The sequence below is a fragment of the Brienomyrus brachyistius genome, unplaced genomic scaffold (assembly GCF_023856365.1).
Source record: "Brienomyrus brachyistius isolate T26 unplaced genomic scaffold, BBRACH_0.4 scaffold84, whole genome shotgun sequence".
Taxonomy (NCBI): domain Eukaryota; kingdom Metazoa; phylum Chordata; class Actinopteri; order Osteoglossiformes; family Mormyridae; genus Brienomyrus; species Brienomyrus brachyistius.
The window spans coordinates 333,596-405,684 of record NW_026042359.1 but is presented as its reverse complement, the minus strand read 5'-3'; the positions used below and the strand labels follow the sequence as shown (position 1 = coordinate 405,684).

General features: G+C 45.8%; 1 protein-coding gene across 2 annotated transcripts; it reads right to left on the bottom strand.

Moving 5' to 3' along the window:
• Window positions 1-56,754: 56,754 nt before the first annotated feature.
• Window positions 56,755-62,283, bottom strand: LOC125727015 (kelch-like protein 10). 2 transcript variants are annotated; one of them, XR_007388501.1, is made up of 6 exons: window positions 62,073-62,283; window positions 61,035-61,524; window positions 60,041-60,655; window positions 59,287-59,436; window positions 58,354-58,485; window positions 56,755-57,332 (listed from the first exon to the last, which is right to left on the bottom strand). XR_007388501.1 is itself a non-coding variant. In XM_049003569.1 (6 exons), exons 1-6 carry the CDS (start codon window positions 62,231-62,233, stop codon window positions 57,277-57,279), a joined length of 1,800 nt encoding a protein of 599 aa, XP_048859526.1. In that variant the 5' UTR covers window positions 62,234-62,283; the 3' UTR covers window positions 56,755-57,276. The 2 variants fall into 2 exon arrangements, 1 of the variants encoding a protein (XP_048859526.1); XM_049003569.1 differs by having other exon boundaries at window positions 58,354-58,681.
• Between the last annotated feature and the right edge of the window lie 9,806 nt (window positions 62,284-72,089).

The window sequence follows — 72,089 nt, the reverse complement described above, 5'->3', positions numbered from 1 at the left end:
AGCTGTGTGCCGTTCCCAAACAGCATCTCCCCTCACTGGGTGTTACCATCTATATCCAGCTGTGTGCCGTTCCCAAACAGCATCTCCCCTCACTGGGTGTTACCATCTATATCCAGCTGTGTTCCATTTCCAAACAGCATCTCCCCTCACTGGGTGTTACCATCTATATCCAGCTGTGTGCCGTTCCCAAACAGCATCTCCCCACACTGGGTGTTACCATCTATATCCAGCTGTGTGCCGTTCCCAAACAGCATCTCCCCACACTGGGTGTTACCATCTATATCCAGCTGTGTGCTGTTCCCAAACAGCATCTCCCCACGCTGGGTGTTACCATCTATATCCAGCTGTGTGCCGTTCCCAAACAGCATCTCCCCACGCTTGGTGTTACCATCTATATCCAGCTGTGTTTCGTTCCCAAACAGCATCTCCCCTCACTGGGTGTTACCATCTATATCCAGCTGTGTTTCGTTCCCAAACAGCATCTCCCCTCACTGGGTGTTACCATCTATATCCAGCTGTGTGCCGTTCCCAAACAGCATCTCCCCTCACTGGGTGTTACCATCTATATCCAGCTGTGTTTCGTTCCCAAACAGCATCTCCCCTCACTGGGTGTTACCATCTATATCCAGCTGTGTGCCGTTCCCAAACAGCATCTCCCCACACTGGGTGTTACCATCTATATCCAGCTGTGTTTCGTTCCCAAACAGCATCTCCCCTCACTGGGTGTTACCATCTATATCCAGCTGTGTGCCGTTCCCAAACAGCATCTCCCCACACATGGCCACGGCGCAGTAGTAAGTCCCAGCATCGGAGAGGCTGAGGTTCCCCTTGGGGAGGCTGTAGACGCAGCTCCGTGTAGGAGATCCAGCCTCAGGGCTCTTCTCACACTCATCACTGCTGTTTCCGTGGCTGTAAATGACTCCAGGAAGGGATTCTCCTGATCCATGTCTGAACCAGTAAACACTGTGTTCTCCTGCACAGCTCCCAGTCTCTATCGTACACTGCAGGCTCACAGAGTCTCCTGGCTGCAATGTGTCAGACACAGGCTGCTGTACCACTGTCCTGCTGTTGGAGTCTTTACCTGAAAAGCAAAATAGTCATGATGACAGCCCTTTGAGAATAACAATGGAAAATACAGATCCTCAAATCCTGAATCGATGTTCTTCTAGCCATCCAAGAAATCAGTAACTTCTTGGAGAACAGCTGACATTCTTTTCTCTTTTTATTGTATTACTGATTATTAGTATATATCCGGTAACACTATACATTAACTGCACCTACATAATACCTAAATAAAAATTATATGATAATAACAAACATTATAATCATATAATGTCTTGTATTAATGTATGAAGGTAGATGAATATAATTAATTTCAATTCAAAGAAATGACGTGTGTAAAGTGTACTTTATATTTTCATGATTTTCGTGACTTTACATTTGGTTTATGTTGCCCCTTTTCCACAGGAAGGTATTTATTGTTTTTGCATATTTAGCTCTTGATGTGTTTTGGTATTTTTGAGCATTTTGCTGTAGTACCTGCATGATTTAATTAAAGAGCCGAAGAGCTCTTTGCCCATTACTAGTTTGTCTATCTTTTAACATTAAAGAAAAAGTATACATAGTAAAAGGAATTACTTGGTTTGGTAGTTGCTCCTATTAATTTTCTTATGTGCACAAAAGTAAGTTTTTCCGTTCAACCATAGCACTACAGTGAAAAGCAAAACGTCATGGGAAATGCAATTATGCTTCATTCCAATACACATTGCTAATTTTTCATTATTATTACATTTATTCAGCATAATATCTTCAATATCTTCTGGCCTGAAATCTTTTCCTGCTACACTGAAGACTCTCTCAGCCTGTGCAGAGAAAGCTGCAGCCAAAGGGTTGGCGTCCTCTGATAAACATGGTTGGCTCAGGTATCAGTGACATTATGTGAAGCTTTCATGGCAGGAATAGGGTCTAGTTTGACTTTTGATGCAGGAAAAGTGTTTGGGACGTTTCTTAGGTTAGAAACTGCCGTCACTGCAGCCAACACTGACTTCTAAGGAGAGACACTCAGCTCTTCCTATGAGCAGATCCACCATGGTGCACAAAATGACAGTTTAATTATTATTTTAGGTGACACTTCAAATGTTGCATTATTTAATTCTGAATAAAACGACATTTTTATAACAATGACGTATAACAATGTTAATGTGTTTATGTATAACTCATATTTAAATAATAGACTGTATAGTTAAAAGCTACACCGACAGTACGTATATGAACTTGAATTTGAATCCGAACCCTTTTTCGTTCTTCTTCTTTAAATTCAAATATGAATTTCAATGCCACAACCTGTTTTCAACCACAATTCAAATTTAATTCAGATTAACAAAATGAACTGAAATTCTGAATTTTAGGATACGTATTTGAGAATTTCATTCTCAAATCATTTCTGATTGGTGCACATCCCTAGTTCATATGTTAAATCATGCATTTTTTTTCAGAGTGAATACACACTGACTGCTCAGATAAATAATGTCAAAAATAATTTTCTTTGGTTACTTAAGATTTTTGCACAGTCCTATACCATACATAACAACTCAAACATTTTATTTTTATGTTATTTGTTTTAAAGAGGCTGCCATGTGTAACATTAACATCTGTATAAAGAGAAGGTTAGGCGTTTTGGCTGACAGCAAGCAAAATGCAACAAATTGTATAATAATAATAATAATAATAATAATAATAATAATAATAATAATAATAATAATAATAATAATAATAATAATAATAATACCCCTCCTGGAGCCGACACCTTATCGTGGTGGAGGGGTTTGCGTGTTACAATGATCCCAGGAGCTATGTTGTCTGGGGCTTTATGCCCCTGGTAGGGTCACCCAAGGCAAACAGGTCCTTGGTGAGGAACCAGACGAAGTGCGGCTCAAAAACCCCTTATGATGAAGAAAATTTTGGAACCACGTTTTCCCTTGCCCGGACGCGGGTCACCGGGCCCCCCCCCCTGGAGCCAGGCCTGGGGGTGGGGCTCGATGGCGAGCGCCTGGTGGCCAGGCCTACACCCATGGGGCCTGGTCGGGCACAGCCCGAACAAGGCACGTGGGTCCCCCCTCCAATGGGCTCACCACCCATGGGAGGGGCCATAGGGGTCGGGTGCGAAGTGATCTGGGCGGCGGCCAAAGGCGGGGAGTGGGTGGAGGTGGGTTATTGTGTTGGAGGAGGGAGATGGTGAGGGTGGAGGTGGGCCATGGTGTGGGCGGAGGGGGGTTATTGTGTGGGAGGAGGAGGGAGATGGTGAGGGTGGAGGTGGGCCATGGTGTGGGCGGAAGTGAGAGATGCTGTGGGTGGAGGTGAGAGATGGTGCTGGTGAAAGTGAGAGATGCTGCAGGCGGAGGTGGGCCATGCTGCTGGGGGAGGTGAGAGATGGTATAGGTGCAGATGTGCTATGCATCCACTAGTATGCTGAGCCCCATATAGCTGGAATCACCGCATTCCGGTGGAGGCAAAGGCGTCGTCAGACCCTCAAGTTTACAATGGTTCACCTACGACCAGCCGCAGAGGCACCAGAGCAGGGAGCCCCTGTGTTATTATCATACGATACTCTCTACTCTACATTTTTCTGGCCATAATGTATCTATACCCACAGTATAAACAGAGTGATGCTTCACAGTGTATAGTGTCTGCCCCTAACTGAACTTTTAGCTATGTTTCCATTACAGTTCTATGTATATGCGACAAAATGTGAATAGGGTGGAAACACCATTATTGGATGTCATGTGAATAACAATCACCATGTATCGTCCCGTAAGATTAAGATCCATGTCTCAAATTTCAGCATGGCGTTATTTCCACAAATTCGAAGCTCTACAAGAACTCATTGTGTCTTCAGTCTTCTAATTTGCAAATTCTGCTTTCTTTGCAGTTTGGCGGATTACTACTTTTTCGGCTCACCACAGAAACCAGCTAGACTTAGCCCGCTAAGCCACACGCTACCCCCAGCCCCCCATGTCCATGCTGTGAGAGTCTGCATGGTCGCACATGCATATTTGACGGGCTGCTTCACTCTGGAAGCAGACCTGCACTAAACCTGCACTGGACATGCGATCGGCTCCCGGCTGCAGCACCTCCTCCACCTCCTCTTGGCCAGATTATCGATTAACTGATAGCAACGGTCTGAAATGACAGTCATTAACTGTCACCTCACTATCCTGCGCTTGACAGTCTGCCGAAAACTAATTCAAAGGAGACCAAGGATGATCAGAGTGACGATAGAGGAAATTTGGCATTTTCTCAGCTGGTCTAGGGTCAGTCCATCAAGGGTATGTATCTGTTATCTCTACCAGACTGTAAGCAAGCAAGGGCATGCTGGCATCCGTTAATCATCTGGTTCACTACGTCTCGTAAAGTTAGCGAACTGATACCGTATCCTCAAATCCGCAGACTATTACACACGGAATATTCTCGAAGCTTTAAATCGGGTGGAGCGGCAGCACGCTGAAGCAGTTGACCCGATACGGTTCAACTTGTGCTGTTTAGAGGAACGTTCCCCTTTAAGGTGGGTGGTTTTTCCACACAGTACAATAAAATTCTTAGCGAGAAAATTATCTTGAGAATGAATGTTACAGCCTTATTTAATGAAATTGTAATAAGACCAACATGCATAACAGCTGAGAGTGCACATGAGGTGACAGGGGTGAATGCATTTTTGTCTGGGATAGTTTAACTGAAAAATGGAGCGAAATGGAAGAAAAGAGTCTTATTGCACAGCTACTGACATTAAAATTAAGGTTATTCGTCTACAGTTCCATTGTGTCTCCTCTATACATACCTCTCCAGATATTCACATTTTTGTTGGAAAGCAAGGTCCTGGAACAATTGGAAGCTAAGAGCCTTGCTCAAGGAACTCTGGGATTTGAGCTGCCGACCTTCTGATCACAATCAGTCCTATGCTACTGAGTCATACACGGCCCCCACAGATACATTCAGCAGAGAGTTGGAGTTTCCCGGGAAGAATGTCAGCAGGCGTGCTTTAGTATATGCATGTCCTATAAATAAACACTTCTGGATGCTAGCTGGGCTCCGTGTGGATGGGGGTCTGTATGTGTCTCACCGGGCCCAACGTGGCTGGAGATGAGGCCATCGTCTCCAAAGGGACTCTGTTTCGACTGTCTCCCCGTCTCCCAGACACTCCGCCAGCGTGTCTCCAGGATACGTCGTGTGCCGATTTGGCCTCACCGTCCACCCCAAGCAGGCAAGCTGAGTCACTGCCCCTCAGATTTCCCTGCTGCCAGCTGGGAATCCGACATTCGATTATTCCAGTGCGAGTCGTCTGAAAAGAGGCCCGCAGAGGAAGCTATGATCACCAGACGACGTGAGAGGGGGAGACGCGCACCGCAGCCCCGGCTGTGCCCTGCGCCCTCCGCTTCTACTGACAGAACATGGTAAAATCCCCTCCAATTTACTTTGCAATTTCATAAAGGATTCTGTAGACGGCAGTGCCTACCCTTGCTTGGGAGTGTAGAGGTGGGCCTGTGAAGGATAGAAGGAACGACAATCTGGAAAACAATCATAGATCTGCCTGGGATCAGCGATCAGAAAGCCAACAAGAAGAGCAACCGTGGCAGGAGGTGAAGCCCTGGGAGGCTCAGGCCGTAGCAGGAGGTGAAGGTGGGAGGAGCTGAGCCTCATTGGTTTTCTGTCTCTCTCTCTCATCCTCTCTCTCTCTCTCTCTCTCTCATGGAGATCACATGTTAAGCAACCATTAGCCAGCTCTAATGAGAATCAACATGCTTTCCTGCAAAATGCTAACATTAGCTCGCATCATATATAACAGCAATGTGGGAACAGCTTATTATTCCTTAGGGAATGTGTAACTTACCAATTACAGCTGGTGTTGGATGCAGAATGCCAACTGAAAGAGAAGCATACCTGGTCATTTATCAGAATATATTTAATCTTGAATGGCATCCTGAAGTGGCAGAGTGGGTCTCACCTTTCCCTTGCAACTCTAAGGCTTGGGGTTCGCGTGTGTGTCTATGTGTGTGTGTCTCTCGCATGTTTTCCACCAGGTTTCCTGCAGGTACCCTGGCACATTTCCATAGTGCATAGGCATGCAGTCAGGCTGAACATCACCTTTGAATCACCTGCAGTGTATGATAATGAGTGAGTGCGCCCCCTGGTGGTCTGGCAGGCTGTCTGCAGTGTGCTCCTGTCATGTACTACCCAGGATGGACTCTCTGATGCCTGAACATACCCATCCTCCTCACTGGCTGGCTAACTCAGGATGCTAGAGATTTCTATATTAAGGAGGCATTAGAGTGCACTGTGGTACTATAGTGTAACCAGTAAAATCAGCCACATTAAGATCACATGACCAAAAATAAGTGACATAATGCTCTGGATTTGCAAAGGATTGTATCGCTGTGTCACTCCAAAAGGACTGACGAGCGTTTATAAGGAAAACAAAATATGGCTGTGGCTGGGGGTAAATCATAAAACGAGAGCTCATCTCCTGAAAGAAGCAGCCAGAGGAATAATGGAAAGCTTTCGCAGTGACACTCGTCTGGCTGAAGGAAGACCTGCAATCAGACACAGCCATTAACCTGCACTGGAGAAAGTGGGAGCGGAGAAAAGCGTGATGTTTTCAGCCGAGCTGTAAACTGTGATATGAATCCCTTACAGAAATGGAAATCGCTGGAAGCTGATTCAGCCCCCCTCCCCATCTCTCTCCATTCCCAAACATAACAAACTGACATTTTGATAAACGGTCAGTTTAGAATGCTGTTTGGTGACATTTTAGCTTTTGTTGCGTCAATATAGAAAAACATCCCAAAAAAGAGTGTATAGATCTTTCTGTAAGTGTTTTAGAGGCAAATAGAATCACAGGGCTTGGAGTAAGATGCTGTCCATCACACACACACACACACACACACACACACACACACACACACATAACAGGACGACATTAACCCCCACCCAGCCCTAACCTTAAGCATAAATAATCAAACAAAACACGAGGCTTTTCGCATTATTTGTTTTTTTGATTGCATGCACAGATCTTTGTGGGGACCTTAAAAATGCTCCCCACAACATCAAAATGCCAAAATTTTATTACATTGTGTGGGACATTTGGTCCCGACAATGGACTATAATCCTGATCCACACACACACACACACAGACGCACACAGACACACACACACAAATGTTGCCGTACCTATCTAAATGGGGACCTTCCATTCATTTCTACGGGAAAAACCCTTAACGCTTACACAGCTGCAACCTTAACTCTAAGAAACCAAACAAAATGCAAGACTTTTGGCATTTTTACTTTTTTGATTGCATTCACACGCCATGGAAATGATGGAAATGGAAGCCAGTGGGTTCCAGACTGGCCGACGGTAACCTGGCGCGATCGAGGTGCCCAGGATGGGGGACGTAAAGCAGAGGAAAGGCCACAGCTCCTGGGCTGGAGGAGGGCAGTGAGGGTAGCTCACAATTTGGCAGATGCTAGCGGCACTGGGTGTGTAAGAAGCCGCCCAGTGGCCCAATAATGGAACCCGATTGGTTGGCAGTATTCTCTAAATGTGGGTAGGTATTTTTGAGTGCTCTTGAAAAATAACTTGCTCTTTTAATCTGACTCCATTTTATATAGTTGAGCAATTGCATTAGAATCTTTTAGTTGTATCTCCAGATAATTCAAGCTGCTCTGATGACTTCCAGGCTTTTCCTATGTTTAGCTAAACTCATTCATTCGGAATCGTCTCACAGGATTGGCTTTTGGCCAATATAGTGATATCTACAGGCACAATATGTACTCAGTTTGCTCCCAGTTCAAGGCCCACAGGATCAGGATCCCTTTGAGGGTATCAGCCACATGATCTCCAGCATGTGAGTTTGACCGTTTGGGGTCATTCATAAAGGTGGAGTCTGAGGGTCAGCATATGTGATCGCTCTCTTGAGTCATCCGCTCCTCTCGCCCGTTGGATGAGGACGTAGCGCTGAGCTTGTCAGAGACCTATCTACAGATCTGTCAGATGCTCTCCTCGGGGGCCTGACGGAGACCGCGGCTGCCCTTCGTACCTGGCAGTTTGCGGTCAAACTGACGGCCCACTGAGGAATCCCCTGGCATCTCAATCGCTCTGCCACCTGGGAGGAAGGAAGCATCAAATTATTCAATAATCCCACAATAGCACAGAAGACATTTTTTTTCTCAGATGTTTTCAAATGTCCAGGATGTGGCAGAAGGCCACAGATTAATTCCATCTGATGAGTTAACATGGAATAATTTCTCATCCTTCAGTCTTCGAGTCTCCGCGTGACTTCCGGCCCGTACAGGAAGCTCAGTTCTGTTAGATGAGTTGACATGGAAGTTTCCCAAATGCGCCTCTCCTTCTATCTGGTGTCTCTAACACCATCTGTCTCCCGTGATTTCCGCAGTGCACTCTGAACCTGCTCCCTCGCCTGCACAAACACATCAACGTGTCACAACAACACGTAATAAAATAAAGACACAACAAGCAAATAACAAAATCCTGTATTTAAATATTTCATATGAGCATCATGGGTAATTTGCTCATGCGGAAACAGACAAATAACAAACCTAATTTCCTCCTTGTTTTCTGCATGACTCGACTGCACAGTGCACTTTAATGTCTTTTCGAGGGCTGTCAACCAAATACCTGAGGCTGCAGGTCAGTTTCCTTTGTTGCTTTCAGAATTTTTAACGAATACTCTGGGGCACCAACAAAGAGGACCCATGTCTCAGGTACGGTGTGAACAGTGAAGAAGAAAACACACAGTGCCATGCAGTAGGAAACGAGGGAGTTCATCAGGAGGACATCTCCATAAGTTGATGTTTTTGCTGTATTGCAGGTGAAGGTTAACATTTTTCCAGAAATGTAATAATCTAGCTTTCCAGATTAGCACTGCTGCTTGCATCCTGCTTCATTTTAGGATGGCGGATGCTGCATTCCATCACACACTCAGCAGAACAAGCATTTCAAAGCATGGTTCCCCGTGAGGTGAAGAATCTCACTCGGACAAACTACAGCTCGGCTGTAATTACGGATCACCTTCCCAGGAATCGATGACACTTGGAGGTAGGCGAGGGTGTCAGAAGACGTTTCTCTACTTTTGAAAATAAGGGAAGATTGCGGAGAAAAAAGAAATATAGCATCACAAAGAGATCCTCCTGCAGCTGTGGACACTCTCTGAAGCTCATGAGGCCGGCAGGGGTGACGTTTTTGTCCGGTCATGGAGGGATCCATCACAGAAGTTGCAATAATGGGGTTGTGGGTTTTTAATGTCCTGAAATGTTCTCCACACTTTAACACACTCCTTTGGTTTTAAGTTCTTCTTATCAGTTGTCTTTTCTGAATTCAAAAAGCTTTACCTACATGACTGTCATAAGTACTTTGTATAAAACTCTAGCTGTGTCAGGTAAGGAGTCACGGTGTTATTATTATTATTATTCTTGTTGCTGTTCACACCTTCCCCTAACCGCTGATCTATTGCAGTTCCACACCTGGCCTGTAGGGGTTAGACTGAGCTGTAATGCAGGACTTCTGGCCAGCGCCCGCAGAAGCCTCGCCCCCATCCTGTACATCTCCAGGCTTGGACAGGTTCTCTTGTGGTACATGAAACGTCATTGTTGCTAATTCCCAGCTGGAGCAGTCCTTTCTTACAAAACGATTTCTATGTTAAGCATCCTTAGCAGGGGCTGGACAGCCTGGCTTAAAATCCATGCCAGCAAGGCTGGGATATTCCAGCGAGCCCCTCTGTGACACACACACACACAATGAAGATGGCCCAAGCATGCGTATAAGTAGACCCTTAGGAGCCTCCTGCATGTTCCATTGAACACACCTGAGGAGTAGAGATAAGGGCTGCAGGCAAGTCTGCTTACACTGCCCAGGGTCCGAGCACAGAGTCAGACTCTGGGGTCCCAGCACAGGGGTCCCAGCACAGAGTCAGAGTGTGGGGTCCGAGTGCAGAGTCAGAGTGTGGGGTCCGAGCACAGAGGTCCCAGCACAGAGTCAGAGTGTGGGGTCCGAGCGCAGAGTCAGAGTGTGGGGTCCGAGCGCAGAATCAGAATGTGGGGTCCGAGCACAGGGGTCCCAGCACAGAGTCAGAGTGTGGGGTCCGAGCACAGGGGTCCCAGCACAGAGTCAGAGTGTGGGGTCCGAGCACAGGGGTCCAAGCACAGAGTCAGAGTGTGGGGTCCGAGCACAGGGATCCGAGCGCAGTCAGAGTGTGGGGTCCGAGCGCAGAGTCAGACTGTGGGGTCCGAGCGCAGAATCAGAATGTGGGGTCCGAGTACAGGGGTCCCAGCACAGAGTCAGAGTGTGGGGTCCGAGCACAGGGGTCCCAGCACAGAGTCAGAGTGTGGGGTCCGAGCACAGGGGTCCCAGCACAGAGTCAGAGTGTGGGGTCCGAGCACAGGGGTCCCAGAACAGAGTCAGAGTGTGGGGTCCGAGCACAAGGGTCCCAGCACAGAGTCAGACCGTGGGGTCTGAGCGCAGAGTCAGAGTGTGGGGTCCCAGCACAGGGGTCCCAGCACAGAGTCAGACTGTGGGGTCTGAGCGCAGAGTCAGAGTGTGGGGTCCGAGCACAGGGGTCCCAGCACAGAGTCAGAGTGTGGGGTCCGAGCACAGGGGTCCCAGCACAGAGTCAGAGTGTGGGGTCCGAGCACAGGGATCCGAGCGCAGTCAGAGTGTGAGGCCTCAGCGCAGAGTCAGGGTGTGGGGTCTGAGCGCAGAGTCAGAGTGTGGGGTCCGAGCACAGGGGTCCAAGCACAGAGTCAGAGTGTGGGGTCCGAGCACAGGGGTCCCAGCACAGAGTCAGAGTGTGGGGTCCGAGCACAGGGGTCCCAGAACAGAGTCAGAGTGTGGGGTCCGAGCACAAGGGTCCCAGCACAGAGTCAGACCGTGGGGTCTGAGCGCAGAGTCAGAGTGTGGGGTCCCAGCACAGGGGTCCCAGCACAGAGTCAGACTGTGGGGTCTGAGCGCAGGGTCAGAGTGTGGGGTCCGAGCACAGGGGTCCCAGCACAGAGTCAGAGTGTGGGGTCCGAGCACAGGGGTCCCAGCACAGAGTCAGAGTGTGGGGTCCGAGCACAGTGGTCACAGCACAGAGTCAGAGTGTGGGGTCCGAGCACAGGGGTCCAAGCACAGAGTCAGAGTGTGGGGTCCGAGCACAGGGATCCGAGCGCAGTCAGAGTGTGAGGCCTCAGCGCAGAGTCAGGGTGTGGGGTCTGAGCGCAGAGTCAGAGTGTGGGGTCCGAGCACAGGGGTCCAAGCACAGAGTCAGAGTGTGGGGTCCGAGCACAGGGATCCGAGCGCAGTCAGAGTGTGGGGTCCGAGCGCAGAGTCAGACTGTGGGGTCCGAGCGCAGAATCAGAATGTGGGGTCCGAGCACAGGGGTCCCAGCACAGAGTCAGACTGTGGGGTCTGAGCGCAGAGTCAGAGTGTGGGGTCCCAGCACAGGGGTCCCAGCACAGAGTCAGACTGTGGGGTCTGAGCGCAGAGTCAGAGTGTGGGGTCCGAGCACAGGGGTCCCAGCACAGAGTCAGAGTGTGGGGTCCGAGCACAGGGGTCCCAGCACAGAGTCAGAGTGTGGGGTCCGAGCACAGGGATCCGAGCGCAGTCAGAGTGTGAGGCCTCAGCGCAGAGTCAGGGTGTGGGGTCTGAGCGCAGAGTCAGACTGTGGGGTCCGAGCACAGGGGTCCGAGCACAGAGTCAGAGTGTGGGGTCCGAGCACAGGGGTCCCAGCACAGAGTCAGAGTGTGGGGTCCGAGCACAGGGGTCCCAGAACAGAGTCAGAGTGTGGGGTCCGAGCACAAGGGTCCCAGCACAGAGTCAGACCGTGGGGTCTGAGCGCAGAGTCAGAGTGTGGGGTCCCAGCACAGGGGTCCCAGCACAGAGTCAGACTGTGGGGTCTGAGCGCAGAGTCAGAGTGTGGGGTCCGAGCACAGGGGTCCCAGCACAGAGTCAGAGTGTGGGGTCCGAGCACAGGGGTCCCAGCACAGAGTCAGAGTGTGGGGTCCGAGCACAGGGGTCCCAGCACAGAGTCAGAGTGTGGGGTCCGAGCACAGGGATCCGAGCGCAGTCAGAGTGTGAGGCCTCAGCGCAGAGTCAGGGTGTGGGGTCCTAGCACAGGGGTCCAAGCACAGAGTCAGAGTGTGGGGTCCGAGCACAGGGGTCCCAGCACAGAGTCAGAGTGTGGGGTCCGAGCACAGGGGTCCCAGAACAGAGTCAGAGTGTGGGGTCCGAGCACAAGGGTCCCAGCACAGAGTCAGACCGTGGGGTCTGAGCGCAGAGTCAGAGTGTGGGGTCGTAGCACAGGGGTCCCAGCACAGAGTCAGACTGTGGGGTCTGAGCGCAGAGTCAGAGTGTGGGGTCCGAGCACAGGGGTCCCAGCACAGAGTCAGAGTGTGGGGTCCGAGCACAGGGGTCCGAGCACAGAGTCAGAGTGTGGGGTCCGAGCACAGGGGTCCCAGCACAGAGTCAGAGTGTGGGGTCCGAGCACAGGGGTCCCAGCACAGAGTCAGAGTGTGGGGTCCGAGCACAGGGATCCGAGCGCAGTCAGAGTGTGAGGCCTCAGCGCAGAGTCAGGGTGTGGGGTCTGAGCGCAGAGTCAGACTGTGGGGTCCGGGCACAGGGGTCCAAGCACAGAGTCAGAGTGTGGGGTCCGAGCACAGGGGTCCCAGCACAGAGTCAGAGTGTGGGGTCCGAGCACAGGGGTCCCAGAACAGAGGCAGAGTGTGGGGTCCGAGCACAAGGGTCCCAGCACAGAGTCAGACCGTGGGGTCTGAGCGCTGAGTCAGAGTGTGGGGTCCCAGCACAGGGGTCCCAGCACAGAGTCAGACTGTGGGGTCTGAGCGCAGAGTCAGAGTGTGGGGTCCGAGCACAGGGGTCCCAGCACAGAGTCAGAGTGTGGGGTCCGAGCACAGGGGTCCCAGCACAGAGTCAGAGTGTGGGGTCCGAGCACAGGGGTCCCAGCACAGAGTCAGAGTGTGGGGTCCGAGCACAGGGATCCGAGCGCAGTCAGAGTGTGAGGCCTCAGCGCAGAGTCAGGGTCTGGGGTCCGAGCACAGGGGTCCAAGCACAGAGTCAGAGTGTGGGGTCCGAGCACAGGGGTCCCAGCACAGAGTCAGAGTGTGGGGTCCGAGCACAGGGGTCCCAGAACAGAGTCAGAGTGTGGGGTCCGAGCACAAGGGTCCCAGCACAGAGTCAGACCGTGGGGTCTGAGCGCAGAGTCAGAGTGTGGGGTCCTAGCACAGGGGTCCCAGCACAGAGTCAGACTGTGGGGTCTGAGCGCAGAGTCAGAGTGTGGGGTCCGAGCACAGGGGTCCCAGCACAGAGTCAGAGTGTGGGGTCCGAGCACAGGGGTCTGAGCGCAGAGTCAGAGTGTGGGGTCCTAGCACAGGGGTCCCAGCACAGAGTCAGACTGTGGGGTCTGAGCGCAGAGTCAGAGTGTGGGGTCCGAGCACAGGGGTCCCAGCACAGAGTCAGAGTGTGGGGTCCGAGCACAGGGGTCCAAGCACAGAGTCAGAGTGTGGGGTCCGAGCACAGGGATCCGAGCGCAGTCAGAGTGTGAGGCCTCAGCGCAGAGTCAGGGTGTGGGGTCTGAGCGCAGAGTCAGAGTGTGGGGTCCGAGCACAGGGGTCCAAGCACAGAGTCAGAGTGTGGGGTCCGAGCACAGGGATCCGAGCGCAGTCAGAGTGTGGGGTCCGAGCGCAGAGTCAAACTGTGGGGTCCGAGCGCAGAATCAGAATGTGGGGTCCGAGCACAGTGGTCCCAGCACAGAGTCAGAGTGTGGGGTCCGAGAACAGGGGTCCCAGCACAGAGTCAGAGTGTGGGGTCCGAGCACAGGGGTCCCAGAACAGAGTCAGAGTGTGGGGTCCGAGCACCGTGGTCACAGCACAGAGTCAGAGTGTGGGGTCCGAGCACAGGGGTCCAAGCACAGAGTCAGAGTGTGGGGTCCGAGCACAAGGATCCGAGCGCAGTCAGAGTGTGAGGCCTCAGCGCAGAGTCAGGGTGTGGGGTCTGAGCGCAGAGTCAGACTGTGGGGTCCGAGCGCAGAATCAGAATGTGGGGTCCGAGCACAGGGGTCCCAGCACAGAGTCAGAGTGTGGGGTCCGAGCACAGGGGTCCCAGCACAGAGTCAGAGTGTGGGGTCCGAGCACAGTGGTCACAGCACAGAGTCAGAGTGTGGGGTCCGAGCACAGGGGTCCAAGCACAGAGTCAGAGTGTGGGGTCCGAGCACAGGGATCCGAGCGCAGTCAGAGTGTGAGGCCTCAGCGCAGAGTCAGGGTGTGGGGTCTGAGCACAGAGTCAGAGTGTGGGGTCCGAGCACAGGGGTCCAAGCACAGAGTCAGAGTGTGGGGTCCGAGCACAGGGATCCGAGCGCAGTCAGAGTGTGGGGTCCGAGCGCAAAGTCAGACTGTGGGGTCCGAGCGCAGAATCAGAATGTGGGGTCCGAGCACAGGGGTCCCAGCACAGAGTCAGACTGTGGGGTCTGAGCGCAGAGTCAGAGTGTGGGGTCCCAGCACAGGGGTCCCAGCACAGAGTCAGACTGTGGGGTCTGAGCGCAGAGTCAGAGTGTGGGGTCCGAGCACAGGGGTCCCAGCACAGAGTCAGAGTGTGGGGTCCGAGCACAGGGGTCCCAGCACAGAGTCAGAGTGTGGGGTCCGAGCACAGGGGTCGCAGCACAGAGTCAGAGTGTGGGGTCCGAGCACAGGGATCCGAGCGCAGTCAGAGTGTGAGGCCTCAGCGCAGAGTCAGGGTGTGGGGTCTGAGCGCAGAGTCAGAGTGTGGGGTCCGAGCACAGGGGTCCAAGCACAGAGTCAGAGTGTGGGGTCCGAGCACAGGGGTCCCAGCACAGAGTCAGAGTGTGGGGTCCGAGCACAGGGGTCCCAGAACAGAGTCAGAGTGTGGGGTCTGAGCGCAGAGTCAGAGTGTGGGGTCCTAGCACAGGGGTCCCAGCACAGAGTCAGACTGTGGGGTCTGAGCGCAGAGTCAGAGTGTGGGGTCCGAGCACAGGGGTCCCAGCACAGAGTCAGAGTGTGGGGTCCGAGCACAGTGGTCACAGCACAGAGTCAGAGTGTGGGGTCCGAGCACAGGGGTCCAAGCACAGAGTCAGAGTGTGGGGTCCGAGCACAGGGATCCGAGCGCAGTCAGAGTGTGAGGCCTCAGCGCAGAGTCAGAGTGTGGGGTCCGAGCACAGGGGTCCAAGCACAGAGTCAGAGTGTGGGGTCCGAGCACAGGGATCCGAGCGCAGTCAGAGTGTGGGGTCCGAGCGCAGAGTCAAACTGTGGGGTCCGAGCGCAGAATCAGAATGTGGGGTCCGAGCACAGTGGTCCCAGCACAGAGTCAGAGTGTGGGGTCCGAGCACAGGGGTCCCAGCACAGAGTCAGAGTGTGGGGTCCGAGCACAGGGGTCCCAGCACAGAGTCAGAGTGTGGGGTCCGAGCACAGGGGTCCCATAACAGAGTCAGAGTGTGGGGTCCGAGCACCGTGGTCACAGCACAGAGTCAGAGTGTGGGGTCCGAGCACAGGGGTCCAAGCACAGAGTCAGAGTGTGGGGTCCGAGCACAAGGATCCGAGCGCAGTCAGAGTGTGAGGCCTCAGCGCAGAGTCAGGGTGTGGGGTCTGAGCGCAGAGTCAGACTGTGGGGTCCGAGCACAGGGGTCCAAGCACAGAGTCAGAGTGTGGGGTCCGAGCACAGGGATCCGAGCGCAGTCAGAGTGTGAGACCTCAGCGCAGAATCAGAATGTGGGGTCCGAGCACAGGGGTCCCAGCACAGAGTCAGAGTGTGGGGTCCGAGCACAGGGGTCCCAGCACAGTGTCAGAGTGTGGGGTCTGAGCACAGGGGTCCCAGCACAGAGTCAGAGTGTGGGGTCCGAGCACAGGGGTCCAAGCACAGAGTCAGAGTGTGGGGTCCGAGCACAGGGATCCGAGCGCAGTCAGAGTGTGGGGTCCGAGCGCAGAGTCAGACTGTGGGGTCCGAGCGCAGAATCAGAATGTGGGGTCCGAGCACAGGGGTCCCAGCACAGAGTCAGAGTGTGGGGTCCGAGCACAGGGGTCCCAGCACAGAGTCAGAGTGTGGGGTCCGAGCACAGGGGTCCCAGCACAGAGTCAGAGTGTGGGGTCCGAGCACAGGGGTCCCAGAACACAGTCAGAGTGTGGGGTCCGAGCACAAGGGTCCCAGCACAGAGTCAGACTGTGGGGTCTGAGCGCAGAGTCAGAGTGTGGGGTCCCAGCACAGGGGTCCCAGCACAGAGTCAGACTGTGGGGTCTGAGCACAGAGTCAGAGTGTGGGGTCCGAGCACAGGGGTCCCAGCACAGAGTCAGAGTGTGGGGTCCGAGCATAGTGGTCACAGCACAGAGTCAGAGTGTGGGGTCCGAGCACAGGGGTCCAAGCACAGAGTCAGATTGTGGGGTCCGAGCACAGGGATCCGAGCGCAGTCAGAGTGTGAGGCCTCAGCGCAGAGTCAGGGTGTGGGGTCTGAGCGCAGAGTCAGAGTGTGGGGTCCGAGCACAGGGGTCCCAGCACAGTGTCAAAGTGTGGGGTCCGAGCACAGGGGTCCCAGCACAGAGTCAGAGTGTGGGGTCCGAGCACAGTGGTCCCAGCACAGAGTCAGAGTGTGGGGTCCGAGCACAGGGGTCCAAGCACAGAGTCAGAGTGTGGGGTCCGAGCACAGGGATCCGAGCGCAGTCAGAGTGTGGGGTCCGAGCGCAGAGTCAGACTGTGGGGTCCGAGCGCAGAATCAGAATGTGGGGTCCGAGCACAGGGGATCCAGCACAGAGTCAGAGTGTGGGGTCCGAGCACAGGGGTCCCAGCACAGAGTCAGAGTGTGGGGTCCGAGCACAGGGGTCCCAGCACAGAGTCAGAGTGTGGGGTCCGAGCACAGGGGTCCCAGAACAGAGTCAGAGTGTGGGGTCCGAGCACAAGGGTCCCAGCACAGAGTCAGACTGTGGGGTCTGAGCGCAGAGTCAGAGTGTGGGGTCCCAGCACAGGGGTCCCAGCACAGAGTCAGACTGTGGGGTCTGAGCGCAGAGTCAGAGTGTGGGGTCCGAGCACAGGGGTCCCAGCACAGAGTCAGAGTGTGGGGTCCGAGCACAGTGGTCACAGCACAGAGTCAGAGTGTGGGGTCCGAGCACAGGGGTCCAAGCACAGAGTCAGAGTGTGGGGTCCGAGCACAGGGATCCGAGCGCAGTCAGAGTGTGAGGCCTCAGCGCAGAGTCAGGGTTTGGGGTCTGAGCGCAGAGTCAGAGTGTGGGGTCCGAGCACAGGGGTCCCAGCACAGTGTCAGAGTGTGGGGTCCGAGCACAGGGGTCCCAGCACAGAGTCAGAGTGTGGGGTCCGAGCACAGTGGTCACAGCACAGAGTCAGAGTGTGGGGTCCGAGCACAGGGGTCCAAGCACAGAGTCAGAGTGTGGGGTCCGAGCACAGGGGTCCGAGCGCAGTCAGAGTGTGAGGCCTCAGCGCAGAGTCAGGGTGTGGGGTCTGAGCGCAGTATTAGCCACATGCCCTAGGGGGCATCTGCACTGATATGATGACTGACGTTGTGAGTGTGAGGATGGGGCCTTCCTGACGGAGAAAAAAACAGGCATACCAGAGCCAGCAGTGAGATATAGATCATGCTCAGCAACTACAATAACCGGTGGAGGAACGACGTTCAACTGCAGAGTTTAAACCGTCACAGAGATCTGCACAGATTGGGAAACATCAGGAGAAAGAGATGGTACCGGTTAGCGTGTGCTCCTTAGTCAGAATCCAAGGTGCATTTCTCAAGATGAACGATTTGCAGGACGCATTAAGAAACAAACACTTTTAATTATCGATTCACAGCGTCATGCAGTGACACAGCTGAAACCATTGTTCTCTGTTCTTATAGGCTGTTATATTATTTTACAATTTAAAATGATCATTGCAATCTTACTACTTAATTAAAAAAGGACCCAGGAAGTACATTATCCTGGTAGTTATTACTATAAAAAGAAGAGGGAAAATGTGGAAAATATGATGGCATGGAGTATTGGCCAAAGCTATATCATTCAAATCATTTTCACATATTTTGTCATCATCATTAAAGATACAAATCCTGTATTTTCACACACGTGCGCGGCTAGTCCGCCACAAATGGCCGTGTTCCTGCACACTGACATACTGGGGTATGTCATTTCCTACGGCAAATGAAGGACAATTCATTCACATTCCGCTTATGAGATGCTCTTATCCAAGGTGATGTAACCAGGGTCAGACAGTCCCTATAGTGACTGAGGGTGAAGGGCCTCATGGACACAGCATAGATAGATAGATAGATAGATAGATAGATAGATAGATAGATAGATAGATAGATAGATAGATAGATAGATAGATAGATAGATAGATAGATAGATAGATAGATAGATAGATAGATAGATAGATAGATAGATTGATTGATTGATTGATTGATTGATTGATTGATTGATTTGCTTGCCACCATCACTAACACACAGTCCTGGAGCCTCACAGACTACCGCCTTGCTGTTTGCACCCAGTAGCCAATCAAATCCAAGACAAATCACTCAAGATACAGATCATTAAAATGCATCACATTGGATTGCAGAGCACATTTTCTTTTGTCTACAAACTAGAAGAGCTGAATGTTGGTTACTGTACCAATATTGAAAGAGTATTGTGTGTGTTCAGGGGGGATCGGGGGCTTCGGGGTTGATTTGGTCCCTACCAACGTAAAAATCAAACTTCCCTCTTTGCTGATTACACATGGCAGTCAAATCCAAGCTGGTTTTCTTTGTCTATGACGCAGATTTTTGAAAGACACCTCAGCACACCAATCCAGCGAGCTCCCATATCTCTGCACATTTTTATTTAGTTGTGCACTTGAGAATAATGCATCCTGCATCTGAGTCTTAAAGCACTGATTTAGCAGCATCCCTGCCTGTAAATCATTATACATAATGATTTATTTGCATCCTGGGGGTCACGTCTCAAAAAAAAATCCTAACACACACACCACACACACGGCCTAGATCAGTGTTTGACAGATGGGATGACCACCGAACGGATTCATTAGCAGAAAGAGTAGAAGATGTGGAAGAGTCAAGCAAGCACCAGCATGCTGCGAGTGTGACGCGTTCCGCATAACAATGGAGATCTGCTTCAGGACACAGAGGTCGGTCTGTATCTTCATTAGCATCGCATGATCCCTTTCTAAAGACATTTGACAAAGTCAGTAAAGTAGCTGATCATTGTTCATGCATCACATTAAGGCCAGTGATGTTGCTTGGAACTATTGAGGCTTTCAAGCTTCGGGGCTTTGGGTTCAATTCTTACCCTAAGCTGCTTCTGTGTGGAGTCTGCACTTTCTCCCCTGGTCCAATCACACGTGTTGTAGGTCAGCTGGTGTTTGTAAAGGACCATTTCAGAGTGTGTCATGATAGGCTGGCAGAAAGCTGCTCCAGAAAACTATTCCTCGAAAAACTCTAAAAAAAAAATAAAAATCACTTCACACCATTAGGCCTGGTCATTAGCGCTCACAGTCTATTAATTACAGTTCAGCATCTCGAGGTTAGAAAACAAAGTCAGGAGATAAAGATATATAACATAAAAACCAAGTATAACTTTAAAATATTCCAGCTAAAGCTCAGTAAGTAATTGCGTATATGTTATGTTTGCAAAGAACCTCAAGAACCTCAAGCCTCCTCACTCATTGATAGCTATACGCCCCCCCCCCTCCATTTTAATCATGCGTTACTGTGGGGAGTGTAATTTCCTCTGCTGCCATACAGGATGGCAGGACACTCCCACACATCTGCAGAACATTGCCAGCGTTGCTGCTGGATGTGGCTGGTCCTGCCCAGCATGCACTGAGGCACTGTGGGGGGGGTGGGACTGGGGGGTTCCCTGACTGCAATAAAACACGGTTTGTAGAGTCTGACTCACAGAAGAGGATCTCACAGGATCCATTAGCTGAAGTTACGCTGCGGTGCCGCCATTCTGGGATTTCATTCTGCCGATAATTAATTTCTCGTTAGCCTGATTTGTATTCTGCGCGGCTAACCTGCGCTCTGCTGTGGGACGATTTATTGACACGGGCTGGAGAAAAACATAAAGCTGTCTGGGGTGACCCCCGCCACACACAGGAAGCTGGCTTGGCGAAAGCTGCGGACCCACAAATCAAAAGCAAGCCAAACGACAGCTGGATTTTAAAAATGTTCTAAAAAGCAGAGTGACACAGGGTGCCCCACAGCAAAAGAGCTGATTAAGACTGTACATTTTGTTGTGATTTTAACAGTTTACAATATCAGCCCGAAGGTCATTAGCATGTTACATGTACCATTGAGTATGAGAACATCTCTCAGGCTGCAACTGAAACCATCTGACTTGGGGATTCGACAGTGAGAAACTGTTTCATTTGTTAGGCTTCCCTCTTTGGACTCGAAGGGAACAGGTGGTACTGAGCTAAATCAACACACACAAATCTAGGTTTATGGAGAAAGAGCAGAGTTATGTAAGGCTGTCAGGTTTATAGGGCTTGGGGGGGTAGCGTCTGATATCCAGGCTACTGCATTGTGAAAAAAAAAGATCACACCAGAGGAGAGGTGGGACTAATGAGCACCGGTAACATGATGTTCACAGGAAGCACCACCCCCAAATGTATTTGATAAATGGTACGACCCTCCTGCTAAAAATATCTACTAGATAGGTACAGAAAGTCTCAGTTGGGAGTCTCAGCTAGGAGTCTCAACTAGGAGTCTCAACTAGGAGTCTGGGATTGTGATTAAAAACGTTTTGATAATGACCAACTAACATTCTCTCAAGGACATCACCAAATACCCGAAACAAAGGCACAGGAAGATGAAATAAGCTATTAGAAATGTCTGACACAAAAGCATGCCAATGTTTTTTTTGTTTGTATCATGGACCTTGGAGTTTAAACACATTGTTTGGAAGGTTTAGAGGTGTGTCAGGAGGTCTAAAGCTCTTCATGCTGAGGTTAGTGCACTGCTGTGACAAATGCATTATTGACTTACCTTGCATTTTCTGTTTAACTCTCAAAAAGTTTCTCCCCCACCAGCCTGCTTGATTAAGTGCCGATCTATGGCGGGTCGAAGGCCAGCTCTAAATCAAAGAGCGCTGGAAAGTCGCGGCCAGCTGGACCGTAAAGTACCGCCACCTCCATTTCATCTTCTGGGCTTGGAGTGCGGAGGAGTTTGAGGTGCACCTTACCAAACGCACTGATGGTAGTGCAGAGTCCATTTTTATTTCAGAACAAATGCCACTGTGTCCATTATTTATGTTGAATTGCTAAGCAGACCTTTGTGCTGAAAGTTCCTCCCACAGATTACCATATCCATGTTCTTTCAGAGGATGTTTCACTGAAGATATTCGACTTGAGGATCAAACCATTTGAAATCTTCGCTCTTTTCTTACAGCTGTACATCGAAAGCCTCAGTACCCGCAGCTGTCCAAGATTTCCACGCTAACAAATGTAGTTCAATTAAACAGGCTGTTCATTCATTTTCCAAACCAGTCCGAGATCATGGCGCCCATCTCAGAGCAAAGGTGCACCCTTGGTATGATGCCAGACCATCTCAAGACACATATGCTCACACATTAACACTCTATGGGAAATTTAAGGCCATGGCAGCGTTCACCTCCATTCAAACAACACATTGGGGATTGGGGGCCTCCTGTTGGCCATGAACTGTTACTACAGTGGCGGGGCATAAATTTCTGACCACTCCTGTAGTCACCTCACATTAAAATGACAAAAACGAAATATGGATTATTTTATTTTCTAAGCAAAACGTAGAAGAGTCAAGGTTCAGTGGCTCCCTGTAAAACTTCACTTTAGGGGCAATACTTGTATTGCAGACGTTGAGCTTAACAAACATGCCATTTCCTTGGGGGGGGGGGGGGGGGGGGGCAAGGTGACTTTTTGACCAGGGAGAAAAAATAGATGGTAACTTACAAACTGCACTTACACAGATGGGGAGGCGGGAATGGAACCCACTCCTCCATTGTGGAGGTGGCAGGTGACAGCCTTACCCACAGCAACATCACACCACACAGGGGTCCGGCGTCTCCAGCAGCGCGGCCTCGAGGACCATGACGTTACTGATGACAATCAGAAGGATCCATTACGTAACAACTGAGGGCAGTAGCGAAACTACAGAAGGACCCGGAAGCAATTCATGTGACATGGTTAAGAAAGCCGATGTGGAACAAGCCAGATGGAGGAGTGAAAGGGGGCCCTCTGAGGAGCCAGGGACCCCACTCGCCTGACACCCCCACTCCGCAAAGCTGCACGCCTTCCAAATCCATGGAGATGTAAAACTTGCTCGGTAAACGTTTACACATCCATTAAATGTGAAATATTCACAAAACTAAGACTGATTCGAAGAGCGATTATAGCTACTTTTGCCCTGACTGCAAGGGCAACAGGACTGGGATAAATAAAAAGGGTTTTAATCAGAAAACGGAGCAAACAGGCAGAAAGATGTCAATGGCAGAACTGGGGATACATACTGGAACGCGGACTGAAATACACAGGACTAATCACAACAATCAGAAAGAGCTGGTGAACACGGGGAATCCACACGGGGTAGATGAGGGGGCGTGGCACACAGGAGGGTCGGACGATCGGGGCATGACAGCTTTTACATTAAATATACGTATTGTTAAATGGCCTGATGGTTTTGAACAGGGTAGCAAGCAAACGTTCACATGCTGACAGGGTGTATTTCAGTGTGATATTAAGTGATTGTGCTACTGTGAGCTGAATAATCAGTGAGTTTGCAGACATTGGTAGTGGTATCATTGTCAATAAATGCTTAGGCAGACTGTGTTCAGACTGATGAATTTCAGAGCTGCACATCATTTAGACAGATCGATATTAACAGACGGCATAAACGGATGAGTAAGACTGCTCTGTCCCTAGAGCCTCTCCAGAAGTGAGGTGGCGCTAATTGCATCTGCTTCCCTTCTTCCTTTGCTCCTCTCCGCTGCTCCGCGGGGTCCATTATCATTCAGACCATCTTCACGTCCCAGGCAGGCGTCCAAAGAGTGCCTGTTTGTATATCCTATCATCCATTAATCTGAGCTGTTAGGACTGCACCATCTCCTGTTGCAATATGACTTGGTGACAAACGGCATCCCCCCCACCCCTCCAATATTCCCCTCCCCACAATTGGGAAGATAATTTATTGTTCCTTAAACCAAAAGTGATATAACAGGACGATTGTTTTGTAAATTCCTGATTGAATATCTGCTCTGGTGGGCGTCAATCTCTCACCACAGGTGTGGTTTGGATGAGGGACAGAAGATCAACGGTGGATGGAGGCTTGGGGGGCCCCCTGTTGGCCACAGTCACGACAATAAATATTAAATAACCACATTCTTTATGTAGGAGACGCTGAAGCAGCACGCATGCACTGTGATGGGCTGCCTTGTGCCCGTAGCCTCTGGGATAGGCTCTGGACTCTGTGACCCTGAATAGGACAAATGATAATAGATGCATTGATGAATAGATGGATGAAGCAGAATATACTGCTAACCGGCTAGCTAGCTACTATCTTCTGATTCTATTCGCTAGCTCTCTATTTAGGTTTTGAAACACCTGGGACAAGGGGGGTGGGCTATGTCACACATACCATGCTATGTTTTCACACGCAACCAACTATACTTTACTACAGCAGCACCATGGACTCTCTCAGGCACCAGATGAAGGGTTTAGCTTTCGCTTCTGAGATATCCATACCCTGCTTAGAGAAGGATAATCAAGTCTGGAGGCTCTTTTAAATAGATCTTCACTGCCTTGTGTAGTTCCAGATTCAGAGATGCTGGATGCCTTCACTCGGAAACAGAGAAAGGCTCAACGCTGTCCTGCCCGCATATCGTTCTCGCAGCCCCAGTATCGCTGCGCTCTGCTGCCACATAGTGGATTCTGCTGGCATTGACCTCCTCCGCACAGACCAACAGAGAACAAGAAAAGCAAAGCAGAAGCGGCAGGATCTCTGTTCTGTGCTGATTGGCGTATTTTCAAATGGAGGTGGACAAAATGAGCTTATCGCTACTAAACATAAACATAATTTCAGGTATGTTCCCCATATACTCCCAGCCAGAGTAGATTAATTATGGACTTTTCAAGTAAAAGCTGATTCACCAAAGCCTTGGGCAGTACAAGTAATATAGGGTAATCAACAAATTAGCAGAAGCACAATTGTAGTATATAATACACAAAGTCAAACACTATGAAAGCAATAATAACTACAGGAGGGTGATGATTACATGAAGGACGATCACAATGAAGACATGAGGCTGGCGACATAAGGGATGATGATTACATGAGGGTTATGACTATATGAGGGATGATGACGATGATGATGATGATTACATGAGGGTTATGATTACATGAGGGTTATGATTACATGAAGGATGCCTCTGCAGTCATGGTGGACTGGATGTAACAGCAGGGGTCCCCCTGATCATCAATGGCACTCGGATGTGTGAATGAATGATTTCTGTCTGACTTGTGCCTGACAGTGTGTTTTTGCACAAAATGCCATATTCAAACCCTCTGGCCCTGCATGGTCTCATGCTGGTAGATCCCATTAAACACAACATGAAGCCCGTTCCATATAGCATTGTATTTATTATTAAGCAGATGCTTTTTTACCAAGTGATATATTTCTGAGAAAACAAGGTCAATTAGTCCATGGCGCAATTGGGGGTTAAGGGCCTTGCTAAAGAGCCTACCAGTGAGCTGTGAACTAGCGACCATCCGATCATAAGTACAGCACCCTAACCCAACAAGCCATAGATCTGCCACCTCAGAGCATTCCTGTGCTTTGTCAGCATTCTGGGTACCATATAATACCAAATGGCATATCAGAGCTCAGGCGAGAGAGCAGCGAAGAGCACTTCATGGCTGGTCTGTGCCATCTGTAATGTACAGTATCATAGTTACACATCTGACTTTCTGAATGCTTAACACATAACAGTACAAAGCAGGCTGGGATTTAAAGGGGCGGAATAACTGCCAGAGAGGTGAGGTTTAAGTTATTAGGCTCTGAAGGCATCTATCGACCACGTCTGCTTATTATTAAGGAATACTTATATTTCCTGCGCTGTAATCACAAAAAAAAAAAACGTTTCTGTACAGCATAGAGAAGTAACAAATAAACATCACTTAATTTGATATTGATCAAATTCTCACATACAAAATGCAATTTATGCAGTGGTGCCGTAGCAGCATGTCTAAGAGCTGCCTGCTAGTTTCTCTGTTTGAGCACATAGTTATAGTTTAGGAGTCGGTTCTGACCATTTGTTCTGCTCCGCCTGAAGTCACCTGACCACAGCGTGAGTCTTTAAGGTGATATCCTCCATTTCCTCGGCTCACATAAGAATATAAAAAGAGATATAAAAAAAGGTTAGTTCCCTTAGTGAGATGGGCCGCGCATGGTGAATTTGACGAGCTCCTCTTGCACTCTGCTTCCGCCGAGGCTCCTTCACCTTTCTGCGTTAATTAAAGCGCCTCACAGCCCTCTCAGACGCCAGACGCGAGGCTAATTATCTCGCAGCCCCGCTCAGCTGCCAGCTTCATTTGAAGGCTAATGTCCCCTGACTCCTGTCTGCCCGACCTTCTCGCACTCTGGCACGTCTTCCTTATCATCTCAGCGGCTCCCGCATCTTGAGTTCTCCCCCTGGTGTGCGGGGGTGACTGGCGCCGTGTCTGCATGATCGACAGCACTGCTCAGCGCTCATGCCCTCATCGTCGCCCCCTAGAGGTCAAAGGCTGTGGTACTGTTACACTAATGATGAGGGTAACTGATGCCATGTCTCGCTCTTTGGACCTGGAAATAAACAATGGCATGCCTCAGACTTCATGCCCACACAAGCTCCCCCAGGAGGCTGGCCGTGTCCCTGCTGTGGTAATGACAAGGGAAAACGTGAGTGATGCATGTTTAGGCCGGCAGCCAGGCCTTTGAAATTACCACAATTGGCCTGTAGCTGCCCTTCATTTAACACAATGTCTGCCAGTAATGGTGTTTATGGACCAATTAGAAGGTTAATTCCCCTGAGGATGCTATAGTTAATGCCTGAAGTCTATTGACAGGAAACGGCTCACTTTTCAGGGCTTCTTTCTGTGTAAGTCTAAAGTTCAGGCATTCATACATCTCTCTGTTGTATTGTTTGTGTTACAAATTTGGACAAATTAATGAGCCAGTAACAAATATTTATCCATCTAAAGGCAGCAGAGCCTGCTCAATAACCATGAAGCTTAATGCTCAGCTACCTCTGACAAACTAGCTTCACAAATATGTCACCTGTGAACTGTTTCTAATGGAGGGTTACGCAAACTCTACAGGTCTTCACGAGTCAGTCTCCACACGTGACAGGCTGAACAAAGGCTGAGCATTGACATAAGACCTGGAATTTTCCTTGTGTTTTTCTCATTACGGAGTTTTTCTTATAATATTTGCAGTGTATTTTCAAGTTAAACATTAATACCCACGTCAGTCGCCCCTTTTACACACCTTTTGCTCAAATCTCGTTACTATAGCAGATTGAATATAAAATCTGAATAACTATAAGCTCTATAAAGTGCTGGTGAAATAATCTTGTGTCAGCTTGCGTCTGTCTGCATTTGGGGTCGGCACCACCGGGCGCAAGTTAACCTGGGCGTATCTCGATATAGGAGCTGTCCATCACATTACTGTATTCATACTGTATTACAAGTTAGATATGGACTGGGCGTCATTATACGGCTGGCAGTGCTGCCCATTCTCCTGCTCCTGTTATACTAAGCGATACACCTGCTGACCTACGTTCACATCTCTCAATCTACATATACTAATCACTATGGGCCTCAGATTGAAATGCCATTGAATGTGGCTCGATCAGGTGTAACTTGACATAAGAGTGTACTGAACATGTAATATTCCGCTGGTCCATGTTACTGTACTACGTAATCACAGGGTTGCTGGTTCAAATCCCCGCAATGGATGAGTGATTTCATAGTTGGGCCCTTGAGCATGGCCCTAACATCTACAGTACATTCATGTGAAAAAATTAGCTTTAATATTTAGTTCTTTATTAAGAAATATCAACATATCAGTATTAAATCTTCTTTTGAATTATATCTGGAGATAAACATGATGGAATTGCATCATCTATGCAAACACAAGAAATATGTGAATTTGTTTCTTGTTTTTGCATAGCTGATGTAATTACATCACCTTTATCTACAGATATAATTTGAAAGGAGATTTAATATTGATAATTTGATATCTAATACTTTGATTATTTGAGAATTAAATATTCAATAGGGTGCCCTATTTTTTTCACATGGCTGTATATATCTAATCGTAAATCATGTTCTCAATGGTGTGTATTATATTGGGACATCTTGTCGTGACGGCTGTATACACAATTTTACAGATAAAAACTGTACTAAGGACACATTATGGTTGGAATGTTTGAAATATGGATTTGGAATGTAGATAATCGTAAGATGCAGTTGTCTGCATTGTCAGATCCTCCAGGTGCCTTAAACAATGGGAATGAATAAAGTCACTTCTGATGTATGACGGAGATGAGGGTGATTTCTTTCTCCTTTTAAGCTCCAGCAAACACACAGCCGATGTGTTTGTGCCCCAGGCTGTCTGTTGCCACGCCTCCCTGCTGTCCGACTGCTGGATGCTTTTAAGCCCAGCATATAAATGTCAAAACACACTACAGATCCTAGCAGAATAACCGCAGATGTGCTGCACGCCTTGTCATGCTCTTTGCATAGATGGGGCCGCTGATTATGCTGTATGAGACATTGTTACGGTAAATTGGCTCATGGTCTCAGCGGTGGTGTGAGGCTCAGCAGGTCTGTGCACTGCGTCCATGACAAAGTTATTGGTCCAAATCCCAGAGTTGGCAGTGGGGTTTTACCACTGGGTCCCTGATCAAGGCCCCTAACCCCCCAGTTGCTCTCGGGACTGGCTGACCCTGCTTCCTCAAACATGCATGCTGCTTTGTGCAAACATATCTGCTAAATAAATGAAATATACTCACTGTGGTTTTCTGTAGGGGGAGAGAGAAGGGAATTGCCAGACTTTCCAGTGCCTGACTGATACTCTGCTCTAACTTCACCCACCTAACAGTAAATTACACCAGATACTGCATTTCTTCTTCATGCAGCATCACAGATACAAATTCTAAAGTGCCTGCTATGCACATTCTTTTGCAAAAAATACACACGAGATGTGTATGTGATCTTATACAGTATACAGGGGCTGAGATGTTACTTTTACCCCCCACACTCCCCCCTGCCCCCCCCCCCCCCCCCCCCCAAGATGTTTTACAAACTAAATAAGTAGCTAGAAAGTAGAGCCAGAAGACACTAGCTAGCTGGTTAGGGGAACATGTTGCTTCAGTACCTTCTAAATACGGAATACCTTTACTTAATTAATGTAGTGAGTATTTGTGGCCAACAGGGGGCCCCCAAGTCTCCATCCTCTGGGAATCCTATGTACCCCATTCGAACTACACCTCTGGCGAGAGAGCGACACACAACAGAGCAGAAGGTCAATCAGGAATTCACGAAACTGCTAAAACAACTGCCTTGTTCTCTCACTTGCGGTTTCAGGAGCAACGAATTATCTTCCCAGCCGCAGGGGGAGCTATAGTGTATTGGCTGTTTGTGGCGACTGGGGGCCCCCAAACCTCAGGGCCCCACAGAAACATGTGACTCGACTGGTGGTAAATACTGTCGTTACTTATATACCATTTATGAGTCTGTTGCATTGCTGAAAGCAATACAAATTAAAACATACCAGTAAAAACTGGGCGATCAGTAAATATATACAGAGAAAACGGCAGGTGAAGTGAATCAGTAAATAAAGGTAAGGAGCAGACAGACGGCTGAGAGGCTGTGCGCGATGGAGGATCCGTGTTTACTGCCTGAGGATGACCTTTGTGTTTGCACAGTGAGCAAGCAGGATGGCTGAGAATGAAATACAGGGTTGTGCTTAATAGCTGTTTAGTGAAACGTTCATGCTTAAGAAGATGATTTAGTTTGCATGCATTATGAACATGGCGCCACCCAAAGGCCTGTTTGGTTTAGCATTATTGCCCATCTATCTTCCTGCTGGTTTTCTTAATCAAGGCCTTTTTTTTGAGGGGTGGGGGGGGGGGGGGTACCGCAGACTTGAGTTCTTGTATTTGTATCACCACACATCACCATGACAGGATAATGGACAAGGAGCCACTGGAAGAAGTTACCGTGGGATGCAACACTGAATTCTGTGATGTTTGTAGTCGTGGAAGATTTAATCACAGTGTTAAGTTTGGCTCTACGGTATTATGACAGCTAAAGAGACACATTGCTAATCTGGGAGCCTCCAGAGTATCAGGAAGAAAGTCATTCATGCTCATTTGCTGTAAATGTGCAGTACTATAAGAATCTAATGAGGAATTGTTATTCTGAGGAGAAGTTTTCTCATTAAAGCATAATCGTAAGTTTGCTGTAAGCGTTTAGAGGCAGCACAGTCCTGTTTACCATGTTCACCTCCGTAGTTTCCATCAACTTCACTGTTGAGCTTTTGTTCTTTTGCAAGTTCTCATGCTGTTCACTTGGGGTTCCTCCTGCAGCCAGAAGACGCACAGTTGGAGACACAGGAACTCTGTGATTACTGAGACCGATTACTGTGGTATTATCAGATTTAATTATATGTTTGCCCCTGAGTTCGGACACACGGGAGGGAACATAGCATGGGCTCAGGCATCAGCCCTTTGGGTCCTTGTGTTGATGATCAAAAACCTTGATGTTTTATTCCTAAACTTCTCCTTCTGCATTCTGTCAATAAAGATGTCCAGGACAGCTGCAGATGGACCTCCTGAGGCCCGGCTCAGGAACTTGTCAGTGATAATCTTGAAAGTCAGTTTGATGAATAACATCCTGGCAGAGATGCTCTTTTTGTCCTGATGTTCAAAGGTGCCGTGATGGGTGAGAGGGAGACCCTCCAGGGGGGCAGATGCCTCCTGAAATGTCCCTTGAGATGTTCTTCCATACATTTCATGACTCCGGAGGTCAGTGCCACCTTTTTTGACAGTGACACAACTGTAGTCCTAATGAGGCACAGAGCGACAGTGTATAGGGATGAGGAGATGTGGAAGATACCTGTGAAGATGGGCCAGTGGTGCTCCTTGTGGTTTTAGGACATGGGAGGGGGAGGCTGTCAGGACCAGAGGATCTGCAGGCTTTGACCTTGCTGAAGAACCTCCCCATATCCTGCAGTAGTTTGGAACCTCATGCTTATAATCAGAAGGTTGTTGGTTCAAATGCCGGAGTTGGGAGAGTGGTCATTGGTGGAGCCCTGAGTAAGGCCTTAACCCCCAACTGCCATAAGGAATGACTGCCTGTGCTTTCCCAAAAACACAGTAACGTCTTTGTTAAACCGGCAAAATGATAACAAAAAATGTCCCAGAAAGACTGAGCCTGGTTCACGCCCCCCCCGGTTCCCGATTCCCATCAGCCCCTGCTCCCCATGCCTTGCCTTTTGATTCCTTCACAGTTGCCTAGCGCCCCGACAGTAATGAGTGTTGCCACTAACTTCTGATTGCTGGGCCTTTAATGATTTATTCCCCTTGCTGTTGTTTGACCTTCTCCGGTGACATAACGGCCCTCACTTCTGTTTTCTGCCACCTCCAGCACTACGAATCAAAATGATGCATAAGAGGCAGGAACCATCAAATTACGTCTGACAGATATGGGGCGTGACCTGCTCATACTCGTTTTAATATTGCAGTGCGTGTTAAAAAGCTTAATTTGACAATCACGAGGTACAAGGGGAAGCGGGTGATTGTCTTAGACTGGCATGTTCCTGGGGCCCGATCCAGAAATTGACTTTCAGAGTTTCTATATAAATAGCTAGCAAGCCAAGTCAGAATATGGTAGTTAGTTAATTGGTAGAACACGCTGCTTCTGCGTCTCCTAAGTAAGGAGGGAGCTCACTTATTATGTAGTGTAGTGATCTGTTTGTGGCCAACAGGGGGCCCCACAGCAAATGCATGGTTTGAGTGGTGGTAAATACCCTCAAAGGCCTCAAGGATGAATGGAGCCCAGCATGCTACCCTCGTCAGCCCCATCTCTGCGATGCATGTAGCCTGCTGGCTTCTCTCCGGTGGCGTGGAGTCGCCTGGATGAGGCTCTTACCCGACTCACCACGCATTTATAGCTTCCCTGTCCGGATCCATCCTGTTACTCTTCCAGCCAGAGCGATGGTGATTCTTTCCTCAAGCACCTCCATGACACCCATTAACCCTGCTCCACCCACTGGCCCTCTCTGGAGTTTGAAGCACATTGTTAGGACTCGCTTGGCATCTAGCAGTGCTTATTTTCACAGTTGCTTTTTTCTTTTCACTTTTCCACTGGTCTTCATCCATGGTGAGCTGCTGATGGTACCAAACTCCACAGGTTCTACACCAAGCTACTGCACGGCACATTTAGTACAAGATATACTAAAAAATAAATGCAACAAATTAAGCGATCAAGTCTTTTTTCACATGCTGAAGCATTTCTGCATAAGATAACCTTACTTAGTCTAAAGTAAAAAGTCTGGTCTGTTACCATAAAAAAAAGATAATAAAGGCATTTTTACTTCTTTAAGGCAATGCAACATATAGATGAAAGATCAGGGTCAGATCCAATGAGGGATCAGGGTCAGATCCAATGAGGGATCAGGGTAAGATCCAATGAGGGATCAGGGTCGGTACCAAGAGCAACTGGAGTTATGGGCCCTACTAATGTAAACACTCCACTGACTCCACTGGAACCAGCAACCATCTGATTATAGAACAGCAGCCTAACCTGCTGAGCCACAAACTACCACTATATTGACCAGTTACTTCTTTTCAGGATAGATAGATAGAAGGTGGCACTGCCTTGCCCTGTTATTCAAAATCTTTAATCTGGATCAGAATGCTGGGTTATACTGAAAAGACTGAAGATGAAGAAGCAGCCTCATGTCTACGTTATCACTGTAATGGTGGAAGTGCAAAATATAAATAAACGGTAACTCTTTACATTAACTGCACCTTCATAATGCTTTTATATTGCATTCAAAAAATGTTCAGTACACCTTCATAATGTATTCATTAAGTATTCGGAAATCATTCATGAACGTCATGTATGTATACCTTAACATCCTAACATCTCTTAACAGCTGTAATATACATTAATAGTAAACATCACATGATTATACAATTATCCATCCAGCCATTTTCCAAACCGCTTATCCTACTGGGGTGCGGGGGGTCCGGAGCCTATCCTGAAAGCAATGGGCATGAGGCAGGGAACAACCCAGGATGGAGGGCCAGCCCATCGCAGGGCACACTCACACACCATTCACTCACACATGCACACCTACAGGCAATTTAGCAAGTCCAATTAGCCTCAGCATGTTTTTGGACTGTGGGGGGAAACCGGAGTACCTGGAGAAAACCCCACGACGACATGAGGAGAACATGCAAACTCCACACACATGTAACCCAGGCGGAGACTCGAACGCGGGTCCCAGAGGTGTGAGGCAACAGTGCTAACCACTGCACCACCATGCCGCCCCCTATACAATTACAATGTTTGTTATTATTATATAATGTTTGTTATTAATGTATATTAAAGCTGTTAAGGGATGTTAGGATGTTAAAGTGTACTTGCATGCTGCTTATGAATGTTCTATGAATGCATTATGAAGGTGCATTTATTGTAAAGTGTAAACATATATATTAAATAATATATCCATCAATTTTCTGAAACTGCTTGTCCTATTTAGGGGGATCCAGAGCCTATGGGGGAAAGGCAGGGCACAACCCAGGAAGGGGTGTCAGCTCACACAGCAGTCATTCACACATGCACATCTATGGGCACTTTGGTAACTCTAATTAGCCTGAGCACATTGTTTGGAACGGGGCGGGGGGGACCGGAGTACCTGGGGGAAACCCCATGGCAACATGGGGAGAACATGCAAACTCCACAGACAAGGAGTCGTGGCAGAGGCTAGAGCTCAGATCCCAGAGGCGTGAGGCGATAGTGCTAATCACTGCACCACTGTACCCCCCACATAATGCAAATGTGGTATTTTTAATCCAGTTTTAAAGTTTTACTACATTTTACTCCAGAAATACACCCTGAATCCACCCTTCTGCTGGGATCAGGGTAATAGATTTTTATTTTGGATCAAAAGTATCCCAATCCTTTCAAGGTTAGATCATGTTCAAAAGCAAGACTGGATTATATGATCTACTTCAGTTTTTAAATCATTTTCTTCTTTTGAACAACCAATTTTCAAGATTTTATCCAATCCAGTAGCCGAAAATGCCATCAGATTACTTCTGAACGGCTGGGCCCAGCTAATTATGCTTTCCAGGAGTCAGGCATGTCGTTAACTACACCAGCGTCTGGACTCACATGTCCAACAGCTCCTCCACGATTTCCTATCAACTCCATGAAATCGCGCTTCTGCTGGGTGATCAGAGCAAATATCGCCTGCCTGTAAATCTCAAAATCCATCCATCCATTTTCTGGAACCACTTATTCTATTCACGGTCACGGAGAGTCCGGAGCCCATGGGCGCAAGGTAAGGAACAACCCAGGATGGTGCACCAACCCATCACAGACGTCTTAAAAAATAAAAACTAATTAAGATCCTAAATGCAGAAATCCTAAATGTACAGACCTCATATACCAGATACAGGTTCCGAGAACAGCTGCTGACCTCAGGGGTCATTACTTTGGCACCATCATGGATTTGAACAAGAAGGACCATCTTGAAAGTGATAAAAAGCAAAGAAAAAGTGACAGTAAATGGGTAGAGGGAACGATATGCATATGATTTATAAAAGGAATCACTCCTGCAAAAGTACTTAAAATAAGGCTAATCATGAACTAAAGGCTCCTCACCTATAAAGAGATGACATTTAATTAACGACAATCTGAAGTGAAATATAAAGCAGAACTAGCAGCACCTTTCTCTGTGTTCCAGCAGTTTCCACTGAGACTGCAGAAATCCTGCAATAACTCTAAGAATGGGCGGGTTTCTCATCCCTGGCGAGACGTTTTAAATCCCAAAGGGCACAGCAGTATGATCCATGGGGAATTAGGGAAAGACATCAGGGGTCCCACGCATACAGTACATCTTCCCTCAAAGGGAGGAGGTGAGACACTTTCAGCCATGTACAGATATCATGGGAGGTGGTCTGGTGGTCAGCGGACGCTGCTGTGACCAGAGTTATGGTTAGAGGTATGGTTAGGGTTAGGGTTACGGTCCCTTTCTCCCAGTATAATGGGCCTGTATGACCAGCATAGATATTTTTTAATGTACTGAATGAAAAAAAAAAAAAACATTTTTTTCTACCCAGGTCTAGTATTTATAACAGACAGGTATTCGACTCATTCCCTAATCTAAAAGCTCATTACACCGCAAATTCCACAAACCAACCATCCATCTATCCATCCATCCATCCATTCATCAATCCATCCAGTCACAACAAGGCACTGGAAATACTGGACAGGATGGATCATCACATGGTACACATTGCCACACTTGTTGAAGTGTTTGTTGCTTGGGGTAAGAGGAAGACCTCAGAGTGTCTGCATGAAACCTGCATGGATGGGGGGAGGGCAGTGGGAGGTGGCACTGGGAGGTGCTAGCTGCTGAGTTACCCCAAAGCAAGATGTTGGAGTAGTTCTCTATTGGTAATGTGTGGTACAGGAAAGAATGGACCCCCCCCCACCTCCTACCTAACATAGACCTGGAAATCTCTGCAGATTTCTGGGGTGCATCTAGTACAAATTGTCTTTGTTGGTGTATTATATTTGTAGGTCAGCTCTATAAAAATATCAGCAAAAGCTTATTATCGCCGTCAGTACTGGTGTCCTCCAGGATCTGCAGAGTAGCACAGTCACTCTAGGTGTCTGTACACTCAATGCAGCAAGTAAACTGACAGTTAACTACTGCATGTTATCAAGTACATGGTGGGAATCGGGCCGAGATTCTCATCATCCCATTGGATGGGACCGGGGAGCCGGCTGGTTTCAGAGCAGTCGGAAGTTCAACTCACTCAGCCCAAAAGATTAATCTAGAAGTTGGCACTGAATCTACTGAGAACCATCAGCAGACATGGTCAACTTTTCAGAAAGAAATCTCTGAATTTATTGTGGAAGACTCAAGGGTAGAAGGACGGGGACAGGGGGAGTTTGGGGGGGAACAGACTCAGACTCCGTTACTGATGTAGGGAGGGGCAGCGGGGCAATGAGAAGACGCAGAAAACCAAACAATCAAAGACAAATAAAAAGTCACAATTTCAACAGGGACTGGAAAACAGAGAAAAACAATGAAATACCCACAGCAAGCACAGCCAAGATTATCAGCTTTCCTTAAGTCCCGAGGTGCTGTGGGGGGGGGGAGATCTTTCCCAGAACACATACCTCCTCGAAAGGAAAATAATAATATATATTACAGTAATTCTGTCTGCCCATGAAGCGTTACCAAGGGAGACACCACCCACCTACGCTGATTAAATAAAAATACTAATAAATGAAATGAAACAAATTTGCATATTTATTTATAGTTCAAGATTATTATAATGAACGAGGTGATATTAAGGCCATTCATACCTTTAAAACCAGATATTATGTTTATAATAATGACAGTCTGTGTGTATATCAGTGAGCCACGGAACTGGCTTTAGACGCCTCTGCTTCAACTCTGTGGGTTTTAAATGAAATATTCTAGCCAGAAATATTCCATTATTTTCAGCTCCTTAAGTCTGAATGTACAACAGAGCCAAGGCTGCTCCTGAGATAGAGGGAGGAGTCACTGACAACAACGCCTATTTGATTCTACGTAAAGTTAGTTTGCGTTAAATGGTGGAAAGATGGCTTTAGCTAGATTTAAACGGCATCTTTGTTTGACTTACGTGTCCCGGTGGCAAAGAACATCCACATGTATAGATATTTAGGGAGATTTAGTGAAGGTCAACTTGACATGCATAACTAGGTAAGTCGTATTTCTGATTAATAATTATGCTAACAGTTAATCAGTTGAGATGTCCTGCTCTGTGGCATTCAGATGCTGCCGACTTACACATAGAGTCTGACATTTTACTTGTCAGCATGAAGGGCGAAAACAAGGTCACTTGTCTGTGGTAATATGGCAGAAATGTACAGTGAGTGGCTTTTAAATGCTGACTGGACACCATGTGCTCTTCATTCATTCCGTTTTATAAAGGCCAGATCTGAAGAATATCTCGTAATACCACGGAAAGGGATGTTTGATTCTCTCCATTTAGAGGGGAAATAGAGGCAGCAGTGACGTCTGTGTGGAGATGAGCGATTTCTACCCATCGACAGACCTCAGTCACAACTCTCTCAACAAGCTAAATGTAATAGACTTCTTGATGTTTTAATCAATACTAAAATATCGAGGGTATAGTTTCGGTTTCATTCAATCTGATGAATCACAAGGATGGGATGACATTAGTAGAAAAGTAATTGCCCATCCCCCCCTCCCCCAATACCGGGGGCCACCAGTAGAGAGACAAAAAGAGCTTCCAACAATGACAGATTGACCTCAAATGTGCACAAATGTTTATCTAGGTTCAGCGCGTCAATGACAGTAATGTTTGAGGCTCGAGCTTACAAGTCTTGATTTTTCTTCAAAACAAATCCTACTGCACAATGCGGGTGACAGAACCCTCTGCAAGAACTGGAGGCCATTTGACGGAGTAAAACAATATCCACTTCCATGAACTACAGCATCCTAAACATCTTTAAACGCAGCCACAGCCCGAGGCTATAATGTCTACATTTACGCACATAATGTCTTCGTTTTATTGCTTCTCTCTCAGCTCCTGACAGACGTGAGTCTTCGTCGCGTTCGGTTATTTACGGCATGTTTTCCAAAGCTGGGCTTCTCTTGTGTTAAATACACTTTATAAAATATGCATGGAGTTCTGTGAGATGCATCCATCGATTGAAGCTGGGCAATGGCAGGCATATTATAGGCCGAGGCGTAAATCCCTGAATTGAAAGGCCACAACCTCACATACGGTAATTCCATTAAAATGAAAATATAGGATATAATACATGTAAAGAGGTATGTGTTAGCTTTCGAATATCCCATCATGCTCTGCTTTTTACGAGGCATACACACATAGAGGTGATATTGAAGCGTGGGGTCTGAGCGCAGGATCAGAGGTCTAACCCTCTGAGCCCCCCCCAGCACTGCTTGTGCTGTTGTCAGTTACACCATGCCGTCAGATCTCTGGGGAACAGCATATTGCTTTATATTAGTCATCCTCAGTGAATGCCAGATTCACCGGGCCACACTGAAATGAGTATTTACGCTGTGCTATTCCTGAATACCTTTCTTTGGTCTGTCTCTGATGTGCACCAGTGTTTGTCAGAATCAACGCTGGCTGCAGCTGCAGCAAATACCTGATGGAGGCAGATTGCTCCGCCTCCTGCGCAGCACGTGTCCTGTTCTTAGACGTGGGAAGCTGAAGTGACAGCTGTGGTGGAAAATGAACAGGCAGAATGACGGCAAGAGCTCGACCGCGGTCCCCACCATTATTTGCACATATGAACACCTTTGGCTAAGATGCAAATCAGGGCTGTAAAGCAGCAAAGCAAAGAGTCGCACCGTTTAGTACGAAGACGCCACCCTTTCACTCATTTGAATGTGTGCTTTTTCACATCTCCTCTCCTGTCTGATGTGTCACGTATTATCAAAGGCACACTGCAATCACATGGAGCACGTGGCCGAAGGCAGGTATCGCTGCCAGATTGCTAACTTGATTCTCTGATGGCAAATGACGTGCCTTTTAGGGTAAAAGTCAACTGTTTGCTCAAACATTCTTGAATTTAATGAGTGCAATTCCTGGCAAATGAACTACTAATCTAATCTAGAGTGACTTACTGCATAAAAATGCAAATGAAGTGAGCACTAACTGAACTGAATGTCATTTCTGGAGCTCAATATGAACTCCAAAATAGTCACCAAGGCCTTTACTTGCCTGCCCTATGTGGGTTGCCGTAACGAGATTTTTCTGAGTGTGCATTAATAGTGATCGGAAGGTTGTTGGTTCAAATCCCATGAATGTCTGCAGTGATTCTACACCATTGGGTCCTTGAGCAAGGCCCTTAACCTGCAATTGCTTTGTCCTGGGTATGATGTTAACCTACATCCAGTCCTGCAAGGTGGCCCTCCAACTTACAGGGAAAATTTAGGGGTTAGGGGCAGGATTGGCACTCCAGCCACTGGAAAAAAAACTCCCACTTTTTCATTCAGACTAGTGTGGTGCTGAGGTAACACCTGCTGCACGGCTGCAATCAGGTTCTCATCCCTGAGGTGGTTTGTTGTGTGGTGGGTGTGGCAAAACGCTGTAATCTGCATATGCTCCTTACCACCACCATTATTGTTCAAAATCCATTTTTATTGCTCGATGTTTCCTTAAAGTCGCACGGACATTAGGTGGGAGTGATGCGGGTTAAGAGTCTTGCAGATCCAACAGCTGAAGGGTGACTTTCCAGCCACAGGGTAGATGAATGTGTATAGAACAAGCGAGGTACGAAAGCCCAGGTCCACGTCTCTCAAAAAGTCAGGCTACTTCAGAAGGTGGCTTTGTGGCAGTGCTGGATGCAGTGAGCGAGCTCGGTGTTTACAGTGTGCCTCGTGCTTAGCCAAAGCTACACAAAAATAATAAAAGAAGATTGTCCAAATGACACGGCCCACACTTCCTGTCAGAAATATTAGCTGGAGAACCTATACAGGTGACAAGCTAAACAGCTTTCAGCAAATATAACTTTTATCCCACACAAAAATTATTTCACGGTTGATAGGTTCCAGGACTCCTAGACTATTTGCAGGAAGCCTGGGAAGGTTATAAATCAAGTCGAAGCATTAATATTTTATGATTTTCTCAAAGCGAGAAGAGAGATTGGAGGAGCTAATGGAATTGATGCGTACGCAGGCTGTTCGTTTTGGCCCTGATTTCCGGATCTTCCTCTGACAGACATTTTCTGCCTCGGTGGAAAAGATCATAAGAATCTCTGAGAAAAATAGAACTGGAAACTCTTAAGATTGCTACCCCCAAATAAAAGGTAGAAGATGATCTATATTGTCTACTTTTGGATGACATGAAAAACTGACCACAAGAAGATAATGACTAGCTTCAGGATTTCAGGAAAAACAGGACACAACAGATGATGCAGAAAGATAGGCTGAACAGGTGCAATCACTACATAAGTCTTGTGGCAATAAACATTACTGGACAAACTTGTTATTTCATATCTTGGGTATCGGGGCAGAGCTGAAGGTCTATGATTCAGCTTGGTGGCTTTAATGCCTAAGACAGGCAGAGGCAGTTGTGCGAAACAGAAATTTTGTTTCCTGCCGAATGCTGCAGTGGATAAAATCAGGGATAGAGAAAGAGAATCCAAATTCCAAATTCTAGTGAAGTGTGTTGCTGTCCTTAACAGGTCTCCCTGCACAGGTACCTCTTCTGCACACTAGATGATGCCTTCTGATTAACATGACCCTGATGGAAACTCTTCTCATTCCAGGTGAATTTTATAGAGCTTTGATCTTTAGCACTGTTGTACTGTGAGCTGGCGAATAGGAAGTGTGCAGGTGGTCTGGCGCCCTTCCCCTTCTGCAGTGCCCCCTGCCCTGCAGCCCACGTGCTCTCAGCGCCCCCTGCCCTGCAGCCGCGTGCTCTCAGCACCCCCTACCCTACACTCCGTGTGCTCTCAGCGCCCCCTGTCCTGCAGCTGCGTGCTCTCAGCACCCCCTACCCTACAGCCCGTGTGCTCTCAGTGCCCCCTACCCTACAGCCCGTGTGCTCTCAGCGCCCCCTGTCCTGCAGCCGCGTGCTCTCAGCGCCCCCTACCCTACAGCCCGTGTGCTCTCAGCGCCCCCTGTCCTGCAGCCGCGTGCTCTCAGTGCCCCCTACCCTACAGCCCGTGTGCTCTCAGCGCCCCCTGTCCTGCAGCCGCGTGCTCTCAGCGCCCCCTGCCCTGCAGCCCACGTGCTCTCAGCACCCCCTGCCCTGCAGCCACGTGTACTCAGTGCCCCCTGTCCTGCAGCCGCGTGCTCTCAGCACCCCCTGTCCTGCAGCCCATGTGCTCTCAGCGCCTCCTGTTCCAAAATCATAGCAGTACCCAGCACGCCAGTTAACAGGTCGGGATTCCAGAGGTGACCCAGGGGCCCTGAAACGCGACAAATCCAAATGAAAAGGAGCCAGGGACTGGAGCCGGTGGTCGAGGAAGGCCAGCTGTTACTGCCCCCTCCTGGGAAGAGCTCAGAAGACAGGGAGGTTAAATAGGGCTACAGACACAGACCAAGGTTAATGCAAAAATCACCGCCCCCCCCCCCCCCCCCATCAGTATTCCACTAATAGAAATATATTCACACACACAGAATATAGTTAGCATACAGTCTCGGTCAGCATCCACTTCATTTGGGCTTCTCTGAATAATCCCATAAAAGGCTGACCGCAATCTTTCATGTCACTTAAAAAAAGTGCAGAAATTAACATTTGCTCTCAGTTAACTGAAAATAAGATATATTCACCTAGATATAAAACAAAAGTGTGATATTAGATGCTATCCGATGAGTTTGATCCAGGTTAAATATTTCATGCAGCCAGACTGTGTTTGGAAACACCCTCGTGACAGAATGCAGGGGTATTTTTAAGATGTAAACAACACTCAAGAAACGTCTAAAGACTAGAAGTTAAAACACCCAGAACAGAGAACTCAAGTATACTGACCCATAATAAATTGAAGTATAAATAAAGAAAACAGCAATATGACTTATTCAGATCACAGCAAATGTCATAAACATCACGGCTGGGTGACGTACATTCGAACTTCTAGTTCGCTAAGACATTACCAGTAAGACATCAACCTTCAGGTGTCTTAGCTGAGGCGTTAGAGCTCTGTATGCCGCGTTTGCTCAGATCTATGTCTCACACTGGCTTTATTCAGCAAAACAGCAGTCGCTGTCTGTCATAATGACAGCGTCCTCCCTGACATGTGAATCAATGAGCAGAAATGAGGTCTCGTTCAATTAGCATCGAGGTCCTATTCAATTATCTTTCGCTTCTGCATCATGATCGAAATCGCAAATTCAGCCATGCAGCTCTTAGCTCCTGTGCAGTTGTGTATAGTGATGCAGATTTTCTCCTACAGTGAGACCTCCTTTCTGCAACCAAGGAGCATTAATGTAATGGCTCAAATTAGCCAGAGTCAAACCAAACTGCTTTATTGCATGAGAAAGCCTGTTAAGGCAAACAGGACCAGAACAGAAGGGCCCCCATGCCGGGTAATGATTGTTACAGGAATTCCAGACTTACACAGTGAAACTATGTAAAGCATCTGCAATGATGAGAGAGGGAATTTCAGCCCCTTCTAATGTTGCATAATATATCAGCACTGGCTGCGTGATGCCTGTAACACCTGCGTCACTTTCGCTAAGCGTCTGATAAACACATAACATAAATATAAGGCGAAACAGAAAGCCTGTAGGTGTAAGCGACCTTAGTAGAGCTGCGACTGCACACCTCGCGAGGTTTCTAACCTCCATAAATGAATGAAATGCAATGATGGATGACAGACTGCAATGAATGAAACAGAATTACTTTCAGTCAATCTAACCAGTTGGTTTGGCCGCATGCCACAAACAAGTCCGAGTCCTTCCGTCTGTCCATCCATCCATCCATCTTCTAACCGCTTATCGCAGTCAGGGTTTGGGGAAAGCAGCTTAAATTCGCACAGGCAGATGTCATTCCCACCACAAATGAAAGCAAAGTACATGAACATTTTAATATATCTTCAGCAAACCCTCCAAACACCCAAGCTAACAAAGATCGCTCATTTTTCCCATGATCATTATTATTATGTATTAGAGGAGACCATAATGCACTGGCAGAGTATGCTTGTATAATGGCTATTACTCCTGTGTTTTCCAGATAACCTGCCATCTGTTCATTGCAGTCTCAGCCAGAGTGAAAAATATCCTGCAATTTCTGCTTCTGGATGACAGCAATAACAAACAGCGTTAGGATGGAGGAGGATGACTGGGAACTGGAGTGGGGGGTCAGGGGGCTACACCCCCAACAGCATGTGTCTGACACCTACAGAAAAATTCTGACTGCAGGCCACATGGGGGCGTGTGACTTACAGACAGATATCAGTCATTTCTTCTTCAACAAAGTAGCTACGGCATCAGTGAGATGAGGAGACCACACAAGACTGCAACCAGACAGCTTCTGCTTTTCTTATAGATGGCACCAGCCCACCATCAGGGGAAAGAAACTAAGAGTTTCAGCACTTAATAAAATTTAACACAAAAAGAAACACTGATGCTCGACTATTTGAGGATTTTCAGTCTCATCCATGGCAGCACAGGGCATACGGCAGGGTGCAGGGGACCAGACAACGGGTACAGAACAGGGCACAGGGCACAGAGTATAGGGCAGGGGGCAGGGCATACGGCAGGGTGCAGGGGACCGGACAATGGGTACAGAACAGGGCACAGGGCACAGAGTATAGGGCAGGGGGCAGGGCATACGGCAGGGTGCAGGGGACCGGACAATGGGTACAGAACAGGGCACAGAGTATAGGGCAGGGCACAGGGCATACGGCAGGGTGCAGGGGACCGGACAACGGGTACAGAACAGGGCACAGAGTATAGGGCAGGGCACAGGGCATACGGCAGGGTGCAGGGGACCGGACAACAGGTACAGAACAGGGCACAGGGCACAGAGTATAGGACAGGGCACAGGGCATACGGCAGGGTGCAGGGGACCGGACAACGGGTACAGAACAGGGCACAGAGTATAGGGCAGGGGACAGGGCACAGGGCATACGGCAGGGTGCAGGGGACCGGACAATGGGTACAGAACAGGGCACAGAGTATAGGACAGGGCACAGGGCATACGGCAGGGTGCAGGGGACCGGACAACAGGTACAGAACAGGGCACAGAGTATAGAGCAGGGCACAGGGCATACGGCAGGGTGCAGGGGACCGGACAATGGGTACAGAAAAGGGCACAGAGTATAGAGCAGGGCACAGGGCATACGGCAGGGTGCAGGGGACCGGACAACGGGTACAGAACAGGGCACAGAGTATAGGGCAGGAGACAGGGCACAGGGTATACGGCAGGGTGCAGAGGACCGGACAACGGGTACAGAACAGGGCACAGAGTATAGGGCACAGAGTATAGGGCAGGGGACAGGGCACAGAGTATAGGGCAGGGGACAGGGCACAGGGCACAGAGTATAGGGCAGGGGACAGGGCACAGAGTATAGGGCAGGGGACAGGGCACAGGGCACAGAGTATAGGGCAGGGGACAGGGCACAGGGCATTCAGCAGGGTGCAGGGGACTGGACAACGGGTACAGAATAAAAATGCATCAAAATGCCTTAATACCGTCTTTAATATTCTTGCTTATTTATTCACAATGTCCAATCAACAATGTATTAAAATATAAAGTGATTCACAGATTGCTTCTTAAACACCTTATGTCTGGCAAAGTCTTGCTAGTAAGGGAAGATTGGCAGTAGTACGGCATGCGAAATGAGTCAAAATACAAAAACATGGAACAGAAATCAAAGCATAATGTAGGAATATCTCATCCACTAGAGAAATCAGAGCAAGTAATGAAACAAAACATTAAAGCTGGTGGAAAAACATGACCTTTACTGCAAAATTGACCTTCTATTAAACTGTTCACTTTGAATCTTTCATTAATTTTGGGACATTCGGAAATGCTTAACACTGAAATAAGAAGAGCCGTACTTCATCAAGGTGCAGTTTGGTCATAAGGAGGTGGAGCTGGGCTCCATCATGGTGCAGTTTGGTCATAAGGAGGCGGAGCTGAGCTCCACTGGGCCCTATATATATTTAAATGCATGTGTTACAGTAACTTTCTTTTGACCATAAACTTTATTTGATCAGCTGTATTTGACATTTTTCTCCAATGCTGTTTTAGTTCGGTGCTTAAGAAATGTGATGGTCAAAATTGACTTTATTGAGTTTATTGCACTGTTGTTATTGTTACCATTTCCTGCACTAGTAATTTGTTCAGAATGTATATCTCCCATAACATGGTCTAGCGTACAGCACTACTTTTACACAAGCATTTAGTTATGAAGAGTACTATTCAGATTGACTGTAAAGTGTTTTATTTTTCATTAACTCTGACACTTTTTCAGAATTTTTGTTTGTGCTAGTTTTTTGTTGAGAGTAATACTCTGGCTCTTATCACAATTTCAACTTTCAGTTTCAAAACATTTTGAGAGAAATACCTTGCCGGAAAGCAGCTTATGTCACTGGGACTGAGTCTGATGGGAATTTGGTTCTTCGCAAATCTGCATTGACTCTCTTCTCCGCTTTGAGGACTGGGTTAGTCCTGGAAGGAGCCTCACCACACAGGCAGACCGCAATGGAAGGAATTTGGAGGTGATGGTCAGTTGGGGTACGGTACCTATGGAAGCCTTTAAAATGGAACATGACTGGTCAGTGCATGGGGTTGACATAAATCCTGACTGGTCTGACGAGAGGCAGGTAGGCAGGTCTGGATAGAGAAGAAGAGGTGGCCCCATCACGACTCCTAAATCTCTATCTGTCTCCGTTATGTTTACTGCCAAGCAGGTGGTCAAGGCTATATAATGGCTTTTATAAGCCTTTTATGGGGTCAGAGAACGCACTGTCCATACGGCCATCGGTGGCAGCTCTGCCACGGGCCACATTCAGAAATTACTGCCTCCTTCAATAAACTTGGAGCACTGGGCCTCTGGAGCACTGAAGGGGGAGGGGTTACACTAATGAGGATTTAATGACCCCCCCCATCATAAGCGAAGCCCCATGTCTTAGAGAGGTGTGGAGTCCATTACCGGTATTCCATATCCTGTCCTGTTTCTGGACAGGAAGTGGAGTGCTATCTTACTCCAGCTATAATAAAAGCCAGAAGAATGTAACTGAACTGATATCACAATGTACACAGTGTTTCATTATTAAAATAGGCTATTTTAACTTAGTTTGACATTGTGTAGGTGTATGCTGCAGCTATACTGTTGTAATGGACTATTGATGTTGTTCCCTCAGGACAAACAGTGGAAATTCACAGGAGTTAATCAAGGACATGAACCTCATTTAAAAATCTGCCCTGTGAGAAGCCATTCATTACTCGTCAGATGTGGAATTACAGCATTTTTCTCCTTTCATTACTACAGCATATAAAGGCCTAACAGTAGCCGAACCCCCTGCTGGCCACAAACAGTCACTACACTAAATATTAAATAAACATTTTTCTTAAGTTCTGTTAACCAGCTACTTAGCTATGAGCTCCTGACTCTACTTACTATCTATTTATTTAGTTTTTGAGAAATCGGGGGGGGCTGGTCATTTTTAAGTTGGGCCCCGAATTAACCAACCATGCCACTACCTCATACTACAGTGATCCTAACAGGAAATTGCCTCTTAACAGGAAGCCCAAAGTTGCACTACTGCCCCCTACCTGCACAGCAGCATCAGGCATCCTCACAGGGGTCTCTGATTGTGCCACCAAGAATGACCTAACAAAGAAACACACCACTGGCCTTAACATCCCCAAGCAGCTCTGTAATCAACTGCTGACACCAATCTAGTGCCTTCCCTGGGGGGACCCTGTGGTGGGTCCGCCCCCCTCCCCCAGGCTGAAATACAAGTCTGTGGATGTTTCCTTAAGTATTGATAATGCCCCTATCTCTGAATAAAACCCTCTACTCGGAATGGTCCGTGTCATGCGGTCATGTGACAGTGTCACCTTGACCTAATCCTACACTCACAGGCAGAAAGTATATATTTGGTTGCATCATATCCAAACAAACTGAAATGCTTTAACGTGTGCTACTCTAAACTCATAGAAGACATCTAGAAGGCTTTCTGTGTTTTTGTTGACGAGGGCTCTAGCAATAAAATTGTTCTCCGGTTCTTTCAATTTGACACACAAAGGTCAGTGATAATTTCTTAATATTTTAATTTCGAATGATTTTTCCCCCCCTATGCCATTATATTAGCATCTTAGTATCACATAGGGATTCACTCACTACAAACATCTATTCAGCTGGTTGCTAAGGCAATACAAGCATGTTTTGTTCCTTCTATGAAGATAATAACGATGGGCCCTTTCTGAGCAGGGAGACAGCGCCCCACAGAGGCTCGAGATACAGGATGGCAGAGAAGGACACCAAACCCATTCTGGAAAAGCCTGTGAGAAACACATGCAGTCGAACCTCGTTACTACGTACCCCGGATACAACGTTTTCACCTTTTCAACGTACAGGTTTCTAATTCCCGTTTTTAGTCTATGTATTATTCTAATAGCAGCCATTGTTTACAGCGTACACCCTTACAGCGCAAACTTCGATATAACATCCAAATTTCTAGAGAAAATACGAAAACTAACCACCGTTACAACATACAGCGCTCTCCCCGCCCACCACAACTTGTGTCGCTACATCTACCTGTATCTACCGGATCTTCGCCCGACAATGCACATTTGTCTATTGCGTTGCTTGGCTATTGTGTTGATTTAATTTGACCAATATTTCATTAATATTTCAGGTCAAATGCCAATTTGGATGCCAATGTTTATTTAAAAAATCCATTTTGACCAGCCGTTGTGTATTTTCGTTGCCGTTTATCGCCGGATCTTGAAAATAACCATAAAGCCCAGATACATGTACACAAAGGACGATACATCGATCTTATCTATCAACATCATTGCTCGTATGAGGGGCTTGGAAAAGACTGTTAGCATCAGCAATATTAATTTATATAATTCCTGACATGGAACATTCTCTATACACAGAAGTTCTGCAGCTGTCTGAAGGATTTAAAGCTATAATCTCAAGGATGAAGGGTATCTGCATAAGAGGTAAGCTCTCCTGATAGCTTAAAATCCATCGGAATGTGACATGACTTGATAATGGTGCATTAACGTTGGATGGATATCACTGACACACTTTAGGAACTTAAGCTGTGGTTGAATAGTCTTTATTTTGCATAGGAAGGTTTCTGAGTGAGATGAGCTAGAAGCGTCTAAGTGGCAGCTGTAACGGTGCAGGAGGGAAAAAGGTGACTGTCCACTAGTGGCTCCAAGACAAAAAGGAGTTTATTGAAGAAACTGAACAAACGGGGGGAAAGTATAAAACAAAAGGACCACGAGGAGTCAAAAAACATGCGGGGAAAAACACTGAATTCATTATAGACAAAGAAATTAAGCACAACTAAGGAACAAGGGAAGACTGGGAACCAGGTAACCCAGGGAGCCGAACCTAGAAACAGAGCGACGACACCCAGCTACATTCACAGATCCACATACAGCCACTGACTGGAAAACAGAGCAGGAACTTAAATACACACAAGGCTAACAAGACACGACGCAGGACAGGTGAGAATAATACATAAATAACCAATGAATGAAAGCGCAGGGAACCTGGGCAATACATTAGGAAAAAGCGCAAAGACAGAGGAGGGAACCAGAGAGCCACCTGCAGCACCACCTGCTGGCCAAGCAAGGAAGAGACATGAAGGGCTGGGATGGAAGAGTGCTGATCCTGACAGGCATCCAAAACAAGAGCTGTTGAAATTCTCTAAAAGGTGCTTCAATGCTTCCTTTCTTACCGCCTTTAGCATAGGGACCATCCTTTACAGAACTGCCATCCCACAATTCCCTGCTGCGGCAACATTTAAAGTAAGGGGCCGTCAGCATGGATCGTAACAGATCATAATCAGCATATTAACCATAAAACAGAAGCTTGTCTTTGATAAAAAGAGAGATATGAAATGTTTTTAATCAGATGATCGTTGAATTTAGCATGTTTGAAACTGAAGGATGATGATGTGTAGTGGATTTATATGCCTGTCTTAACGTTATGCCTATTTAACAGTTAATTTAACAGTTAATAAATGCATAATTTAACAGTTATTCTCATGCAATAATTGGGATAAATATGTGTGTGACAATCATTTCCTTTCAGTTTTGTGACTGGTAGCCCACATTCCTTCCAAAACTTAAACTGCAACCTTGGTAATGAATATTTTTCACTTGCCCTTTAGACATCAGTACATAGGAATTCTTGCTTGTGCCATCCAGTCAGGAAAGTTAAACGTGTAACTGGATTAGATGGCACAAAGGAAAACAAAGGCACTCACAAAACATCAAAGGACTTAACTAGGAACTGCAGAGTTACAGTATATATTTGTGGAATAAATCCTAAATAAACAGTAGAAGTTGCCGAAACTGAAAATATGGCTAACTAAAGTATAAATATATGAAATAATCCATCCATTTTGTGTAACTGCTTATCACATTCAGGGTTACAGGGGGTCTGGAGCCTATCCTGGAGGGAATGGGCAAAAGGCAGGAAATAACCCAGGATGGGGTCCCAACCCATCGCAGGGCACACTCACAGAGTATTCATACCTACAGACAATCTGGTAACTCCAATTAACCTCAGCATGTCTTTGGACTGTGGGGAGATACCGGAGTACCCAAAGGAAACCCCACGATGACACGGGGAGAACATGCCAACTCCACACACGTGGAGCCATGTCGGAGACTCAAACCCTGGTCCCAGAGGTGTGAGGCAACAGTTTACTGCACCGCACTGCATTTGTGAATTTGGAGTATTATTCACTTGTCCAGTAAAGTGTACTGCATATTTATGAGGTTAGAGTATTATTACTCTGGCCAGTAAAGTTTTCTGTGCTTTTATGAGGCTGGAGTATTATTGCTCTAGCCAGTAAAGTGTACTTTGCATCTGTGAGGTTGGAGTATTATCGCTATATTCAATTGAGTGCATTTACCAGGTTAGAGTATTACTGCAGGTACTGCAGCAAAGCCATCTGTAATTAAATATAGAACACCCCATAATGCCCCCCCCCCCCACTCTGCTTATCCATGCCGCTCCCCTATGTCCTCCGTCCTTAATGTGAGCTATGGGGCAGGTTTAATTTAAACAGAAAATTAATTAAATGTTAACAACAAGGGTGTCGTCTGAGAGGGAATTCTGCTATAACAAGCTTGCATGTGAAACCCTTCAAACATCTGCTTGCTTTGGTGCTTCTTTGGAATAACAAGACGAACTAAATATGAAAATGGTGACGTTGTGTGTGGCTCCACACGTTAGGGCTCTGGGCCCGTGATCGTAAAGTCGCCGGTTCAAATCCAGTGTTTGGCAGTGTGACGATGTTTTAGGCCTTTGAGCAAAACCCTTAACCCCCAGCTCCAGGGGTGCTATGTCATGGCTGATCATGCGGCGTCACTCTCAAGCTCGCTCTCACCTGTCTCTGCGTGTCTCACGGAGAGCAAGACCACGTAGGCGAAAAGACAATTTCTCAACAGGGATCATTATCCTATATAAATATTGAAGATATGTAGTTGCATAACAGAGTGTCGAAATGCCTGCAACGTTTTCTGTCCACCGTGAAGAAAAGTCTCTTTATTGGTCACAGGCCATGATGAGCAAATCCATTTACAGACTGAGGGGGTGCTCTGGTGACATCTAACTGCTCAATTACTTACATCTCAGTGATGTTTGACAGGAAGGCCCCTGCATCATGCACAGCACACTGCACAAACACAGTCCTGGAAATTACTTCAGATCCACTCGGACAATCCTTCTCTTCCTCAAACGCTAAGCCCAATCTGTAGAGAGCCCGAACCCCCGCACACATCATTTCTAAAATCATCGATTTCTCACTTCACACGTGTGCATTTGGTCATTTATAAACTGTGAGAAAATAAAAGCAATTTTTAAAATAAAGCAATAAGAATGTACTGTACAAAGGTTCAGGAGTAGCCTAAATATATATATTCGGTTATGAAATTGTATATTGTTGCTTACGGTCGTGTCTTCTAATTTAAGCTTGAACAAATGAATTTATTATTTAGGATCATTTTAAAAAAAGGAAAATATTCAGTTGGCAAATTGAAGTGTAGAGAAGAGAGCGACACAAGAAAAGGGCCGGTGTGAATGCAAGTTTTTGGGATGACCTTTAGGTCTGTTCAAACGCAGGACTCTTCAGCCAATCAGTCACAGTGGCCCTTTCTGGGTAAGACTGCCCAGGCCTGGCATAACCTAAAGATGTGTGTGTCCCATGTGGGACCCAAATGGTATATCCTCATAAAACTATTTCAACATTATAAAGCATTACAAGTTACAGAATTATTAATTAAACTTTACGCTTGGGTAATTACGAGCTGCGAATGAACGGGACGCCTTCTTTCAATATGCAATTAATATGCAAACTTTGCTCTGTGCATAGCTGACCTTTTTCAAACGTTTCACGTCGCGAAAAGGTCAGACGCCGAGAAAAGTACAGAAGCGACAGCTTTCACCTTCTCGGCCACTTTCCGCTGCTAATGTAAATTCCTGAGCGCATTTACAGACGTACAAATATATTACAAGAAGCATGAAACACGGGCTGAAATCAAGCTTTATTTGAAAAGTGCACGAGAAAAAGTACATTGGGCTATGTCTGTCATCACGTATCCCACGATGCTCTGCTTTTTAAAACACATGCACTTACAGAGGTAAGAGTGAAGTTTGGGGTCTGAGACGTAGGGTGGGGTGTTTTTTCAGGGGTATACAAATCCACCCATTGACATATTGAGACATGGACACAAGACATAAAAACGACCAAATACCATTAAAAGTACAAATGTGAAATGGAGAATTTTAAAACACCAATTCAGCTAAACCACTACAGTATTCCACATGTATCCCTGCAGTGGCACAGGTATGACGTCTAATATCACCCACTGGTTTTCGGTTTAGTGCTTTGGATTAGCAAGACCCCTCTAGGAAAATGTGAAAACCCAGTAAAATGTCATCAGCAGGTAGCAGGACATCATTAATCGTCTAGTAGGACTGGGAACCAGGCATTACTTCAGCACTAAAGCCAGCTGATCATATCCTGGAGCTCAATAGAAACTCGCCCTTTTCTCATGTAGAGAATTCCCTGCAGTTACTCTGTCTTGGCTTGTCATTCTCTTCTGAGTGAGAAATAATTTGCTTTGTCATGATATCATCGATCTGCTCATCTCCTGCTTGTCACAGGTTACACCAGTTATTAATCATTTGCTTGTTACTCTTAGCAGTCTTTACGAAAATGTCCACCTTCTTTCATAGACATCACATCTCTGTCATCGGCCTGTCAGATGCGCCGTCTGAACCAGTAAGAAATCATTTGCATCTCTTTGGCTCATCATTCATACATCTCCGTCGAGTTGCATTCCTAATACTGATGACAATTTGTTTTATGAAATTGTGGAATTATCGAAATCTGGAGATTTAATTAAAGTAAAAATAATAGTTTTTATTATTCAGTTTCTTAAATTACATGATGGTTACTTTAATTTATTTACTGTATAGCGATACTGCTGTATTTCTGTACTTAACTATGGGAAAATATGACTGGTTGTATCAAAAGTCTGAATATGTATCAGGGCCAAGAAAAGATCAGTCAATGCTAGTTATTGAATACCTGTCTAATGGCAAATTAGAAGTTTTCAGGAGAAGCAGTTAGCATATAGATGTCTTTTGAAAGGAGTTTGTAGGATATGGCCGCCATGTCAGCGCCCAAGGAAGACAGAACAGATAAGTGGTGTGATCTGAAGAGTTGCAATTAGACTTAGTGTGAAGTAACTGGAAATCCAGTTTATTATGCCTCTCTCCTTACTGGGAACCTGAAATCCAGTGTGTGATGCCTCTCTGCTTACTGGGAACCTGAAATCCAGTGTGTGATGCCTCTCTCCTTACTGGGAACCTGAAATCCAGCATGTGATGCCTCTCTCCTTACTGGGTACCTGAAATCCAGTGTGTGATGCCTCTCTGCTTACTGGGAACCTGAAATCCAGTGTGTGATGCCTCTCTCCTTACTGGGAACCTGAAATCCAGCGTGTGATGCCTCTCCGCTTACTGGGAACCTGAAATTATTTCCCCCTTAGCTCCGCAGCTCACATCACAATGATTATCTGTCTGAGAAATGATGAAAAACAGCTGAAATTCATTTCCAGTTATTAGATTTTTTTTTAAAAAAACCCTGTTTACAGTCCTACATGCCTTCAATATATAAGGAAACATGCTGTTTTTTATTGAGCAGATGCCATTTCTGTTAAAAAGTCAAACAGTTTAACAGTAAATCACAAAGGTGTAAAATAGCAGACCTTGAAGGAAAATCCATCAGGTTATGGGTTCATGCCCAAACTCTCTGTCATACTTACAGTATACACCTTTTACCAGCTTCTGCTGTTTTTCTTTCCGTGTCCCTGTGATTTAATATACGTGATATTTTGTATAAATACCGCAACTGTCTGAACAATCCAGGGTGCCACCTGCTGGCAGGCCTGTAGAAAAGCCTGTTTAATAATCATGCATAAGAGGTATTTTCGATAAGTAAAGCCATTATTTTTTAAATTACACTGTTTGGAGCATCATTGTAAGCTAATGCAACTGCTGGGATTAAGCATTATTATTTGTCCAGAATTACTTCATTTTTACTGTATTGTAACATTATTACAGACAGGGTCATACATTAAACATCAGTTATACAGGCAAATAATCCAAGATTGGACCTTTTTATTGATGCATACTCATGTACATCACATTTATCCCAGCAAATCTTATTGGCTGTCGTCACGAATCATCATATAGTTCCTGGAGAATCAACATTAGCCACAGAGATGTCTCATTTAGCCTTTCGGAATAGCAGAGTCTGTCTTTGTTAGGGTGATCCGATAATCCATGTCAGGGAGGACACATTGAACTATGACAGGATTTTTAAAATACCATTTTAATTAAAAGAGCCTGGATCTCAGTTAAGTGCGGAGTTCTTGCTGCGTGCTGATTGGTCAGTCTCCTATAATCATGCATATGCCACTAATGTTAATGTCTAACAGCTGGATGAGTTTTTCAATCAAAGCAGTCAAAGTACAAGAAGACATGAGCTGTTTAGCCAAGCACAGGTGCCTTTCAGTTTTAACGTAGTTTGTAAAACCTGGAGTAGCTTGAAGTGTCCTTCCTGACATGGATTACCTGGTCCACTAGTTTGAGCCTGGCTTTGGCAGAACAGTCACATGTCTGTGGGACTGTGAGCAAGGCCCTTAACCCCCAGCTCCAGGGGTGCCACACAATGGGTGACCCTGTGCTGTGACCCCCCCAAAGCTATGAAAAGCAAGATGGGGTAGACGCAGAGACAAAATCCTATACATGTTCTGATGCGTAAAACCATGGTTCTGTACTTTCTTTTTCATGACTGTATGTGTGCGTGATTTCTATGTACTACCAATATTCACATTTAAATAGTAACGTGTACGTGCAATTCATGTACACAATTATAAAGACTATAATAACATTTATTTACAACATACCAGCCAGGTGCAGGCCACAGACTAATGGGTATTCAGTCAAGAAACGTCTCTAATTCTTTTTTGATACATACAAAATAATTTTTCGTCTATGTGTAATGGTTATAAAATAAAGTATATCAAAAGCACGTTGTCAAACTTATTACTTATTTGGCCTTCAGCCGTCAAACTTTCAACGTGAGCAGAGGGTCCGGAGCAAGGAAAGAAAAATAAAAGACCCAAAAGAACCGCCTGCTATCCTGTTTAACAGGCCGTCTTACGTCTTCACTTATTAAAACAAGGTGCGGAACTGATGAAGGAAAAGAGAAATGAATATCAGTCTGTTATCCTGTTTAACTTGCTCCTGTTTTTCCATGTTCCTTATTCGCTTCACCTGGTGCCTCAACTCACAAATTCCTGTGTTGATTTTTTTCTTATAGCCGACACCTGGGTCCCTTGATGTACAACAGCGTCTGTGGAACAGAACAAAAACAAAATAATCACATTCACAAGAGACAGCAGGAAATACAATACAATATCCATAATACTCCGATTAAATCATGCAATCAGCAAGCAATCAGGCTGTGACTAAAGTTTATAAACACAATTTATAAATCAGATAATGGAATATTAAGGTTGGGAAAAAAAAAAAAAAAAACGTTTTACTGCCTTGAGGAGATTTTTAAAGGCAGACAGCCGGTTATAAAACAGGGATGGTTTGAATTTTTTGAAGTGAGTTGACAGGGGTAGGGCTGGGTAATATGACAAAATATTTCATGATTTATTTTTTCATACAAAACAATATCAGTGTTTATCGCAACACAATTCAAATCATTACTTCTTTGTTTCGCAGTTGTATTTTAGCTTAAACTTCCCTTAGAATTGCCCTTGAACAGTCACAGCACAGGGTGACAAATTGGCTTTTTTACCAAAGTCATATACTGCAAGCTTTATATATCAATATATAACGCATATTAACACTCATGTGCAAACTATATTAAATGTATGTGTCATTAGTGATATATGTTCTTCATTCTTGTAAAATACTGTACATGAGTTAAACCACTCCGTAATGTCTTCTTAAGTACTCAAAGACTTCCAATACGGTTAAGGTCAAGACTGTGTCGTAGCCAATTCATATGTGGAAATGATTCCTCGTGCTCCCTGAACCGCTCTGACAGTTTGAGCCCGATGAATCTTGGCATTCTCGTCCTGGAATACGCCAATCCCATTAGGGAAGGAAAACTCCATTGATGGGATAACCTGGCCATTCAGGAGATTCAGGTACTCAGCTGACTTCACTTTAGTGCTGCATAACGCAGCTGAGCCGTAATAATGATCCAATCAATGGCTTTTAAGTATTTGCTGATTTAAATTCAAATAGTGTTGTTATCGCTGTCAGGCGGGATAGAGCGATAGAAAACCGGGTGCAGGGAAATGTGTTAGATGTTCTGGCATTTTCTTTAATTGATTTTTTTGTTTTATAGCTGATCTCATTTTCTTTCTCAAAGGTACAGGTAAGCATATTCATTTCCAATATAAAAAATAATTCCTCTTACAGGTTTCAACTGAATGTCTAATGTAAATTATTTCCATGTATCCAATGTATTTTAATGGTCCAAAGCCTTTTAACTTCAGAATTTTTACTTCTAATTTACAGCAAATAATATTCAACTTACTCATCACCACTTACGTAGCATTATACACCCAATAACCGACAATAACTAAGTACTATCTCAATTGTAAATAATACACATTCAAGTAAGAACCAACCTACCAACGATGCCCACCATTCCAAACGGCCTGTACGGAGCTCATTGGACATCCCGGTGGCGAATTTGCGTTTTGCTGGGTGGTTTGGGAAGATAAATTAATATTCTTGAGAAAAGCGCACCCTGATTTGCCAGTGAATAACTTAGACCAGAGGTAACAGGCGGACCACGGTCCAGGTCCGGATCCAGAAGCTGTCCCATACAGACCCGAACCGATAGCCAACACAGAAAGTTATTTAAAATATGACGGGGCGCTGTCACACCACGTGCCGGACAGGAGATCGCTCAGGCAGCGAGAGCGATCAGGAACAGGCAGGAGGCAGAATTTGGGGTAGACTAGGGGTTTATTAAAATAGGTACGGGCAGGACGGAACACAGGCATTGACAACATCAATGACAGACAAAGGCATCAGGCAAGACGTGGACTTAAAAAGACAGGACTGGTTGAACATAATCAGACACAGCTGGGCACGATCGGGAAAGCACACGTGGATAATCAGGGGGGCGTGGCACACACGAGGATCGGACGAGCAGGGCGTGACAGGCGCTTCTATTTTAACCGACACAGCTTTTGTAGTCTTTTCGGTAGTGGTTTAGCACTAGAACCACAGTTTCCCACGGCAATGAACGTCAAAGGTCTTTAACCTACAAGCAAGACGTAGTTTGGCGTATGCAGCCTTTTTTTGTGCTAATGTATTATTAGTATTAATAGCAGCAGCAAAGCTAACACCCGCAACGAAAAAGCGTAATGTTCCTAATAGAGTGGCTGATCTGTCCTGAAATCGTAAAGCTTTTCAAAGTTTTCAAACACAGTATGTATATTATATAACATGTTGGATAAATAGATGTAATTTATTGGTGACTTCGTGTACATTGAAGTTTCCGCCTTTTAAACAACTATAATGTTTATTATATAAAAAATGTATATACAAATTTAAATGTATGAAACAAAAAATGTATACACACACATTAAATTTTCGTTAGCTGTAAAATACAGTGAAGTGAAATCTCCATTATTTACGTTGCAATATTATTCCACCACTAGGGGGCAATTCTGGACGGAGGAATCTCTTTAATGGCTGTTACCAACAGAAATGTTTGCTGCTACAGTATTCAGCTTTTTGGGTGTCCTACAAAAAGAACTAGATGACTACAAGTAGTTAATGAATGCACACTGCCCATCTAACAAACCAGAAGCCACTTTTTGAAATGTAAATTTTGTTATTGAAACATTTTGTTGGATTGCACTCTAGGTTTAATGGAAGAAACTGTGGATTACATGTATCTCCTGAAAATCTTCATAGTCTTTGTGGAGACAATGATCTTCAAATTCACTTTGAGGTCTTGCAGAGACAAAATGAACTTGCTCCACCAGTCAGCTGGGTTACTGCCATGGAGAATTATATTGCATTCAAAAGTGTATCAGGTCTATAAGGTAATTCTGCTAACAAATCGTACAAAGCTCTCAAAATTATTTTGGTTTTCAGACAACAAATAACATTTTTTCCACCCATTGTTCTCCAAATAAGACATTTATTTAAACGTTAAACTTTTAAGCACTGGTTGCCTTTACATAAAGTCTGTAAAATAAAAATGTAAATGTATACAAAAATAATTTAAGCATATTCAATAAGAACACTTTGGCCATTATACACATTGCTGTGTATAGAGCCATTAAACTGCCCCCTTAAAGCTTTTTACTGCCAAACAAAGCTGTCAGGTCAAAAATCACACTGTTAAAAATGAAGTATAAAAGAATACAAAAATAACTTCTAACAACTTATAACACTTATTCAATAAGATTATAGAACAACATAATCATTACATTGCAATTCAATCACCAGAGGTGGCGTGGAGTACAATAATTAACAGCTTGGCTTCAGGGAATGCCAAACCCTTCAGGGAATGCCAAACCCTTCAGGGAATCCCAATGTTATTTAACTGTCCCATTCTGTGTCCCTTCCATGTTTGGCCAGTAGGTGTCATTGGTCATCTCGTCCCACGTGTTGTCAGTCTTTCTTGTCCTCCCCTGTTGTCAGTCTGTAGCGTTTCCCTTGTTCCCTGCCAGCCACTTGTTGAGCACGTGGTTACCTGTAATTTCAATTCATTAACTTACTGTTTGCCATAGGCTTTTAAATACATTATAAATAATTTAAAAAAATAACATAACAAGAGATAATACTATGAATTTCCTCACTGATTAATTGTGTTGCGGGTTGGAACTCCCGTATGGAAACAGAGTCCCCACAAAGATACAGATACCTTATATGTGTGTGTGTGTGTGTGTGTGTGCGTGTAGCAGGGCCGTAGCACATCTTCTTCTTTGTGTTCAGGAATTGCTTCTTGTAGGTTAAGTTAGAATGGTTTTCACAGTTCTTTGGTCTGGAGATCAGGCTGATTAATCACAGTTGATTTTTGTGGGCAATCAACCATATATATATGTACATATATGTGTGTGTGTGTGTGTGTGTGTGTGTGTGTGTGTGTACAGTAGTGTGCAAAAAATTATAAGCAGTCAAAAGAAATTGTGTGATGTCACGATTGTTACGGTTTGTAGCAGCTAATCACTGCTGTTAATAGCAGCTAATAGCTGCTGTCTGTAGCAGCTAAATTACTGTTAATATAACTGCTAATAACATAACAATTTTCCCGTTTTTTTGTGTAATAAAGTATATAATGTAGTAATGTGGTGCGTTTTTGATTCAAATATGTTAGTATGGTATTGGCAAGATATTACTGTATCAGCCTTTATTACATTAAGGGGGAAAATTAGCACATTATTGGCAGTTATTACATTAACGGTAGGTATCATATGTGCCCTTGAGAGGTAAAGTGGGCTATCCCACATGTCAGTCAAAAATGAGTTTAGTGTCCAATATTAATTATTGAGGGTCTATCTATCTTTTAAATATACTGAGATCTGTGCTACCTATGATATATATCAATTGTAGGGTATAGGCACACTGATTATTTTTTTAAAAATTCAACTTTGGAGCTCATTTTCTCAAAACTTTGTTTTTGTGGGATAGCCCACTTTACCTCTCAAGGGCACATATTATATAGGTCTAATGTACGAAGCATTAACGTTAGACATGATAACCTGGTTACCTACCAGGCAGGTAGATGGGGGCAGGTGGGCGAGGTGCAGCATACTGTACGAAGCGGGGGTGCGCAGGCACTGTGCAGCAGCTGAAGTTCCTCTTGGGCGTAATCATGTCCTGCGCACGGCACCAGCTGCCTTTCTCTGCATTGAAACATTCCACTTTTGCAGTTACTTCGAACCCATCGGAGCCTCCCATCGCAAATAGCAAGCCGTCCACCACTGCGATGCCGAAATAGCTTCTTTGTTGTCTCATGGGAGGCGCAGCGTGCCACTGGTTAATTGCAGGGTCATAAACCTCCATACTCCGCACTGCATGAACCCCGTTGGTACCGCCCACCTGCAAGACACCAATGGTAAGTGATCACTCGGGTACCAAACGGATAAGTAAATATCAGCTTTCTCAAAGTCAGGAACTCTTAAGGAATTATCGCCCTATAATAGCAGGCTGCACAGAACCTCCCATTGTCTATATAGCTACACAAGCTTATAACTAATTTGTGTTCAACATACATGTCAACATAACTGCAGTGAAAAAAGGGAATTTGGGCAACAGAAAACCTGTACAATTCAGCGAAAACTGTCAACCATCAAAAAAATACTTCTTATGATCATATATTTTGCTTTTATTATTATTTTTATTAGTACTAAAAATAATACTTGTGGTCAGACACTGAAAAAAACAACAAACAGAGCAATTATGTCTGGAACTACAGAATATAACTGTAATCAAAAATCTAAGCTTTACTAAGCGTATTCGTTTGCAGGGAGCATATGTGTATTGAGATGGGCCTTCCCAGCAGGTCATTTCATCCACTGAATTCTTTTGTTTGTTTTAAGCGCATTACAATCTGTGACACAGCAGCAGTGACAAAAAATATGAGTCTCAGATAAATCTTGAGATTTGACTCCTTTGTTTCAGAGTACAAGAAAGGAATCACTCACCGCATAGATGTTTCCCTGATATGCAGCTACTCCAAGGCCACGTCGGCGAGTGCGCATGGGAGCGATCAAGGTCCATTCGCCCGTGAGAGGATCATAGCACTCCGCAGTGGAAGTGGTCTGAGCTCCATTGCTACCCCCACAAATGTATATCTAGGAAAGATGGTTCACAAGTGATGTGTGTTATGCTGTAAATGATTGGAGATGGAGATCTAGAAAGCGTAAATGTACATTTAGCTAATAGATGTTTAATCCATCCATCTTCCATAAAAGTCTATTCAGTACAGGGTGGTGGTGAACCTGGAACCTACCACAGGAAGCACATGGGCATTGGTAGGGAATTTACAGTTAATTGTGATCATTTCCCTTGTGAACCGCAGCTTAATCAGCTAATTAAGTTCACTAGGTTTGTTTGAATAGGGAAATCTGCAAATTGTTTAGGATTCTGACCCTCCAGGACTGGAATTGGGTAAAGCTCCTACGTTAACACCAGTTATTGTATCTCACAAGTCTTGGGCTGTGGGCAAAATTGCAAAAACACAGAGCTGGACACCACAGCACTGCCCAATGTGCCACTAATGCAGAGCAACAATGCAAGGTCATTTATGTTTTATCTAAACACTGACGTTTACTGAATTAACAATTATGGATTGAAATCAACCATTTGAAGACAAAGCGAGCTACTGAGTATGTAACATAATCAATTTCAAGGGGAAAATGAGGGTAACCACAGTCAGACGCCCTCCTATTAACCTACCTTTCCATTCAGGGTGGTGGCACTGGCATCCTGTCGCTCCTCGTTCATGGGCTGGTTCATGATGGTCCACTCGTTGGCTTTTGGGTCATATCGCTCTACGATATTCAGAGGCGACACGCCTAAACGGCCACCCATCACGTAGATGAAGCCGTTACTTACGGCCACACTGACACTACAGCGGCGCCAGTGCATCGGGGCCATGTGCTGCCATGTCCGTGCGACAGGGTCAAATCTGCGCACAGCATCGGTGAAATTATGGCCATCATAACCCCCAAAACAATACACGAAGCCATTTAAACACACACTGCCATGGCCGGACTGGCGAGTCTCCTGCCCCTGCGTTATATCGACCCAGTGGTCGGCCCGGGTGTCATAGGCTTCAATCCAATTTGTTGTGCGGAAATTCCAGCCACCAATGGCCAATAAGATGTCAGCGGGTAGGCGCGGGCGAATCAGTGGCCTTTCAAAGTCAGATCGTGGACTTTCATTGTCGAGATCATATATCATCTTCAGTACATCAGTGATAATTGGCCTGCACGCTGCATTGGCCTTCACTAGATCGTTGGCTTTGACGATTTTCATGAAGTACTCCGAATCCATACGAGCCATCCGAATCTACACAGGAAACAATGAGAGAATGAGAGAATTCCCATGAGTTCCTTAGTGCTTTCTGTGAATCTCTGGAGATGAGCAATTCCTAACATTAAGGATACAGCAGTAAGTGCAAATTTTAATTTCTTTAGCTGAAGCTATTTACTTTGAAAGTCTCAGATGTGTCAGCTAACACTTGTTTAATGTAAGACATCTGAGTGTTTTGTTTTCCATTATTTGTTACACTCTCCTCCCAGGTGTAATACCTGGAAGCCTTGGTTGTAGACTCATGGGACATGAAAATGGAGGTTCAGTCTCTAGCTACAGTAATAAGGACTTCACTCAATGAGCATTCTATTGTTATATACACAAGTCAATGAGAACATAGTATAACTATACTCACCTTGGGCAATAGGACTGAAATGTGGGCCTCTCGGGTGGCAGGCTCGTGCTCGATCCACCGGAGGATGGCCTCAAACACCACATCCTCTTCTCTGACATTAAGCTCATCCTGCTCTATGATGTCATAAAGTTGTTCAAGACTTATTTCTGGGAACTCGTTTGAGCTGATGGCAACCTCCTTGAAATTTTTCAAGATGAAGTTGAATGCAGACTGGTGCAGCTCGTTTACACAGTAGACATCGGCGATTTTAAGAAGGCCAATGCAGTTGTTGAGGCAGAGCTGCTCATGCAGGAAATCACAGCAGCGCTGCACGATGCCCAAGACACTGAGATAATCAGCAGCTGCCAGGAGGTTCTCCACATTGTCAGCTGTGATGACCACAGAGTACGTGTAGGCGTACTCTATGACCTGCCTCAATGTTTCTGGGGAAATGCCTGGGAGTTGGTACTCCCGCTTTCCTGAATCACTCCAGTCACTGGCGAACAGAGCCCTGAAACACAATCCAGAAGTGACTCATCTAATAAATATGGGTTTTGCAGGCAAAGTTAAATAAGGGGTTTTCTAAATCTTCTGAACCAGGGACCCCCAAATGGAAATTAAGCAGAGATAAGGTCCCCCTGCTACAGATGATCACATAGGCATCTAAGAACTAGGGACCGGTGGCTTTAATTCTTATTTTTCCAACAGTAGCTCCCCCTTTAATATATTTTACTTGGGCTGGTGGGCAAGTCCCCCGGAATACTTTGTTTTGCCTGTTTGACATGGTCCCCTTTTTATATATTTATACCATTATTATTATTATTATTATTATTATTATTATTATTATTATTATATGTTAAACGTTAAGGTGGTACTGTATACTTAAAAATATTTCTGATCAGCACTGACCTACATTAACATAATTTAATATAATATATATTAATATAAACTTTCTGTCATCCTAGAGCCTTATTGCCAAGGAGAAGTCATTGCTAACGAGAGAAAAAAACGGACTCCTTGCTGTTTTGGCATCGTCATATATGAGCCACAGCAACTTACTGGAAGTAGGAGCTACAGCCACACAGAATTACTCTATGGGCGTTGAATTTAACACCGTCTGCGATGAGGACCACGTCACAAAGCTGTCCTGCCAGCCGAAGCTTGTTGAACACTTCAAACGCCGGGGACATCAGTACTCGCTCCATGTCGTGTGCCATCATTATTCAAAAATGTGGATGTCTCGTCTCTTTCTCCTTTTTATATCACTCGAAATGACGTGTAGCTACGTTCTAATACGCAAAAACCGCACTTTTGCGTCACATTCTGCTAAGATACCGTAACGTTTATTTTTAAATCTATATTTGAGACTCGAAATTGATGGGGGGGGATATATTCTACGCACAATCAGCTGTACAAGAAGAACAAGTGTTTTTAACATCACTTTTGGAAAATGTATACCGTGCTTATCTTAGAATTTAAGTTTTGTATTATGTAAGAATAGTCAAATCACGAATTCCCGAAATAAAAAAAAATAAATAATTTTTTTTTTCATATTTTTTCTCCTCGGCTACGTTTCTAAAAATGAAAAACAAAAACGGTCCTTCACATGTCTGTCAGGAACGAGGTTAAAGTTCGTATCTTATTCCCTAGTTTCCACCTTAGACATAAGCCACTGAGCAACAAATGTCCACAGGACATTATTTTATGGGCTAAATCTGGTCGGCCCGTTGTGGCAATTATTTGGAACAAGAATAGTCCTTGAAAATTGGGCTGGGCGGTCCGTCTGTTTTGGTCCACATTTAGCACAAGGCGTACGTATTTATCGGACCGCTTATATCCCCAATACAGTAATGAAAACGTATTGCAGCAAGTGTGGAATTATCACAATGATTATTGTGCTGTGTACAGTACACTTCACCCAAATCCTGAACACTATTGCATATAATCGATTATATATTATAGAGCAGTTATGTTACAATCAAGGTACAGTGTGCAATATCACTCCATGTGCTATTGACCATTTTCCTGTTTTATGATCTTTTCTTAAGAAATCGTTTTTTTTTTTTTTTTTTTTTGTAATTCCTCACTTCTGCCGACTAACTCCTCCACGTTTAATATATTTCCGTGCAGGTTTTTAAGTTTGTTTTCCTGCAGCTTCGCGGCACCCATCGTTCTTGCGCACCCCCACACAGATGGACGAGTTAAGTTAGAAGTGCATGGGAGTAGCGGTAGGACAGATATTCCGAGGGCGCCCATTGAACGATGTAAGTAATTATTATTTATCGTTAGAATTCTCACTTAACACAGAATGTTGTGTTTGGCTGAAGTTTAAACAGTCGAGCTGAATTGTGGCAAGATAAGCTGAAGCTGTTCGCGTCCGTAGCTAATGCTCGCGCCATGACTAGCCAGCACATAGTGAAATGGCGAATGGATTTGGCGACATTTTCCGTTTGAATTGAGCACAGAGACGTAGGTGGTGTTTTATTTGTGGCCCTGCTTTTACAATGGACGTGTAGCAAAGTGAAGTTGGGATCAGCTTGCGTCTTTTGCAGCTAACATCACACTCGATATAGCCTAGCGCAGTGTATGGTGGAACCGTCATTTTTGGTGTACACAACGCAAGAGCGCACGAGTGTTTTATATATTTATATATATATAAACAATTCCACTCTGGCTGAGTTTTCTTATTCTTTTTCATGCTATACTATATACAAACTTTTTACTTGTACATCTTATAGTTCATTGTGACAATATAAATGGTAGGAGAGAACTACAAAAGCAACGACTGTGGGTTCGGGCTGGGTAGAGGATAACGTTTTCATAGTTGGGATTAGGGTTTTGCCCATAGACATGAATGCAGAGTCCCCATAAAGACATGTAGCACATCTTCTTCTTTGTGTTCAGGAATTGCTTCTTGTAGGTTAATTTAGAATGGCTTTCACTGTTCTTTGGTCTGGAGAACAGGCTGATTAATCACAGTTGAGTTTTGTGGGCAATCAACCATATAAATATGTGTGTGTGTATATATATATATATATATATATATATATATATATATATATATATATATATATATATATATATATATATGTGTGTGTGTGTGTGTACGTGTGTGTACAGTAGTGTGCAAAACATCATAAGCAGTCAAAAGAAATTGTGTGATGTCACGATTGTTAGGGTCTGTATCAGCTAATCACTGCTGTGTAAACTGTACTGTAAACTACTGTTAATATAACTGCTAATAACATAACAATTTTCCAGTTTTTTTGTGTAATAAAGCCTATAATGTAATAATGTGATGCGTTTTTGATTCAAATATGATATTGGTAAGTTATTACTGTATCAGCCTTTATTACATTAAGGGGGAAAATTAGCACATTATTGGCAGTTATTACATTAATGGTAGACATCATATTATATATGTCTAATGCACGAAGCATTAACGTTAGATATGCTTGTACCACAACTTATTAGGCAAGAGATAAGTTCTATTGCCCATTTTCATTTCAAACCAGCTTAACATTTACAGGATAATTAATTACAAGTTCCGATGTAGGCTACCATTCACACACACAATTGGAAATAATAAAATGCCTGGACAGAGCAGATACAGCCATTGTAGCCTTCGCTCCTGTCTGCTGCTGTGTGCAAATCTCACTGAACCCTTAAAGCTGGAGCAGAAGTGATGTCTCCGACTAATTGCTGGTTGTTAGAGAAGTACTCAGAATAATGAGAAATAAAGTAAGAATTGTGAGGGAAAAAAAATCAGAATTTCGACTTAATAAGTCAGAATTCTGAGATAAATGTGTTTTTTTTTCTACTCCAGATGGCAGAAAACTCTAAAATCAACAAAGCTCAAGAGTCATAATTCAGAATTTGTTCATTTAGATCAGAAACAGCTCTGTGGGATGCTTTTGTCTAATCAGACTGTACCACATGGTTCATATATAACATTCATTTCTGGAGACTGCAACAAATGGGGGATTCTGTAACTGCCCGTTTGTTTGGAAAATTCCAGTCACCCTGAGTGAAAAAGGGTAGAACTCTCCCTCCTGTCCCACTGGCCTATGATTGCCTGATAGGAGGAAGAGACGGTCTATAGGGGAAAGTAACCTTCAGTTTAACTCACAGAAAGACAATAAATAGTAGCACTTAACAAATGAGAGAATATTAATTCACTAGGACCAACTGAGATGAGTAACAGGAAATATAACTGTAAGCTGATAAGAGAAAAAGAAGGTGAAGGGGAAAATGGAGGGAAATTTGCTGCTTCTGATTGGATGCATGCATGCAGGTCAGCTGATCCACCTGAATGTTTCCAACTCCGCAATCGGTGATGAAGGGTCAGTAGATTGGCTAAGTGCTGGAACCAGAAGCAGAAGCTGGCTTTCATGCTCAGGAGGGTCCTGTGGCATGAAACCTAAGCCAGTTCTTTACGGATATGATGCTCCTTTAGGGGGTGCCATAGACATTCGGTCTGCATATATATTATGTTTTATCAGTGTTTCTTGTGGACCCCAGCACCAGCTGTCTGGCAAGGAGCAAAAACGTGGACGGACTGGGGGTTCCTGTGGATCAGGTCGAAGAACATTGTTCTGTATTGTTTTTGTTAAATGACTGATATTCAGAATGTATTTTTGGGGCTTTGGCTGCATCTTGGTTATAATGTTTAATTGAGATATGAATTAATATGGAGAACACCACACACACGGCACAAATTCTATGAAGATACTACTCATAAAATTAATGTGATAACACATGTGATAAAAATACAAATATAAGGTCTTTATTTGTATGAATTCACATATCTAACACATATGTCCCCAACAACCGTAGCCAGATATTAAATCCGTTCTAGAAGAGCACACTCATTGCTTGCTGTAAAAGCATGCAGGAGGTCCCAGCTGAGCTCTGCTATAGTTGTGCTCTGTGTATTATTCATTTGGCAGATGCTCTAAGACAGAGAAATGGTTGGAGAGAACAAGGCAATTAACAAATGCATGCAAACAAGTGGCATGTTACACAACAGGAGCAAACCACTACAGCATCCGATAACAAAGGAAAGCAATTGTCTTGCCATAATTGCATTTTGATAGCTGTTCTAGTGCCTTAACCTCTATGCTCTGACTCCACTGTAAGGTCCAAGTTCTGTTCCCTCAGTCCATTATTCAAGAGGCATTTTCCTTATTTTGGTGAATGTTTCTGATTCTTGTTAGTGTCCACTGTTTCTGTTGATTAAGTCCAGTGCTGCTAGCCACACCGGCAGATGCGTAACCTGGTTACCCACCAGGCAGGCAGATGGGGGCAGGTGGGCGAGGTGCAGCATACTGTACGATGCGGGGGGGCACTGTGCAGCAGCTGAAGTTCCTCTTGGGCGTAATCATGTCCTGCGCACGGTACCAGCTGCCTTTCTCTGCATCATAGCATTCCACCTTGGCAGTGACTCTGAACCCATCAGACGCCCATTGCAAACAGCAAGCCGTCCAACACTGCGATGCCGAAGTAGCTTCTTGGTTTTGTCATGGGAGGCGCAGCGTGCCATTGGTTAGTTGCAGGGTCATAAACCTCCATACTCCACATTGGATGAGCCCCGTTGGTACCGCCCACCTGGGAGACACCAATGGTAAGTGATCACTCGGGTACCAAACGGATAAGTAAATATCGCCTTACTCGAAGTCAGGAACTCTTAAGGAATTATCGCCCTATAATAGCAGGCTGCACAGAACCTCCCATTGTCTATATAGCTACACAAGCTTATAACTAATTTGTGTTCAACATACATGTCAACATAACTGCAGTGAAAAAAGGGGATTTGGGCAACAGAAAACCTGCACAATTCAGTGAAAACTGTCATCCATCAAAAAAATAGCTTTTTTTATTATTTTTATTAGCACTAAAAATAATACTTGTAGTCAGACCCTGGAAAAAACAACAACCAGAGCAATTATGTATGGAACTACAGAATATAACTGTAATCAAAAATCTAAGCTTTACTACCAAGAATATTCGTTTATAACCCTGATATGCAGGGAGCATACAGTATGTGTATTGAGATGGGCCTTCCCAGCAGGTGATTTTATCCACTGAATTCTTTTGTTTGATTTAAGCGCATTACAATCTGTGACACAGCAGCAGTGACAAAAAATATGAGTCTCAGATAAATCTTGAGATTTGACTCCTTTGTTTCAGAGTACAAGAAAGGAATCACTCACCACATAGATCTTTCCCTGATATGCCGCTACTCCAAGGCCACGTCGGCGAGTGTTCACTGGGGTGATCAAGGTCCATTCGCCCGTGAGTGGATCATAGCACTCGGCAGTGGAATTAGTCTGAGCTCCCTTGCTACCCCCACAAATATATATCTAGGAAAAATGGTTCAAAAGTGATGTGTGTTATGCTGTACATGATTGGAGATGGAGATCTAGAAAGCGTAAATGTACATTTAGCTAATAGATGTTTAATCCATCCATCTTCCATAAAAGTTTATTCGGTACAGGGTGGTGGTGAACCTGGAACCTACCACAGGAAGCACATGGGCATTGGTAGGGAATTTACAGTTAGTTGTGATCATTTCCCTTGTGAACCGCAGCTTAATCAGCTAATTAAGTTCACTAGGTTTGTTTGAATAGGGAAATCTGCAAATTGTTTAGGATTCTGACCCTCCAGGACTGGAATTGGGGAAAGCTCCTATGTTAACACCAGTTATTGTATCTCACAAGTCTTGGGCTGTGGGCAAAATTGCAAAAACACAGAGCTGGACACCACAGCACTGCCCAATGTGCCACTAATGCAGAGCAACAATGCAAGGTCATTTATGTTTTATCTAAACACTGACGTTTACTGAATTAACAATTATGGATTGAAATCAAGCATTTGAAGACAAAGCGAGCTACTGAGTATGTAACATAATCAATTTCAAGGAGAAAATGAGGGTAACCACAGTCAGACGCCCTCCTATTAACCTACCTTTCCATTCAGGGTGGTGGCACTGGCATCCTGTCGCTCCTCATGCATGGGCTGGATGATGGTCCACTCGTTGGCTTCTTGGTCATATCACTCGATTATGATTAGAGGCGAGAAGCGTAAATGGCCACCCATTACATAGATGGAACCATTAATTACGGCCACGCTAACATTTCAGTGGCACCAGTGCATCGGGGCCATGTGCTGCCATGTCCGTGCGACGGGGTCAAATCTGCGTACAGTGTTGGTGAAATTGTGGCCATCAAAACCCCCAAAACAATACACGAAGCCATTTAAGTACACGCTGCCAAGCATCTCCTGCCCCTGCGTTACATCGACCCAGTGGTCGGCCCGGGTGTCATAGGCTTCAATCCAATTGGTTTTGCGGAAATTCCAGCCACCAATGGCCAATAAGATGTCAGCGGGCAGGAGTGGGCGGATCAGTGGCCTTTCTTTTTCTTTTAGTGTGTGTGGGGAGCCACAGCCCCATCCCTCAGGACATGAAGCAGACACGGAGGAGGCCCGGACCCCAGACAGCCAGAGACCCCGGAGGACCACCGCAGGGAGAATAGCAGCCCCTCACCCAGAAAATGGCAGAAGAGAGCTCCGGAGGGAGGCCATCCGGCAGCCACCGTGCAGGAGCCCCAGGGGGCTGTGGCGGCGAGCCCGCAGGCTCCGCCGGCGGCTGGCCCCACCAGAACAGACCAGGCCCTGGGCCCAGAGATCCAAGGGCCCCCCCACCCCCCAGCAAGGGCCCGACAGAGCCAGGAGGGCCAAATCCCGCCAGGCAACCGCCAAGGGCGAGCCAGCACCCACCCGAGCACCCAGCCCTGGACATCGAGAACCACCAACGCACCAGCGGCCGGGGGCCCCATCCACCGGCAGGGAGTGTGGCGGGGGGGAATAGAGCCCGAGATGTTATTTCGGGTGGAGTCTAGGACCCAACCTGACACATGCGTATAGACAAACAGGCATACACATATACAAGCATACGTTCCCACCCTCATGCACACATAAACAAATATTTACACATTCACCCAACATAGAGATACACAGAAATGAACGCTGTACACATACTCTCACTCCCCATATATACTCTATGTGGACCCCATTTTTGTCCTCTGGCGAGGAGACCAGAAGACCACCCCAGACCCCGCAGCAGCCGAGAAGCGCACCAGCCCAGACCCCGACCAGACGGCCAGATCAGTGGCCTTTCAAAGTCAGATTGTGGACTTTTATCGTCGAGATCATATATGATCTTCAGTACATCACTGATAATTGGCCTGCACGCCGCATTGGCCTTCACCAGATCGTTGTTTTTCACAATCTTCATAAAGTACTCCGGATCCATACGAGCCATGCAAACCTACACAGGAAACAAGAATGAGAGAATTCCCATGAGTTCCTTAGTGCTTTCTGTGAATCTCTGGAGATGAGCAATTCCTAACATTAAGGATACAGCAGTAAGTGCAAATTTTAATTTCTTTAGCTGAAGCCATTTACTTTGAAAGTCTCACATGTGTCAGCTAACACTTATTTCATGTAAGACATTTGAGTGTTTTGTTTTCCATTATTTGTTACACTCTCCTCCCAGGTGTAATACCTGGAAGCCTTGGTTGTAGACTTATGGGACATGGAAATGGAGGTTCAGTCTCTAGCTACAGTAATAAGGACTTCACTCAATGAGCATTCTATTGTTATATACACAAGTCAATGCGAACATAGTATAACTATACTCACCTTGGGCAACAGAGCTGAAATGTGGGCCTCTCGGGTGGCAGGCTCGTGCTCGATCCACTGGATGATGCCGTCAAACACCGCATCCTCTTGTCTGACATTCAGCTCATCCTGCTCTATGATGTCAGAAAGTTGTTCCAGGGTGAGTTCTGGGAACTCGTTTGATGTGATGGCAACCTCCTTGAAGTTTTTTAGGATGAAGTCGAATGCAGACTGGCACAGCTCGTTTAGGCAGTAGACATCTCCAATTTTGAGAAGCCCAACACAGTTGTCGAGGCAGAGCTGCTCATACAGAAAGTCACAGCAGCGCTGCACGATGCCTAGGACACTGAGATGATCAGCAGTTGCCAGGAGGTTCTCCACATTGTCAGATGTGATGACCACAGAGTACGTGTTGGCGTACTCGATGATCTGCTGCATCGTATCTGGGGAAACGCCAGGGAATTGGTACTCTCGCTTTCCCGAATACTTCCAGTCACCGGCGAACAGAGCCCTGAAAACAATCCAGATGTGACTCAGAATCAGCTTTTTGGCTGATCACACAAGGAATTTGTCTCCAGTTTGTTGTCACTCTCAGTGAACTTTAACAGGAGACATACAAAAAATAAAAAACAGGACCACAACGGGACTCATTTAATAATTTAAGAACTTAAGAACTAGGGTCAGGAAGGGCTTTAATCTTATTTTTCCAGCAGTGGCTCCCTAAAAATATTTTTCACTTAGACTAGAGGGCAGGTACCCCGGAATATTATTTTTGCCACTGATTGACGTGGTCCACTTTTTGTAATATTTTTACACAGCTATTATATGCCAAAAGTTAAGGTGGTACCTTTAATAACTGTAGCTCAGAAATATTTTTGCTAACCCCGTAGTATACTAATATAACACAATAATTGTCATGACCTGTGCGTCCAGCCCTTGCATGTACTCAGAATGAACCTGCTGTCATCTGTGAAAAGCACAGGGTGCCAGTGGCAGGCCTGCAAATTCTGGTATTGTATGGCAAATGCCAATCGAGCTCCATGGTGCTGGGCAGTGAGCACAGGGCCCACTAGAGGACGTTGGACCCTCAAGCCACCCTCATGAAGTCTGTCTCTGACCAAACAATCAGAAACATTCACACCAGTGGCCTGCTGGAGGTCATTTTGTAGGGCTTCAGCAGTGTTCATCCTGTTCCTCCTTGCACAAAGGAGCCAATACCGGTTCTGTTGATGGATTAAGGACCTTCTACGGCCCTGTCCAGCTCTCCTTGAGTATCTGCCTGTCTCCTGGAATGTCCTCCATGCCCTTGAGACTGTGTTGGGAGACACAGCAAACTTTCTGGCAATGGCACTTATTGGTGCACCATCCTGGAGGAGTTGGACTACCTGTGCAACCTCTGAAGGCTCCAGGTATTGCCTCATGCTACCAGTAGTGACACTGACCGTCGCCAAATGCAAAACTAGTGAAAAAACCGTCAGAAAAGATGAGGAGGGGAAAATGCCAGTGGCCTCCACCTGTTAAACCATTCCTGTTTTGGGGGTCGTCTCATTGTTACCCCTCTAGTTCACCTGTTCATAATTTCATTAACACCAAAGCAGCTGAAACTGATTAATCACCCCCTCCGCTACTTAACTGACCAGATCAATATCCCAGAAGTTTAAAAGACTTGATGCTATACTCTAATTAAAAAGTGTTCCTTAAATTTTTTTGAGCAGTGTATAATCGTAGCATCACTTCCCTTGTCTTAAACTCCACACACCTAGACTTGTAACCCAACATCCTATTGGCCTTTTTTATTGCTTCCCCACACTGGCGAAAGTGGGACATAGAAGCATCAAGATACACATCGAGATCTTTCTCATAATCAGCTACCTTTATTTCAGTGGAACCCATAAAATACAAGTACTTTATATTTCTGCTCTCTGCATGATTATCTTACATGTATCTACTGTATGTTAAATTTCATCTGACAGGTATCAGCGCAGTCGCTAATTAAATCCAGATCCCGTTGTAGCCTCTCCGCTGCTAGATCAATGTCTGCTACGCCACCCACCCTGGTGTCGTCTGCAAATGTAGCCAGTTTACTGTATGTATTGCTGTCAATATCATTAATGTAAATTAGGAACAGTACTGGTCCTAAAATTGAACCCTACAGTACCCCACTATGAACACAGACCCACTGTCATGCCCGGCTCATACGATCGTTGTGTGCCACGCCCCCTGATTATCCACGTGTTCTTCCCCTATCATGCCTAGCTGTACCTTGTCGTTTTGCCATGTCTTCAGTCCACATCTTGCCCTGTCCGATGTCCGTCATTGATGTTAGTGCTGTTGTCATGTCCCGTTCTGCCCATAGCCGTCTTCCCCCTAATAAAACCCCAGTTTTCCCCGTAT

Bases quoted from the DNA above. Each gene is read 5' to 3' on its own strand.
- LOC125727015 (XM_049003569.1), bottom strand. From the start codon at position 62,233: ATGATGGCACACGACATGGAGCGAGTACTGATGTCCCCGGCGTTTGAA. The intron at 60,656-61,034 runs GTGAGTATAGTT...TTTCCTGTGTAG, and splicing joins TTTCAGTCCTATTGCCCAAG to ATTCGGATGGCTCGTATGGA. The intron at 59,437-60,040 runs GTAGGTTAATAG...CATCTTTCCTAG, and splicing joins CCACCACCCTGAATGGAAAG to ATATACATTTGTGGGGGTAG.